This window comes from Lathyrus oleraceus, chromosome 4 (assembly GCF_024323335.1).
Source record: "Lathyrus oleraceus cultivar Zhongwan6 chromosome 4, CAAS_Psat_ZW6_1.0, whole genome shotgun sequence".
Lineage (NCBI taxonomy): Eukaryota > Viridiplantae > Streptophyta > Magnoliopsida > Fabales > Fabaceae > Lathyrus > Lathyrus oleraceus.
This window is the reverse complement of record NC_066582.1, coordinates 407,231,708-407,303,796: the sequence shown is the minus strand read 5'-3', so window position 1 is coordinate 407,303,796 and position 72,089 is coordinate 407,231,708. Positions and strand designations below refer to the sequence as shown.

General features: G+C 34.5%; 2 protein-coding genes across 3 annotated transcripts; both read right to left on the bottom strand.

Annotated features, from left to right (window-relative positions):
• Nucleotides 1-28,258: 28,258 nt before the first annotated feature.
• LOC127075718 (annexin-like protein RJ4) lies at nucleotides 28,259-29,988 on the bottom strand. Its single transcript, XM_051017179.1, has 6 exons — nucleotides 29,821-29,988; nucleotides 29,558-29,703; nucleotides 29,250-29,465; nucleotides 28,934-29,146; nucleotides 28,712-28,801; nucleotides 28,259-28,627 (listed from the first exon to the last, which is right to left on the bottom strand). Exons 1-6 carry the CDS (start codon nucleotides 29,891-29,893, stop codon nucleotides 28,424-28,426), a joined length of 942 nt encoding a protein of 313 aa, XP_050873136.1. The 5' UTR covers nucleotides 29,894-29,988; the 3' UTR covers nucleotides 28,259-28,423.
• Nucleotides 29,989-52,697: 22,709 nt separating this feature from the next.
• Nucleotides 52,698-55,776, bottom strand: LOC127075716 (annexin-like protein RJ4). 2 transcript variants are annotated; one of them, XM_051017178.1, is made up of 6 exons: nucleotides 55,611-55,776; nucleotides 54,340-54,485; nucleotides 54,049-54,267; nucleotides 53,490-53,702; nucleotides 53,307-53,396; nucleotides 52,698-53,093 (listed from the first exon to the last, which is right to left on the bottom strand). In XM_051017178.1, the coding sequence occupies exons 1-6, from the start codon at nucleotides 55,678-55,680 to the stop codon at nucleotides 52,896-52,898; spliced, it is 936 nt and encodes a 311-aa protein (XP_050873135.1). In that variant the 5' UTR covers nucleotides 55,681-55,776; the 3' UTR covers nucleotides 52,698-52,895. The 2 variants fall into 2 exon arrangements, with proteins under 2 accessions (XP_050873135.1, XP_050873134.1); XM_051017177.1 differs by lacking the exon at nucleotides 55,611-55,776 and adding an exon at nucleotides 54,628-54,796.
• Nucleotides 55,777-72,089: the final 16,313 nt, after the last annotated feature.

Genomic DNA, 72,089 nt, shown 5'->3' with positions numbered 1-72,089 from the left:
GTACTTTTATGAATTATAATAGAATTGCATTTTTATTTAGATTATCTCTTATCTAGAGTAAGGTTTTTCTTTGGGTTCACCCTGTTGGTGCAAAGGTAGAATGAATGATGAATATTCTAATAAGAATGACGGCTACAAAACATGATAAAAGTTACAATGATTGTCACCCTATTTATAAGCTAAAACTAGGGTTACTAAAATAGGATAAAATACTAAAATACCCTCTAACAAACTTAGGGGCTAAGAAAATAATAAAACTAATAAATATGAATTACTTCTAATACCATCCCTTAATTCATATTCCATCAAAACTTGTAACACCAATTCCATCCCTTAATCTGAGAAATTGATCAGTCTTGATAGCTTTCGTCAGAACATCTGCCAACTGTTTCTGAGTGCCGCAGTGTACAACTTCTAACACTCCCCTCTGAACTTGATGTCTCAGAAAATGATACTTGGTCTCAATGTGCTTGCTTCTCCCATGCAACACTGGGTTTCTGGCAAGATTGATTGCAGACTTGTTGTCAATCATCAGCTTCAGAGGTTTGTTTACTTTAATCTTCAGATCCTGTAATAGATTCAGAATCCACACAACTTGGCATGCAGTAACAGCACCTGCAATGTATTCAGCTTCACAAGTTGACAACGCCACAACAGGTTGCTTCTTGGAACACCAAGAAATAGGACCTCCCAGAAATTTGAATAAGTACCCAGACGTACTTCTTCTGTCAACTCTGTCTCCACACCAATCAGAATTTGAATAACTCAGAAGTTCTGACTCATCCTTTCTTCCAGGAGGAAATAATACTCCATACTTCAGAGTTCCCTTGATATACCTCAGAATCCTGACAACAGCTTGGTAATGGGACCACTTAGGTTTACTCATGAACCTACTAACCATCCCAACTGAATAGCAAATATCAGGTCTGGTATTGCACAAATACCTCAGAGAACCAACCAACTGTTTGAAGGTTGTAGCGTCCACATCCTTTCCATCAGAGTCAGAATCCAGTTTCTGATTTGTATCAGAAGGTGTGCCAGCAATCTTACAATTCTTCAGTTCAAATCTCTTCAGAAGTTCTAATTCATACTTCAGCTGATGCAAAATAATACCTTTCTCAGAGTATCTGAACTCCATCCCTAGAAAGTATGTCATTTTGCCTAGATCAGTCATTTCATATTCATTCATCAGAACTTTCTTGAACTTGGCTATCTCCTGTTCAGAACTTCCAGTCAGCAGTATATCATCAACATATAAACATACTAGAGTCATATTTCCTTCAGAAGTATGCTGAACATAGACACCGTACTCCATCTCACATTTCTGAAAGCCTTGCTTCTTGAAAAATGAATCAATCTTCTGATTCCAAGCTCTGGGTGCTTGTTTTAATCCATATAGAGCTTTGTATAGTCTGTACACCATCCCTTCCTGATTCTTTTTCACAAATCCAGGAGGTTGTGACACGTAAACTTCTTCTTCTAATGGACCATTCAGAAATGCAGATTTTACATCTAAATGCATCAGAGGCCATTTCCTGTTAGCAGCTATTGCAATCACCATTCTGATTGTTTCATGTCTTGCTACAGGTGCAAAGACTTCAGAGTAATCCAGCCCAGGTTTCTGTAGAAATCCTCTGGCTACCAACCTTGCTTTATGTTTGCCAATTGAATCATCTGGCTTTAACTTCTGCTTGAAAACCCATCTGACGCTGATGGCTTTCTTGTCTTTTGGAAGTTCTGTCAGCTTCCATGTCTTGTTTCTCTCTATAGCATCAAGTTCTTCTTTCATGGCCTTCAGCCAGAGCTTCTGCTTAAGAGCCTCTTCTGTACTTATGGGTTCAGAGTCTACTAACATGGCACACTGAATAACTTCTCCTTCAGAGTCTACTTCAGTGTCTTGCAGCATGTCAAATTCTGCATATCTTTTGGGGATGTTTCTGATTCTTTGTGGTCTCTGAACTTGTTCAGAGTCTTGAGCTTCAGAGTTTCTAGCTTCAGATGGTTGACTTCCTCCAGAGCTTTGATCATCTTCAGGGTCTGCCATATTTCCAGAGTCTGAATTGCCACCAGAATCTGGATTACCATCAGAGTCTGGGTCATCAGAGTCTGGGTCATCAGAGTCACCTTCATCTTCTGAGTCTTCTCCAGAATCAGAATCACTATCAGAATCAGAATCAACGACAGAGTTTACTCCAACTTCAGAAATTCTTAACTCTGACCTCTCTTCAGAAGTTCTAACATCAAAATCAGATTGAGACTTATCCCAATTCCAAACTTCTGATTCCTTCACAATCTCATCTCTGCTGAATTCAATTTTATTGGTTTCTGGACAATAGAGCTTGTATGCACCTGTACTGTGGTACCCTATCAGAATCATCACTTTGCTTCTATCATCCAACTTCTGCCTTCTAGCTTCTGGAACATGTTTATAGCAAACAGAACCAAACACCTTCAGATGACTAACACTTTGCTTATCTCCAGTCCACTTCTGTATTGGAACTATTTCCTTCAACTTCTTCGTAGGACATCGGTTGAGTACACACGTTGCAGTGGCAACAACTTCTCCCCAGAGCTTCTGAGGAAGTTTCTTCTCCTTTAGCATGCTTCTCACCATATCAAGCAAAGTGCGGTTTCTTCTTTCAGCAAGACCGTGTTGAGGGGTATAAGGAGCAGTAACCTCATGCTCAATTCCATTCTCCTCACAGAACTTTTGGAACTCTTTGGAGTTATACTCACCTCCACCGTCAGTTCTAAGAATCTTCAACTTCTGACCACTCTGATTCTCAGCCTTCATTTTGAACTTCTTGAATTCATCAAACACCTCATATTTAAACTTAATAAGGGATACCCATGTCATTCTTGTGAATTCATCAACAAATAACACAAAGTATTTATTCCCTCCAATCGATGCTACTGGAAATGGACCACACACATCAGAATGTACAACTCCCAAGGCATGTTTTGCTCTTGGAGCAGTTTCTGACGCAAATGGCAATCGTGGTTGTTTTCCTTCCATGCAAACTTTGCATGACTTTTCAGGCTTCTTAATTGCAGGAATTCCATGTACCAACTTCTTTGAATTCAGATGTTTTAAGCTTCTGAAATTCAAATGACCAAATCTTCTGTGCCACAACTCACTCTCCTTCTCAGCACTTGTTGCACTAAGACATTCTGAGTCTGCAGTTCTAACATTCACCTTGAATGTTCTATTCCTTCCCTGTTCTGACTCCATAATCAACTTCTGATTGCAGTCATACAGCTTCAGAAGATTGTCCTTCATGGTAACTGAAAAACCTTTCTCAATTAATTGTCCCACACTCATTAGATTGCTTCTGATGCCAGGTACATACCACACGTTCTGAATCAATGCTGTTTTCCCATTGTTCAGAATCACTCTGACATTTCCCATACCTTCTGCATTAAGATATTTGTCATCAGCACATCTGATCTTTGTCCTCTTTTCAGAGTCAAAGTCAACCAGCCATTTCTTGTTTCCAGTAAGATGATTTGAACAGCCAGTGTCCATATACCACCAGTCTATCAGATCCATATCATCAGATTCAGAGGCCATCAATAGCACAGATTCGTCATCAGAACTTCTGGCTATATTTGCTTCTTCTGATTTTCTCTCCTTGTTTGACCAACAGTCTCTAGCAAAGTGACCAAACTTCTTACAACAGTAACATTGGATCTTCTTTTTGTCATACTTCTCTTTTCCCTTCTGAGCATTCTTTTGTCTATCAGAGGTTGAGCTTTCTGACTTCTGACCACCATCAGATCTTCTCCTGGCTTCTGACTGCTTCTGATACCTCCTATCAGAAGTTGCTTTCAGAGCCTGCTGCTCCACTTCCCTTTCAGAAGTTCTTTCAGTCAAACGCAACTCTTGCGCTTCTAGACTGCTCTGCAACTCTTCAATTCTCATGGTGCTCAGGTCTTTGGAATGTTCTATTGCTACCACAATGTAATCAAATTGAGAGGTAAGGGATGTCAATACCTTCTCCATGATTGTTTCTTCAGAAAGAGTTTCTCCACACGCTTTCATCTCATTAGTGATCAGAATCACTCTGGAGATGTATTCAGAAACTTTCTCATTATTCTTCATGTTGAGATTCTCATATTGCTTTCTCAAGGACTGAAGCTTCACCTTCTTCACTGATGCGTCACCACCATAACATCTAACCAGTGTGTCCCACGCAGCCTTTGCTGTCGTTGAATCTGCAATCTTCTCAAACACATTTGCATCAACACATTGATGAATGAAGAACAATGCTTTCTGATCCTTCTTCCTTACTTCCTTCTGCGCGTTTTTCTGTTCATCCGTCGCATCTGCTGCTACCGGAACATAACCATCAGTGACAAGATCTAGAACATCTTGAGCACCGAACAGTACACGCATTTGGATCATCCAACGATTCCAGTTTTTACCGTCAAATACTGGAAGTTTGGTGTTCATGTTGCCGTTTCCGTTCATCTTTCTACCTTGCACAGTACACTCAGATTTCTCACAGTGTTTCCCAACCCACAGAATTAAAATTCTGATCAGATTTTGTTCAAGATTCAACATGAATCTAAGAATCAAAATCAAACACACAAGACCTCACGTTCACTCGTGTTTCCCGTGTTTCCCAATGAATCCGAACCAGAGCTCTAGATACCAATTGTTGGTGCAAAGGTAGAATGAATGATGAATATTCTAATAAGAATGACGGCTACAAAACATGATAAAAGTTACAATGATTGTCACCCTATTTATAAGCTAAAACTAGGGTTACTAGAATAGGATAAAATACTAAAATACCCTCTAACAAACTTAGGGGCTAAGAAAATAGTAAAACTAATAAATATGAATTACTTCTAATACACCCGTTAAGACTGACCCTAATTTTTTTGTACAATTGTTATTTCGGAGCACGAACCCACGACCACAAGATTAAGAGTCTTGCCATTTTGTGTTATTTGTGACAACCAACAACTTGTGGGTCCCAATTTTGAGAGGCCACTTTAGTCGACTACTTTGGTTGTGTTTTATCTTGGTTGCTGCAAATTTGTCTTCTGACGTCATGCAAAGGTAATTTTGATTAGTAGCTTGATGGATGCCTAATATGCTTCATCTTCACTCATTCTGGCTTATCTTGGTAATTCTACAGCCTGCTTATCTCATTGTGTGAGACCATGGATTTTAGATTCTGGTGCTTTTGATAATGTAGTTGGTAATCTATCTCTTATCTCTAATTTGTCAACTCCTAAAATTACTTCGTTTTTCTCTTGCTAATAGTTCTAAGGCATAAGTTATTTATATTGGTCAGCTTCACCTCTACCATTTTTATCATTAAATTATGTGTGTATTTGTGCTTGGTTGTTCTTTAATTTGATTTCGATCAACTAATTTACTCACTATCTCAATTGTTCTATAATATTCTCTTTCGAGTCATTCTCTATACAGGATCGTAGCACATGAAAGACCATTGAAACATGATCTGGATCACAAGGTCTATATTACCTTATTCGGCATTCATCGACCATTTGTGGTGTTTCTACATCTCTGAATATCATTCATCATCGTTTGCATCATTCAAGTTTAGATAAATTAAAGGTGATGGTTCCTCAAACTTTCAATTTAAACTCATTGGATTGTGAATTATGTCAACTTGGAAAACATGTTAGAGCATATTTTCCATAAAAGATAGATGTCGCCCTTTGATATTGTTCATTCTAATGTTTGAGGTCCCGATCGTTGTCGCCTATTTTGGGATATAGATATTATGTCACTATCATTGATGACTTTTCTAGATGCACCCGAATCACTTTATTGAAGGATCGTTCGTAATTATTTGGTGTCTTTTTGACGTTTTGTTCAAAGATAAAGAACCAATTTGAAAAAGTAATTCTAATTTGGCGAAGTGATAATGCAAAAGATTTTTTTTCATCATTCAACTCTTTCATGGCTTCTCATGGTATTATACATCAGTTAAATTGTCCATATACACCACAACAAAGAAAACATCGTCTTTCTGTTGGTACAGCTTGAACCTTATTGATTAATGTGCACACACCTTTTAAATTTTGGATGACGTTATTCTCACTGCTTGTTATTTGATAAATCAAATGTCATCCGAAGTATTAGATAATAAGATTCAACACTCACTCTTCTTTCCTGACACACAGTATGTAGTCCCTTTTCATGTGTTAGGCTCTACACGTTTCGTTCATGATCTCTCTCTTGGTCGCGATAAATTATACGCACAAGTTGTCATATGTGTGTGTTTTTAGGCTTTCTAGAACTCAAAAGGGGTATTGTAATGCCCCTAATTTATTTTATTGTTTTTATTTAGTTATACCATTTTATGAATTATTTGATAATTTATTTATGTGATGTTGGTGTGTTTTTGGGTGTTTTATGAAATTTTAGAGTATTCGAAGGTATTTTAATAATTTAATAATAATTAAAATATTTGGTTAAGAGCGGTATATTTTATTTAATTATTTAAAATGACGATAATAATTATTTGAGGTTTATAGTAATAATTATTTATTATTTAAATATAGGGTGACACCTTATGTTAAAAATATATTTTCCTTTTAAAATCAAATAAATATTTTATTTAAATATTAAAAGTGTGACGCTTAATTGAATAATTATTTAATTTAAGATTTATTTAATTTTATTTATCAATTAGATAAATATTTCGTTTGGGATTAAATATTTGGGAATTAATCTTTAATTGGATTAACATAATATATATATATATATATATATATATATATATATATATATATATATATATATATATATATATATATATATATATATATATTATATATATATATATATATATATATATATATATATATATATATATATATATATATATCATATTTGTAAGGGAGTTAGAAAAAAAATCAAGGTTTGAGGCATATCGCTAAAAGGTGCATCTGAGTCTAGGGATACCATTTTGGGAGCGATCATGAGACAACGATTTGGAGAGGAAGGAACATCAAGACCTTGAAAGCTCAATCAATAAGGTAGGGGGAGGAGATTGCTTACTATATGGTGAGTTTTAGACAGCAGAATGATGAGGGTCCCCTTACCCTCTCATCAGCGTCATGTTATTGTTATTTTCATTTATGTGTCAAATCAAAATACAAGTATTGCTCTGATCATATGGGGTTTGGCCCAACCCCTTTGATATGTATGATTTTGTATGAATAATATATTTTATATTAAAATTTTGATTTTGGGAGTCGATCATTGTTACGATCTGTGCCCAAATGGGATAATTCCATTTTGTCACTTTTGGTGATCGATATAATTTTTGGTGATCGATATAATTTTTGGTGATCGATATGATTTTTGGATTGATAAAATGTTTTTTGTTGATTTGTTCATAAAATTAAAATGTTTCAAAAATGTTTGGCCAAATTGGTTTTTCCCAAAACCCCTTTGGTCAGTTCTATATGATAATATTTTAGAAGTGTTTATAGAGATAATCTGATTTGATCATTTTTTGTCCTTTATTTTATGGTTCCGTTAACCGTAACCCTTTTGGAGAAAATCTAAAAACTCTAAAATTAATCTTTTGGTGAAAATCATAACTTTTGGGAGTTTGTCATTGGAAATTGTATGTTGTAGGAATTCGACATTGGGAGGCGGAAACTTGGAAAATCTGAGGTATGAGGGTTGTTTGCACGTATCGAAGGAGAAGTCGCGCTTCAGAGCGTTTCAGCAGAATTTTGCGCAAGTTTGGCGTCCGATGTCATAATACCTCGTATTATATATTTTAGGAAAGGGAATCGTCCCAGAAATCAAACTCACTGTAATTAATAAATATTCGGTTTTAAAGTCGTTTAAGCTCGTTTAAGTTTTAAAAACAGCGTTTTACTATTTTTTGAAATTTCAACAATTTATATTTTATTTGTTTTATGTATTTAAAGACATTTGACAATGACATAAGGATTGATTATAATAAATTTCAAATTTTGTTTAATCTTTCTGGTGAATAATAATATATATTTTTAAATAAAGTTAAAACTAACAAAATATTTGTTCTTAATTGAAAATGTGATAAAATAGTCTTAAAATAATTAAATATATCTTTTATAAAATATTAGAAAAATATTAGTATATTTAACTCACTTTTATGAATATAATTAACTAAATAATTTTGGGTGTAAGAAAAGTGAATATATTGTTTAATAAACAGAATTTTAGGTGATTTAAATTTGGGTGATCCTTATTGGATAATTTGTGATTCGTGAATGGAACCTATTTTGGTGATATCCTTTGGGATATTTTTGGTGTTTATAAGAATTATTATACATAATTTTGGTGACAAATTATGATGTTTGTCAATGAAATGCATATTCGTGATTCATATTACCATGCATTCATGTATTTTGGAGTTTAAGTGGGACTTCGGTCCATTTTGTGGCCTCAGATCCATTGGTGGGGATCATTAGTCTTGGTGGAAAAGATCAGGGTCGAGTCTCAAATCGATTGGTAGGGATCGTTGGTCTAGGTGGGAAGGACCATAAACTAGTGGAATAAAACCGTACAAGTACACTCTCTCTAAAAAAATGATTTATCACATTTATAGATGACCATACAAGAGTATGTTGGGTGTACTTGTTAAAGGGGAAATCATATGTTTGTCAGGTTGTAAAGAATTTTTTTTAATGGTGCAGAACCAATTTCAAACAAATATCCAAGTCTTTAGAAGTGATAATGGCAAAGAATATTTTAACACTATCCTCAGTGATTTTTTTCTAAAAAATGAGATTGTACATCAAAGTTCATGTCCTAATACTCCTCAACAAAATGGAGTGACCGAAAGGAAAAATAGACATTTACTAGAGGTTGCTAGAGCTCTACTTTTTTCAAATAAAGTACCAAATTATTTGTGGGGCGAAGTTGTTTTAACAGCTGCGTATTTAGTTAATAGAAGGCCCTCCAAAATTCTCAATTTTCAAACTCCTATTAATGTCTTCAAAGAATGTTTTCATAGTACTCGTGTTTTAACTGATTTAACTTTAAAAATCTTTGGTTGCACAGCCTTTGTTCATGAACATAAAAATGTTGGAAAACTTGAGCCACGTGCTATAAAATGTGTCTTTGTTGGATACTCCCCAACCCAAAAAGGATATAAATGTTTTGATCCAAAAAATAATAAAATGTTTGTCACTATGGATGTTACATTCTTTGAAAATAAATCTTTTTTTAATGACACTCATCTTCAAGGGGGGGGGGGGGGGGGGGGGGGAGATAAATGAAGACTCGTTTCAAATTGAGGACATGAGGTTTTTAAATAACTTATCTTTGTCGGTATCACAAAATTCTGAGATTTTTACACCTGCACCAATAGAAAATGGCCATGATTCTTTATCTGATCCTACTCCTGTCATGAGTAAGGAACCTTGTGAATTTGAGCCTACATTTTCTCTTGTAGAAAACAATGAGAATCCTGAAAACGATGATAATGATGATCTAATTGAAATGCCACAAAATAATGAGTCACTTCAACAAAACAAATTTGAATTAGGAAACAAGAGTTGGAAAGGAAAGGTTTTTGTGAAAAAGCACCATAAAGGAAAGGACAAGTCCATATCTCAACACTGCCAGGAATCTGAACCGGGGAATGATCAATTTCCTAACAAAAGAAAAGGTAAGTCTATCTCTGTTTCTGAGAGTCGTATTTTGTATCCTGATATAGATGATCCTGTTGCCATTAGAAAACCTGTTAGATCTTGCACTAAACATCCCATGTCCAATTTTATATCATATTCAAATTTGTCTTCATCTATGTCTGCCTTCACTTCAAAATTGTCTAGTGTAGAAATTCCAAAAAATGTACAGGTTACTCTAGAAATTCCAAAGTCGAGGGAAGTTGTACTTGAGGAGATGAAATTTCTTGAAAAGAATAAAACTTAGAGTGTTACGTCACTACTAGATGGCAAGAAGATAGTTGGATGCAAATGAGTGTTTACGGTGAAGTATAATTCAGATGGGTCAATTGAAAGGTACAAGGCCCGCTTGGTGGCTAAAGGCTTTACTCAAACCTATGGTATAGATTACTCAGAGACATTTGCTCCTATTGCAAAATTGAACATTGTCAAAAAAAAATTGTCTCTTGCTACTAACATGGATTGGCCTTTACATCAGTTAGATGTTAAGAATGCTTTTCTTAATGGTGATCTAGAAGAAGAAGTATATATGGACATTCCTCCTGGATTTGAAAACAAATTTGGATCAAACGTGTGCAAACTAAATAAGTCTTTGTATGGATTAAAGCAGTCCCCTAGAGCTTAGTTTGAAAAATTCACTCAGTCCATGAAGAAACAAGGGTACATCCAAGGACAGGCTGACCACACCTTGTTCACAAAATTCTCCCACGATGGAAAAGTTATTGTCCTAATTGTTTATGTTGATGATATTGTCCTTACTGGAAATTATACAATGGAAATGGCAAGAGTAAAAGAGAAATTGGCAGTAGACTTTGAAATCAAGGACCTGGGATTCATGAGATATTTTCTAGGTATGGAGGTTGCTCGGTCAAAAAATGGTATTGTGGTTTCACAGCAAAAATACATTATAGACTTGTTGAAAGAAATAGGAGTGAATGGATGTCGTCCTGCAGCTACCCCTATGGATCCTAATGCTAAACTTTGGGGAGAAGGTAATGTTTATGTTGATATTGGGAGATATCGGAGGTTGGTTGGAAAACTAATTTATTTGTCACACACCCGACCTGATATTGCTTTCTCAGTTAGTGTAGTGAGTCAGTTTATGCATTCTCCTTTCAAGGAACATCTTGAGGCAGTCTATAGGATACTGAGATATTTGAAGGGAAATCCTGGAAAATGATTATTTTTTAAGAATACTAGTGAAAGAAATGTGTCTATCTTCACTGATGCCGATTTGGCAGGTTCAGTCACATATAGAAGATCAACCTTTGGATATTGTGTCTATGTTTGGGGTAATCTTTTGACATGGAGGAGCAAGAAACAAGGAGTTGTATCAAAGAGTAGTGTAGATGCCGAGTTTAGAGCTATGTCTCAAGGTATTTGTGAAGGATTATGGATCCTTAGAGTCCTAGAAGAACCTAAGATGAAAATTAAGCTTCCATTGAAATTGTACTCTGACAGTAAAGTTGCTATTAACATAGCTTATAATCCAGTTCAACATGACAAAACCAAGCATATTGAGATTGATCGACACTTCATAAATGAGAAGTTAGATGCGGGAATCATATGTCTATCCTTCGTGACTTCAAGTCAACAAACTACGGATATCCTGACCAAAAGTTTAGCAAGGCCTACTTTTGAGTATTTGATAGACAAGTTGGGCATGATAGATATCTATGATCTAACTTGAGGGGGGTGTTGGAAAATATATTATTTTCGGTTTTATTATTGCCTTTAATACTAACTTTATTTTTAATTATTCTCCATTAAGGAGAAAATCAATTGTAATAATTGTATCTTCACTATATAAACCAGCCTAAGGCTGACGAATAAAATATAACAGATTTTATCTATTTTTTCAATAAGATCTAAAACAGAAAATAAATAACAGCGTTTGGAGGCCAATGGGCAAAATATTATATGTGAGAAGGAATTGTCATACCCCAAAATTCACCCTACCCTTCACAAAGTTCATCTAGGTCACTAACCCTAATTATATGCATAACCTTACATACATTTCAATTCATCTGCATGATCATGGTCCAATACAAGAGGACATGTATCTTGGATTCCAATCTTTATGCTTGTGCCTAGTGGAAATCAGGATTTCCTTGTAACTTGAGGTGGCTTAGCAATCAAGCCTTAATTGGAGGTAGCTCCTGATGCTTATGCATTATGCCTACCATTGGTGATTCAGGATTGGCTTCTTGGAGAAGCAAAACCCTAATTTAGGATCCTCACTTGATCATGGTTGTTCCAAAACCCTACCTTATATCCCATAACCCTTTATGTGTCCTCCTAACCCTATTTCGGTGGTTCACCATCATCCCATGGTGTGCATGTTCCACTTACTTGGCCAAGACCCGTCATCACCCCATAGCTCATGTGGGTTGATCTCATGGCTTTACATGTTCATCTCTTGGTTGTCTAAGATCACTGGTCCAAGCCCATTCCCATAGCATGAATTCCACTTGATTCAATTCGTCCATAACCTCTCATATGGTCATTTCTTCATGCCTAGTCCAAGCTCATGTCTTGGTTAGACCTACTTCATATGGACATTTTAAGAACTTGGTCTATGCTTGGCTATTTCAACCATCCATTGTATTTCAAGTCCATCTATTGCCATTGTCATGCCATTGGTGCTTGGTCCATGAACTTTGTTTAAGTCCCACCTCATGATACATCTAGGGTTTGCTAAAACTTTGGTTCATGCAATTTCATTGTCCAATGGTCCATGTTAAGGCCTAAGTTCATCTATCCATCATCTCCATTGGTTTGGTTTTGTCCCACTCACAATTCACTCATGTCTTTTGAGTCATGTTAATGGTTGATTCAAAGGTTTTTCATGGGACATTCTCTCATGTCCCATTCATTGGATCTTGTGCTTTGATTATAATCCATTACAAGTCATGGTCATATTTGACTCAAGTCACACATGTTCATGTTTATTAGGGCAAGTTCGAGTTCATTCAAGTGTCATTTCAATACATTCAATTCATTTCAGTTTAATACAAGTTCAAATCAAGAACCAATCTATTTCATCCATTAAATGTCAATTCCATTCATTACAAGCATGAAAATGTCCAAAGTATGGAAAATTACAAGAAATGGCAACTTTGACCAAATATTGACTTTTTGGTCAACTTTGACCAAAGTCAACCCTAAAATTCTAAAACCCTTGTTTCCCAAACCTAGACCTGATCCTATTCTATCTTGTTTTGATTCATCACTAAAGTCCATGTGTGCTCTCATTGATTGGTTCAAATGCAAATTTCCATTCATGTGTGAACCTATAAAACCAAAGTCAAGAACAATGCATCACCTTATCTTAAATCAGTGCATTGACTATGTTCACCTGTACCACAATAATGAAGGAATCTATGTGACCATTAACAATGCTATTAACATCATGTCATGAGCCAAACCATTAGCAATGCACACATGCTGGCAGCTTGTAAGACCATGTGGTTTCTGCGACATGTAAACACATGCAGTAAGGCACACCAAGGCATCATACCTGCTGCAAAATAACCCTGCAGAACTAGGTCAAAAACCATGCTACAGACCATGTTCAAGCCATGAAACCAATGGACTAAAATCATAGTGGAAATGAGCTTATACCTGTAGTGTGAAACAGGGCCAAATCCAAATAGACCTGCATAACATTCAACAGTATTCAACCTGCAAGCAAAAACCACAACCAAAATTCCTGCAAAACCACATGCCAAGGCTGCAATGGACTTGTAAGGATCAGCAAAACAAACTTCAAACGTGCCTGCAGAATTGGAAATGGTACAGAGAAAAATCAATAGCATCAAACACCATCAAATGGTAGTGCCACTGATCAAGACAACTAGCCAAGTAAGCTAAGATTCCTACAATGACACACAACAGGCAACCATGTTACATATTTTCACAACAGGCTGAAATGAAGTTCATAATACAACAAGCCATTCACAAATGCAAGTAGCTAAACAAATCATGTGTGGGAATGAAAACCATACCTAGCAATTAAGCACTTCCAAAAGGAAAAGGCAACATCAACAACATTGTAGAACTGGCAGTAGTGGAAGCCAAGTCCAGACCAGCCTATGCAACATGAACACAATGTTGTGACCAAACTGTCAAGCAATCATACAACATGTACAAGTAGCAGAACATATGTATAATAGAAGTTTTCAACCAGTTCACTAACAGAATGGCCTTTGCAATCATATTACCCAGCAACCCGTCTTAAATCCCAATCAGACTGGCAGGCGATCCTTGTAGCAAATCCCAAACCCAAAGCCTGCATCAAACTTGCAGTATGAACTGTCATGTAAATTTGCCAAAACTAATGCAACCAACCTTACAACAAGTGAACCTGACATGCAGTATGACATCCAAATGGAAACATTATGATAAAACCACAAAAAAAACATCAATAAAACCAGTAGGAAACAATGCCAATCCAGACCTGCAAAACCATGTTGCAGCACATTAAGCCAACACATCGTCTGCAACACCAAAAACCTGCAATATGCCAAGCAATGTTGAAACCAAATGCAAAACCATGCCTACCAAGCATCATAAGTGTGGAAACCACATAGCAATCAAGAAAGCACATTTACATTGCCCATTGCACTTCATCCACACCCATCTTAGGCAGTGTCCAAACCTGCAACAATGTCAAGTAGAACCTCAGCAGTATGTTCAGAATGAAAACATGATCTTCATTGGCCATGGTTCTACCTTCTAGTAAAGCATTAACATTCCACATAATTGGTCCAAGTTTTTCTCATACATTAGTCCATACCAGTCTAATATCAACCTAAAAAGTTGTAACCAATTAACTTTTGAAACACTAACAACAGGTTCAATTAACCCTCAGTTCTCCACTAATTGACAGCTCGACAATTCAATTAAATCCACCCATGTTTTTTACTAACATTTTGCACCTAAGTCATTAATACCTCATTCAATAACAAACTAACATGTTAAACCTAACACTATAGAAAACCTTGTGGTCTGCACAACAGCATGACTGCTACACCATAGGCAGTTCGTGAATCCTGCAGAATTCACATACCCAAGGCACTTCCAATAGTAGTCAGGCCATCCTGTAAACTGAACCATGAGCCTAGTCAAGGCACAAACCTGCAGAACATGATCAATCCATTATCAAGACCCTAGCGCATCAGAAACATCAATATAAGGCCAAAGACTCATCAGTATAGACATAATTACACTCCTAGCAGACCAACAAAAAACCAGTGCAACATGACTTAACACAAACCCTATGGCTAACTGAACCACTTCAAGCCATATTTCAATTTCCACTAGTTAACTGAACCCAACCTAAGGCATTTGCAAACTAAACCTAACCAAACTAACCTCAACTAACCAACATAACTACATTAACTACCATGCCAACTGGATTGGCTAGGGATCCACCAAAATCAAAACAGAAATTATATAACTACATAATAACAAAAAATTGTCAGCTGGAATTGCGTTGGGATCACAAAATAGAAAGTCATAACTAATTCAGTTCATTAGATGTCATAACAGAAAATCCTAATTGAAATTCCACAATCCCAATGCTAAATCACATATAAATTCACTCTTAATGATTCATCCAGCAATCACTCTTTCACTCTCAAATCACACACTCCTTGCTCTCACACCACTCTCCAATTGTTACATATTCAAGGCTAGTTGATTCTCACCTTCATCACCCTGAACACTTCAGAACCTTCACTCTCTCTGAACTCAAATCTCAATCACACTTCATTAACTGAAGCTTGCTCCGTCATCTCCGATCAATCTTTCACCTTCACATTCGCTCAACTCGAAGCTTGCTCCGTCATCTCCGATCAATCTGCATCCTTCACTCCGATCCTCTTCTACCTCACAGCAACCTCTCAAGTGTGCTGATCAGTCACCAATTCTCCTTGTTTTCTAACACTCATTCGGCATATTTATAAGAAATCGGTAACACATTAGTTCACTTTTGTTTTGTTTTGTTTAGTTATTTATATGTTTAGTATTGTTGTCTCTATTTGTTGAGTACATGCTATATGCATTATCATATCCCATTTTATGTCCTTTTGTGGTAGTTCTTTTGGTTTCAAGTATAAACAAGTGCACCGGAGGGATAGACAAGCAAAACATGCGTTTCGGGCCCGACATAGGAAGAAAAATGGACTTACAGTAGCCCTGACACGGCCACCCGTGTTGGCCAACACGGGCCGTGTCAGGAGAGAAGGTTGGGAAATTGAAAACATGGAGCTGACACGGGTGCCCGTGCCAGCTGACACAGCCTATGTCAACCTCCCTGAAGGGCGTGTCATAGTATAAGTGCTCCTAGAAGCCAACACGGCCAGGCGTGTTGCCTGACACGGCCAGTGTGGCTTGGGCACTTGATTTTCCAAATTTTTGCTGTTTTTGGTACGGTTTATCCCGGAGGGAATTTTGGACTTTTACGCAAGGAAAATTGCCATCAGGAACTATTTACAGTGGATTTGAATATGGAGATAGGGACTTTTACACGATAGAGAATTGGAAATGATCAAGATTAAAGAGGTGACAAGAAGCGAAGAACGGGGATCCTTCAAGAACGGACACGATTCAAGATCAATGGAATTCTGACCTTTTTGTAATGTCTCAATTTTATGTTGTATCTGATTTGAATAATATGATAGGCTAAACCCCCTAATGTCAAGGGGTGTCCCTGAATTGATCATGTAGTGACTCTGATATTTTATTTCCTTTAATATATGATATTTGATTTCAATTTCACTGTATGATTTGCGTAATGCTTTCTTTTTGGCAAAAATTAAAATTGATGTATGGTTAACTATTAACAGGACTACAATGGTTAAGGTTCTCATACAGTGAAACCATAGTATAGATCACCTAGGACTAGGGATACCGTATGGTTACCAGATTATTCTTGTTAATTTAAAATGCTTGGTTTCATCATAATCACCTAAGGACTTAGAGGTTAGATTCAATACCAAAGGTTTCCCCCCGAGGTCTTAGGGGGAAATAATTTTAAGATCCGGTAATTGAAACAATTTTCAGTATTAAGGAGATATGCACTCAAGGGGTCATTACAGGAGATGTTTACACACCTTCCTTGGCATATCATATTAAATTGTGAAAATATTTATTTGTTATATTTTTTCTTACAGGGAATTCTTCAAAATCATAACTATAACTTTTGTTCAATTGAGTGACTGTTTACCTTTATATTGCTGCGCAATCCTCGAGATCGATCTTTGGGAAACATCCATCTTATTACTACATCGGCGAAAATAGTACACTTGCTATTTTTCCGATCAAGTTTTTGGCGTCGTTGTCGGGGATCGCCAAATATAAAATTAAAAATTATCTCAATTGAAATTTTGTTGCTCTGCAACTAAAATTTATTTACAGTATTTTGAATATTTTTTTCCGATTATATCAACTAATTTGTGTCTGATATTTGTATGCGAGGAAGGCCTCAGCTGATTTTTCTTTTGACGCAGAAATCGAGAGAACCTTGAGGGCAATTAGACGAAGAACAACTTCCCATCCATTCAAGCTCAGATTCGGGTTCCAATAGAGAGATCGAAACTATGGCTGATGTTCCACCTCCAGCCGAAAGACTGTTGGGAGACTACGGAGGGGCCAATGCTCAAACCAGCAGATTAACTATTGTCAACCAACCAGTGAATGTGGCTAATTTCCAACTGCAACCGAGTACCATTAATCAGCTTGAAAGGAAACATTTTACTGGAAAAGTGAATAAAGATGCAAACAAGCATTTGTAGAGGTTTCTGACCATGAGCAACACTTTGAAAATTGATGGTCACACTGAGGAAGCCAATAAATTGAGAATGTTCCTGTTTACCTTAGCGGAAGAAGGTGAAGAATGGTTTTATTCTTTACCCGCGGGTAGTATCACAACCTGGGAAGAAATGGAAAAAGCATTCCTGAATGAGTACTTTCCAGCGTCAGTATTTCTGTGAAAGAGGTATGAAATCCTGAATTTTAAGCAGAAGGACGGGGAAACTTTGGGAGACGCCTATAAAAGATTCAAGAGAGTCCTGGTAGCCTGCCCCACCTATAATATGGATGAAACTGAACAAACGTCGATGTTTGTGAACGATCTTAAGATAAAGACCAAACAGCTCATTGATACCGCGGCCGATGGTTCCACAAATTTTTCAACAGCCACCGGTATCAAGAAGATCATTGAAGCTATTGCTGCTAATGATGCAGGCTTTGGGTTTGGGATTTGCTACAAGAATCATAAAATGATGAAATCAGCAAAATTGAAGTTTCCCAATAAATCACCATTATCAAAATCAATGAATCTAAGAAAAACATGAATATATAAACTTTCAGTGTCATGTCAAAATTGGAGTTTTCCAACAAATCACCACTATCAAAATGACACATTGACAAACTTAAGAACCCACCAAAATTGTGGAGTTGTATTATCCTATCAAATTCACACTATGAACAAAAATTGACATATATATAAGAAAAAATAACTTCAAACCCCCAAAATTACCTGATCAATAAATAAAAAATTTATGTTTTACAAAATAAGCAATTTATTCTATGGTTACTACTAAAAAAATAACATATCATTATGTATTTACTTGGTATGATATAATAGCATTTAACTTCAAAACACCAACTTGATGAGATTTTAGAGACTTACCTGGCACAAAAATCACAGTTTTGATTTGTTTTTCAAACATATTCCTATTTTTTATTTGTTTTGTTTTCCTTAATTGCTAATCATTTCATTGTTGGATTAAGGAACCGATTAATGTCAGCAGTTCATTTAAGTAGTACCTTTTCTGATGAACATCATGCAGAGAAAACATTAAAAGAGAAAAATACTAAAGAGAGCTTATGACCGTCATCCTAAATACAATATCAGTGCAAGTACATACTTGTCTTGCTTTTTCGAGCCCCACATAACTAGCTTTTTCTCAGACATTTTCTTCACTTCATTTATCCAATACTTAAAGAGCTTCTAAAAAAGGAAGAATAAGTAATACAATAACGAATTTGGGAAGTATATAAACATAAGTTAGATTTATATTAAATTATATTAAATAGTACCTAAAAAAGAAGAGATAATAACTCGGCAGGTAGCTTTAGTCGGATGTTACCGATAAATTCCTACAAGTTAGCAATATCAATTAGTATATTATCAGTAACTATTACCCACATGCATGCACACACAAATTTTCACACTATTGGGGGATCGTTCTATTGGTGGTTTGTTCTTGAGCATAAACCCTATTGGTGGATTGATTTATTGGTTATACAAGATATCTTTTTTTTACATCGATTATCAGTTCATTTGGATTTTGATTTATTATCAGCAATGAAATTCAGAAAACTTGGGACAGATTTTGTGGTTTAATAGCTTGTCAATTGAATTTTCTTTACTATTACTCTAGATATGACCTACGCTATGCCTTATACATAAAGAAATGGTAACAACCTAGGATGGTCACTTTGATAGAGCTAGACACTTTTTGAGATGCATACTATATTATAGCCATATACAGTGGATAATGATCTATAACCATGAGATTAAAACTGTTGTGTAAAATCAATGACATTTAGGAGATCTTTTCATAAAATAAATTATGCCAACTATGTTCTCATCATTACATGACCGAGTCCGCCTTTTCAAGTTACATAAGCTAACATGATAAAAGTAAGATACTACCTTGTCATCCAATGCATCCTTATTTTGATAAGCATCCATTATGCGCCTCAACAAAATTGTGTCAAAACATCATTTCTCATATTTAAACACACAAACACATATGATTAGACGCACAGTCATTAAAAACTGCAGTAGCTAAAGCAAAAATGGATGAACTTGGACTTTTTGGAAAGGTGAGATCAAGAGGAACAACTTTCATGTTCAACACTTTTCCATTTGAAGCTTGTATCATGATGAATTTTGAGGTGGAAGTTTGGAAATTTCAACATGTTGAAATTTTTTCTAAGTGTCAAGCCATATATCTCAATATTCCACCTTGCTTAACTATTTATGTGAGCTTCAAATAAGAAAAGTATATTCATTAAAATTGTAGCTCTTTCAAATATCTTTAAAATGATCACCAATTTAATGTCATTTGGATTTTAAATGATAGAGTTATACATTTTTGAAGTTTGAAAAAATCACTTGTTCAATGGTATAGGTCAAAAGTGACCTATAATGTAACCTCATATCACATGCTCATAAAAGTTGAATTAGATCTCACTCCAAACATCAAAGTTGAATTAGACATCTTAAATTTGATTGTTAAACTTGGAAATCTTTCATCTTATAAAAATTGAGCAAGTTATCGCCTTGGGAAGTTGACTTTCAAATTAGGGTTTAGACAAAATGACCTATAATGTTTCAACATAGAAAATGGTTTTCCAAGCAAAACTAGCTCTAAGTCTCAACATGAAAGTTGTTTGGAATGTTATTTGGACTAAGTTTTCTCTTGGAATCATTTTCATATGGTCAAAATTGTAGGAGATGGGGTCTAGGGAGACCCAGTTTTGATCAGATGAATTCATCTGGCCAACCACCATCAACCAACTTGCTAATCTTCAATTCTCTTGACTTTATAAGCTCATGGTAGATCATATATGCATAACATGATGAATTTTTAAGTGTCCTTTGAGAAATTTGATCAATTGGTGAGATAGCTTGTTGGAGAAGTTACTCAAGATACCCAGTCAAACTAGGGTTTCCAAGGCAAATCACCTCCAAACTCTTGAAGAAAACTTGATCAAAATAACATGTAGAAATCATTGGGACTCATATATGATGCTTTTAACCATTCTTGGATCAATCCATGGTTGTGCCCTTTGTCATGAGGGTCTCAAACCCTAGATGTGAACTTGATAGATCAATGGGATCATACCGTACCTACAAAAGAGTTAGGCAAATACAAAGACATATTTTTGGTATTTTGGTTAGTAAAATGATAATATAAAAGTATGATACAATCACATAGTGCTTGGTGATCTCTCCCAAAATAAACCCAATGAAAGAGGGGTAAGGAGGATGCCAAGGTATGGCCCCAATGTTAATGCTTATGATGAAATTGCATGAGGGATCTTAGGGTCAAAGTTGGGGTCTTACACTCTTATGGTTAACTGCACACAAGATAACATGAGTGTCAATCCGTCTCTTTTTCACCTTGGCATGAGGCACCTCACCAGGGCCGAACTCTTCCTCATAGTCAAGATCTTGAAACCAAGATTGCATTTTCTCCTTCATTGTCACCTCATATGGAGAAAATGAATACGACTTAGTACAATAGAAGTGAGCAACCCGATTAAAATTGATCTTAGACTAGTACTTCAGATACAAACTCTGACAAAAACAAGGACAAATCAGCAAGGGTGTAGTAGAAAACGAGATGGGCCACGTTAGTGAGAGGCTTTACCAGTAAACAATGCTCCATGAAGTCGCCCTTTTCCATAGCAAAAGGGTCGAACCAAAAGTTGATAGGATGGAAGTAAATAAGCTTCTGGTTACGAAAGTTTTTTGGGGAAGTATGCCTCATATGGAAAAGATCAAAGAATAAGCTAAGAGAGAGCTTCCAAGAATTGTGCTCGGCACACAATTGGAACACCCTTATGTATTCCCACGATCCTGGATGAAGCTGGGAAGGAGCAACTTTTAAATATTTCAGGACGACTACCTCAAATTAAAAAAAAGGCAATTGAAGTCCAATTCTCGTAAAAAAACACTCATAGAACGGGAGTACTCATTCGTAAAACGAACTGCATATCCTCTTTTCCCCTAACACTAAAAGGGTTAACCACTATGAAAGGTCACTGACCTCAACGCCACCATATATATAGCAGCCTTGGTGCTCTGAACCGATGAACACTCTAAAAACCCCAATGCACATTTGTAAAATAAAATCATGCAATAACAGATTATTTCAATCATAGAGTGCCACACCCCTCTCATAAACATGCTTCTCAAAAACTTTATAACAACGCATCGAAATTTCAAATCATATTATCTCAAGTGAAACATCTCATACTTCATCAAAACAAATGATGTAATCTCAACATAAGCAAATAAGGCAACAATTCTAAAAAAACATCAAATAACTGAAACTCGTCCCGATGTTACACTATCAGAGCGACATCGTAGAAAACTAAAACTCAAAATGATACGTAAAGAAGTAGGCATCTACGTCAATCCTTCGAACAATAAGCATCTAATGCTACTCTATCGAGTATTTGTTCCATCATCACAACGAAACAAAATGGGTGAGAAATACATTTATAATGTTAACGGTGTATGTAAACAGTTAGGATAGTTTAACAACAACATTCACAATCTTATAAAATAGTTCACAACAATTAGATAATCATCAATGCAAATATAATGAAATTTATTTCTCCCTTACTTCTCAATGCATGTGATACCAAAGCTTGGATGCCAGAGTTATGTTACTGAATTATCCATGTCTCAGGTTCCTCTATAAATCTGGTTCTTCTCTGAACCTGAGACCGTCTTTAGTTCCTCTCTACTAAACCATGACCTCATTAGATAGAAGTCATACTTACCTATGATATACATGAAAGCATAAATCTCAACAAATAATATTCAAAACAAATACTCAACAATGGTTCCTGTAACACCCTTCTCAATACCCCAAATATTTAATTAAAACAACAAATATATATATACATCAGAGTAAAGGTGCAATTAAGGGTGTCACACAATCACTTCACACCATTCACCATAATAACTGTCATGCTCCTTTATTAAATCAAAACATAAAGCATTTGCACAATACGCAGCGGATAGAAATCAAATCAATCATGCAAAACATGTAACACATTACATGTAAAATTATTCAACAAGGTAAAACATCCCGTCCCGATGTTACATCTATCAGAGCATGACCCACTAAGGAGACTACACTAGACTCCAAGCACTAGCTCCTACTCAATCACTGCTCGTTACCTGAAAAATAGTTGTAAGGGTGAGTTCCTCAATCGATATAATAAGCATTATAAAATATCATATAATGCTAAGTAATTTAACACATTCATTCACCCTAATCACATCACACATTCAGTAACGGCAACATCAACTCATACTCATAATCATACTCAACATAAACATCAAAACACACGTATAATATTGGAACACATCCATTCATATTATACATAATACATACAGTATGCAATGAGACTCCATGCATGCGGTACCGACTATTCGTGAACATATAGTTCAACCTCACCGATCAAATCCAGATACGGCTACCAAGCTCACTAGTCTCACTCATTTGAGACCTAGTGACTCACTCACTAATTCCTCACCATGGGAATTAGCTACCACCCCAAGGGCTATGCTATGCACGCTAATCACCTAGCATGCAAACATCAACAACAATCCACAATGATTTACTCACTAATTCCTCACCATGGGAATTAGCTACCACCATAAAGGCCACAATATGCAAGCTAAATCACTTAGTCATGCAAACATCAACAACAATCCACAATGGACATATGCTCACACTCTAAGCCATAAAACAGTCCATCCACAATTACATACATAATATATACATTCACAATATTATGCATATTTTCACACATCATCAGCATATTTATCACATAATCATATCATGTCATGTCAAATAAGTCAATCACAGTATTAGCACCCTCTACTAATACCTATACTACTCAAAACAACGGGAAATGATCCCTACTATATCACACACCGATATAGGCCAACCATCAATTATGTACACAACATTTAAATACCAATTTTCCCACTTTTCAACAGTGTTAACCGGTTAACGCCCTGGGTTAACCGGTTAACGCAGACCAAAACATGCTTCCTGGCAAAACTTAACAGTGTTAACCGGTTAACGCCCTGGGTTAACCGGTTAACGCAAGCAAAACAACAATATTTCATAATTCACAACAGTGTTAACCGGTTAACACCCTGGGTTAACCGGTTAACGCAAGCAAAACAGCAATATTTCATAATTCACAACAGTGTTAACCGGTTAACATCCTGGGTTAACCGGTTAACGCAAGACAGAAAGCTATTCCTGCGCTAACACAAAGCAGAATGCAGAATTCTCCGCATTTTCCGCCGTTGGAGGACTTCCGGACCTCCGATTCCAATTCCGTAAAAAGCTACGTTTTCGGAAAACCACTACCCATCCAATTACAAATTCAATTTCAGTTTTAACACCACTTATCCATCACAATTTTTCAGCATTCAACATCCCAATTAGGGTCAAATCAATGGTTCATCACTACCCATTACATGTTAACCCATAATACCCATTAAACGACGATAAACCCCCCTTACCTGAGTTAATCCGGCGAATCTTTAAGCTTCAAGCTTTTCTCTTCTCCAACCTTCTTCCTCTTGCTCTGTCTCTTTGCCCTTTTCCTCTTTTCAGCCGCTTCTCTGCTTTTCACGTGAAACCCTTCTTTACCAAAAATGAGACTCTTTTTACTTATTTCCAACTTATATACCAACTCCAAATTATATTATTCCAATAATAATAATAATAATCCAATAATTCCAATTATTTAATTAAATTAATAAATATAATATTAACTTAAATTAAATAATTATCTTCTTTTTTTTTATCGGGGTGTTACAGTTCCTCTCTGAACCATAAATTTTCCAATGTAAGGCCAACATTGTACTTCCTTCCTAAACTACTCAACTCAACAAGTTATACAATTACAGCTCAATTTAATATAATTATATGAATATTCATAATTATTCATCAATAGGGGATACACATAATTCCACATCCTCTACAGGATTAACTCATAACTTATTGAAGCTTTACATGCATACTCTACCCTTAACTCACTACTCATTAACACAACTCTGAACATGTCATATTATTCAAATTTAACTCTAACAACTCAATAACCTTACTCTAAACTACTCATAAACTCAAAATTTATCTCTTTTGACTTGGCAGCCTTAAACAAATAAAAATATAACTCATAAATCAACTTTATAATATCAAAAGGCTCCAAACTCAACTCTAGTGTATAAAATACCTTCAACTCCAACTTTAAACATGTCAAAGGACTCCAAACAAATACAAATATGACTCTAAACTCTTCAAAAGGCAACGAAAAGTCACCGAAATCACAAACTGCTAAAAACTCACCAAACCAGACCATGAACCGCTGAATCTCCTCCGAACAACCGAACTGTCGCCCACCGCCCGAACTGCCGACATGCACGCAGAACCACGCTTTCGGCGCCCCTGCGGCCGCGTGCTATGTGCACCTTCGCGTTCCTCACACGCTTTCCGACGCCACTAACTGTGACCTCTTACCGTTGCATCGCGTGCTTCCGGCGTTGCTGACCACGAGATTTTGTCGCCGTCGTTCTGACGCAGCCTGCCGCCGCGGCTCCGTTGTGCGGTAACCCCTTCCCCCCTCTTTGAATCTCGAATTTTTTCCTATATTTGATTTTTTTTTCTTTTGCTTTTGCTTTTTTTACTCTTAAGATTTTTGTCCAAAAACACATATAAGCAGCCAAAGAAAAATCATACACAATTATCCAAAATTTACATTCTCACCTTATGGTGTAACAATCGATACTCTAACTACTCCGCCTTATCAAAGACATCAATTCCTAAGCACACCAGTATACTTGGTCAAAGATAGATCAGAACTCAATAATAATAATATATCACATCATAAACAAAAGGAAAATATTATCATTGATCGCCTCAAAGGTTTTGCCCAAATCTTTTGGCCACAAACATCAATTACAGATAAAGGAAAGAAGAAGGCATGGGGGTAAGGTCCACTCGTTATCCCTCTATTAAGTCACCCATACACGAATCATCATGTACCTCAAATTTGCAAATCGATGAAATCTTTTGACTTTTTGGGATTTTTCCTCGGTCTCCAAGGTTCCTTCCTAGGTTATGCCTTTTTGTCTCTTTTTTTCAAATTTTGCACGTACAGTACAAAACTTTACCTCACTCTCTCTATTTATTTACCATAATTTATCCTAATCTCCTCTCACCCCTCAATTTCTCTTACACTCATACTCTTTCTATTTTTCTAAGACTATATATTTTATTATATTATCATTTAAATTAAATATTACTCTAATTTAATTAAAATAAGATAATTCTTTAATTTTTCTAATAAACTTAATCATCCCAACAAATTAATTAAATAAAATTAATTAATTAAAACACTCAAATAATTATTTAAAATACCCCAACACTCAAATAAAATAATTAAAAATAACAATGATAATATAAAATAATATTATTACTATTAAAATAAAAATTAGGGTGTTCCAGACCACGTCATGGAGGTCGTCAATGATAATTAAGACTTTCCCTGACTCCTTCAGTGTCCGACAAAGCCTTAGGGGCAATTGTTCTGAACCGGGTAAAGGTCCAAATGACCAAAGGACCAATCCATCTCAAATCTACTCTATTTAACCCAAGGTATAAAACCAGTTCACACGTCAAGAGGAAGGTTCAATCTCTAATCTCTGGTTTTCATTATACTCATCTTGAATCTTGAACTGACTTTGACGTTAGAGTGTTAACCATGCAGGACTATCCGCGTTGCCGTAAAGGAGATCAGAGTCACTGTTCAAGATCATCAATTTTCCAACCGCATCCATTTATGGTTCCCGAATGGAATAGATGTCATACATTCAATGTGTGCCATGTTATTATGAAGATTGCTTGATTTAAAGTGCAACAGTATCTTAGATATGTTTCTATATTGGTGAAAATCATCAAACGAATAGGATTGAACTCCAATTTGACTTTGAACAAAAAAAAATATTTTCCACCAAGATGTCTTAGAGAACATCACGAGATGACGATGAAAACAAAATTACGTAAAGTTGAACAAAGAGAAGTAACAGGAGTGGAAGAGAAAACGACATTTGGTCTTAAAAGACAACTTATTGGATGGTGAGGAAAAACGAAACCTAAAATATATTTCTTAGTTTAACTCAATTCCATTTACAAATATGTTGACATCTAATTTCTAATTGACCCTCGATAATGTGTCTCTTCTTCCACCCAACAAGATATTCCGTCCATCCATTTAAATGTTCCCAAAGTCTACCCATCACAATTTCCTTTTCAACCTTCTTCCTCCAACAACCCATATCCGAACACATACCTTTAATCAAGCCAATCTCAATAATATTTTGGTCAACAAATTCCACAAACGCCAACTTACTCTAACATTCCACAACCATACCACTACACCCCAAAGACACAACTTTAACGTTTCGTTTCATTCTCTCTGTGCACTACAACATCTTATATCCCTTCAATTAAACCAACCTACTCAAACAACAACACACAACCAACACAATTCCATAACCAATTTTGTACGATGAAGTTTTGAATTATGCACTCATTCCTTTATTTGAATTTGATTATTAATTCATTGTCAAACGCATCACAACATGGCTAAGATTCATCATCGAACACTACATCATCTCCTCCAACTCGTCGAGCTCAAGAATTAGGTCGTGGCAACCGAAACTCGCTCGTGTGAAACAAACTATCACCTATTTCAACAACATCGTTGGTTAAGTTTTTTAAAGTTTTTTTATTTTATTTTAATCTGTTTATCGTATATAAATATAAAAAAAAAATCATTATTATTAATAGTGTTTTTTTTCTATTTCAAAATACTTTTCTAATTATAGAATATTATTTATTTTAGATTAAATTAAAAAATGATACAAAACTTTAAATTTAAAATAAATTTATATTTTATTATTAAAAATCATTAATTTAATATTTTAAAAATAAAAATAAAATAAAATAAAAAGAAGGGTGTATAGATATGAATGGGCGTTAAATCCTTTAAATGTCAATTATAACTTAATCTGTATGATTCTTACAAGTGGTCATTTGAACGTTGAAATTTTGCAATGACGTTTGTCTTGTCTGGTTGCTTTGCTTCGTTGTTTAGTATAGACACCTTCTTTGTTTGGGTTTTTTTTTCTTATAGTACTAGTTTTGATAGAATGTCATGATCACCACACACACATGAGCACATAGCACGATTGATTCGTGTGATTTTTTCTTGGTGTAAAATATAATATTGTAACGTGCTTATGCCAACATGAAAGCGCCAAGCAACACACAAGATATCTGAAATCGAATCCATGTAACGGCTTTATCAGCCATTGGATCTTAATCACACCGTTCAAAATAAACAGATTTATTTTTATTTTATAGTTTTAGAATTATCAATTTTAAATAATAATGTTTGAATATGCAGCGATCTTATGTTTTGTGAGAATAATTTATGTAGAATTCTGGATTTAAAACTCTTGACATTTGAATCGGTTTTAACTTGTAGTCAAACTTTGATTTGATTATTGAACTTTTCATCTTTTATTATAAATCTGATTTTCTGAAATCAAAATTTGAGATTAATTGGCTGATATAAATTTGTGATTTTTCCCACTATATCAAATTTAATTTTCAACATTGGATTCACAAAATGAACAATTTCTTAAATTTAGTAGAGCACACGGTCCTTAATCTTATTCTAAGAATCATGATTTATTTATTAATAACAGTTCAAACTTACAATGTAGTATGTCAAAATGAAGCATCAAACATAACATACTACAGTATATAATAAGATAGAACTTCAAATTCTCACACAGCAAACAAAAACTAAAACCAGTCAAAGAGAAAGGTAAAACTCAATCTTCTTGGCCCAAAAGAGTGAGAAGGAGCTTCTTGTAATCCCCAGAGGTTTCCTTAGCAACAACATGCTCCAAAGGAACACTGTTTCTCTTGTGATAAACATCTGAGATGGCTTTCAGATCATGTTGAGCCCTGCTCACAATCACACGGGTGAGTGCATCCTCGTCCGTTCCAATCCTCTTCACCGCATCTCGCACCACCTATAGAATAGGAAATCACTATTTAACTGTGACAACTAATTTTGTGACTATGATCAAAAATGGCATCAAAAAAGTGAGTTATACCTTTTCATAGTACTTAACATGATCGTTGAAGGACCGAATGGTGGTGTACAAAGCCTTCTGAAAATCATCAGATCCTTCATCCAACAGCTTCTGTAAAGACAATATGAACACAAATTTGCACAATGAATTGCATCAGAATTCCATAATTTAGACCACAACACAATCCGTCGCAAATGCAACTGCAACCAAAATAACAGATTGTGCGAGATCTTTTATCTGTACCTTGGTAATGGAAGTACCATGAGTCTCTCTGTAGCGGTTGAAAGTTGCAATCAACTGAGCCTTGCTCCTAGTAGTCAAGATCCTAACAGCTTCTTCCTGGCTTCCTTTCTTCTCTTTCACAGCCTCATGAAGAATATCAGCTTCACTCTGTGCTAATCTTGCATTCACATCATCACCAACATACCTAAATGCAGTCACCAACCCTACTAATAGCTGCTCAAAAACATCAACCACAAAATCTCATCAGTACAATAAAATACCTCACAAACCCTATACCCTAAATCCTGAAATCTAGACCGGTGGAAAAAGTACTTGCCTGGCGAAGATGACCGGAGGTATGAGTAGCCAAATCCTCTTCCAAGGAGTGCTTATAACGCTTAATATAAGCGCGTCTCACGTTAAAAAGCTCTTCCGGGGAGAGAATCGAAGCAATTTCAACAACGACATTGTAGTTCTTCTCACTCTTGAGAGCAACATGGGCCAAAACAGCATCACGATCAGCAGGTTCCAAAATCCAACGGTACACAGCTTTCTGTTTGATTGATAAAGTTAAACCACATTTCAAAATTCATAACACATTCAAAAAAAATAATTCACAAATTAAACTTTGATAATCAAAGTTACCTCAAAGTCTCCTTTGAGTTCAGATTCCAAACGTTTGATTAGATCCTCTTGGTAAATCTCTTCATAAGCTCTTCTGATTTGTTGAATCTGATGAGAGTTTCTATGACCCAAAATTGTTATCACTGTTCTTTCATCAGTACCCCAACCTACACAAATTTGATCACTAATTAAAATACAACATCATACGTTTAAGATTCATCAATTTAGTTACATATTTTCATCATAAAATAAATTTATAAAAAGAGGATGAACATTGATCAGACCCTCAAAAGCCTTTCTTAGAGATTCAGCATCTTCTTGGGGAGAATGGTTGCTAGGAGCAATAAGGGTAGCCATAGTTGAATTTGTATTTTCTATAGTACTAAGTGCTAACTATGATGTTGTGATGAAGAAATCTATGTCTATAGCTCTTCTATTTATAATATTATGTAGACCAGAAAAACATTATGGATATTCAATAAAATTAGAATGATAAAGAAAATCAATAATTAATTTTATTCTTGTTCAAAGGTAACATATACTCTTTCCATTTTTTTTTATAAACTTTATTAAATAATTAATATATTTAGTCTATATATAATTTAAATAAATTATTTATTCAATTAACTTAAAAGTAAAATTTATTATAATTTTAAAAAATGGAGAGAGTCTCTCTAGTCATTATTATAAAAAAATTATTTTATTTTGATATTTATCAAATGATTAATTTATTTGACCTTAAATACATATCAGATACATTAATTTTAAAAATAATTATTTATTTACTCTGTTGAATTATAGGGACTTGAATTTTTGTTGAATTTTAGGAACTATAACCAATAACCAAAATGAATGTGGACAAAAATTATAATTAAAAAATTGATTTTAATATAATTAAAATAGAAAAAACAGGATGTTTTTGAAAAATGATAAAAATAAAATAAAACATATTTTTTTCTTTGATATAATTAAAATAGTACAAAAGCAATAATGTATGTTTTTGAAAAGTGATAAAAATAAAAAATAAAACACATATTGCCCTTTTGAGGACAATTGATATTATTAAAATAGTACAAAAACAATAATGTATGTTTTTGAAAAAGTAATAAAAAATGAAAATTCTATATATGCTTTAATTTTAGTTTTATCACTACGGTCCAATTCATGCCTTGGAAATCTCATTTAAGGAATATATTTGAAAAAAAAAATCAATAACATTGAATTTATTTTTTCTTTTTCCTTTGAAAAACTAAAAATCGGATTCAATTTGGAAGACAATTTTGGCAGTATTTGAAGAGACCAATGTTTGAACAATTAAAATAGTTTATTTACATTGATGATATCACTCACTGCCACGTACCATCAATGTCACATGGACGGTGAATCATGTGTTAATGTTAATCTTTTATTTAAAGTATGATTAAATGACTATAAATACAATTTATTGCAACTTTTTCCCTTCTTTGTTACGATTGGTAAAATTGATGAAGTTGTTAAGACATAATAGCGTGTTTAGTACGAACGAGTGAAAATGAAAAGATGATGCTTTGTTTTGGTACCTAATTGTGGGTTAGGTACATTATAAATAAAATATATTGTGATCTAATTAGCTCCTACCCCATAGTTAGTATCATAGGTCATAACTAGCTTTTCGGGTAAAAAAAAGTTAAGAAAAGAAATATCTTCATGCTATAAAGGTTTAGACTCTATTTAAAATAAAATAAATTATACCAAAAATTTATTATCTTTATCCCAAATTATAAGATGATTTATAAAAAAAAGTTTCAAATTATAAAATACTTTATATTTTCAATGTAACATTAATAACATTTTTGTAAATATATTTTAATTATTCATTTTTATTTTATTTTTTCAATTATTTTAATTTTGCTTTTTTATATAATTAATGAATAATGTTATTGTAAAATTATATATGATTTGTCTTTCTTATAAAAATTTATTAATTTTTTAAATTTGTATAAAATACTCAAAACATCTTATAATTTAAAACTAATGAATATATTGATAGAGTAATATTTTAAGAAAGTATGCCTATAATTTATATCGATTAAAATATGTTCTCCATAACATACTTTTTAGCTGATTAGAGTTTCGAAAGCTCATGAGGGTGAAAGTAAACCTTAGACTTTCATGTTTAACAAACACTTACAAAAATATTTATATGTAGCAATTTGATTCTTTCGTATTGAATATTCGTAGCAATTTGACTCATTCATACTGAATATAGGAAGAAGAAAATTACTCGGGTGTAAAAATCGTGGATAAGCATCATCAATTATCCACTACAATAAGTGAATATAATTATGAATACGAATAATTTAATACCCATTATGTTCGATACTCAAACAATATATATTTATGTATTTATATTATATTTATGTATTTATATTTTTATTATTATAAATATAAAAATTTCATATTTATTAATTTTATTAAATATTAAATTTGTTCGCATTTCAATATTAATATTTGTTTATTTCTTAATTCAACAATAGTATTATTAATTTTTTTTTAATGTTGTTAAAAATTTAAAATAATATTATAAATTAATAATTGATTGATAATTTTTGTTAAAAATGTGTATAAACAATGAATACTTAGCTATCAATAAGATAAAGTTAGATATACAAATAGTAATACATATAGCTTTTGTCACTATTATAAGAAACAAATAAATATCTAGGTTGATTGAATAGTTGATGTATTTGATATATAATAACGATCAGATATATCATTTATTCAATGAATCTAAAAAGATAATAAATTTTAGACAAAGATAATAATTTTAGACTGGGATAAAATATTGTAGTTAGGAACTAATATCGTTAGATCAATTCAGGCTCATAACACTATCCCATTTAGGATAAAGACTGAGATAATAATTTGGGACAAAGATAATAATTTATTCCATTTGTATTGAATATTATTAACGATGATGTTTGCAAAACTATTTCTCAATTCTTTTTCTCTGGTTGGCTCATTCCTAACTACAATGCGGTTCAGTTATTCTAATTTCCAGATCGAAGGAAGCAATGTTGTTAGATAAGTTCAGGCTCATAACACCATCGAATATCAAATACAAGATTATTACAAAAATATTGGTTGGCCGTTTGGCCTCTGTAATGCCTTTTCTTTGTCTAAGGAGAAAAGGTTTCATAAAAGGGAAATATTCAGGACTGCACTTGCCTTGCATCCGAAGCAGTGAACACTCTTCATAACAAGCATAAGCACGACAATTTAATCTTGAAAGTGGATATTGCGAAGGAGTTTGACACTATTAGCTGGGAGTCTTTAATTTTTGTGTTGGCTAAGTTTGGTTTCTGCCATAAATTTTGTGATTGGATTCAGACATTGCTCTCTTCTGCGTGTTTGTCTATCAATTTCAACGGTCGGATGTAGGGCTATTTTAAGTGCAACATGGGTGTGCACCAAGGTGATCCATTGTCGCCTCTTTTATTTTGTTTGGCTGAATATATTTTAAGTCGTGGTATATCCAAGTTGGTTTCTAATGGTGGTCTGAAGCTTATTATGTCGTCTAGAAACAACCCGGTTCCCTCACACATATTTTATGCCGACAGTATCAAGATTTATTGTACAGGGAAACACACTAATATTCAAGCTCTCAAGCAGGTTTTCCAGAACTACTCTATCGTCTTTGGTCAAACTTTCAATCTTTCAAAATATTTTGTTTACTCGGGTTCTACCACCAATTCACAACTGGAGTGGATCATTTCCAAGAATGGGTTCAAAAAAGGATCTCTCCCTTTTGATTATTTAGGGATTTCTATTTTCAAGGGGCGGCCAAAGTCCATTCTTTTATCTCCAATTTCGGACAAAATCATTCAAAAACTTGTAGTTCACAACATGATTTCCTGCTCTATCAATATCTACTCTTTGACCGGTTTCATTACTTAGAAAAATTGATCGTGCTTGCAGAAATTTTATATGGACTAGAGATATCCACAAAAGAAATCTCTTATGGTCTCCTGGAAGAAGACTTGCATGCATTTTGTTTAAGGATGCCTCGGTTCCTTGGTTAGATTGAATAAAGCTAGTAACCTCTGGCTATTGTGGCAGATGAGAACCAGCTAGAGGATTGAGCGATTCTCCTTCGAAATTGAGTCTTGAAGAGTAACGATGTCATTAAGTATCATATTTTTTGCGTTGATTTGGACTGGAATTAAAGCTGAGGCTTCAGTTCTTGATAATCGTTCGAAGTGATCTTTGGGAAATGGTCGGGATATTCATTTTTAGACCAATACTTGGTGTGATTATTCTCTCATTCTTGATACCTCCATTGAATTCTTGCACTCTAAAGGTATTATGGTTAATTCGTTTGTTGCTGATTTTATAATCGACTCTTAATGGTTGTTTCCTACTGATTGGGATTTGTGGTTCCCTTTTTTGCATACTTTGCTTCTTGTTGTTCCCAATAACTCCATTCTGATGCAAGATCAACTCGTGTGGGAGAATAATGTTATGGGGTTGTATCTTGCAAATAAGCTTATATTTGTAAGGATGGTCCTGCTGTTGATTTCTGTGGGCTAAAACTCTTTGGTGTAGTGACATTCCTCCCAACAAGACTTTGTTGGTCTGGAGGCTGGTTCATGACAAAATTCCTTATGAAATTATGGTTCGGTTGATAGGCATTCCTTTAGCATCTTCCTGTTGTTTCTGTTATGCTTGTGAGGAAAGTACTGAGCACTTATTCTTCCAATGCCCTTTTGTGAAATCTCTTTGGTTTTGACTTTTACGGAAAATGGGATCACTTCTAATACTAATAATCTAGCTGATTGGTTACTTATTTGCAAGTCCAACTGCCCTAACTAATCTGATCTTGCGGTGAAAGTTGGCTTCATTTTTACGATAAATCAAATTTGGGTTGCTAGGAATAAACTCAAGCATGATAACTTGAAGCCAAACAAAAGAACCTCTATCACAATCATTCAGAACCAAACTATGATGTCCAGTAACAGTGTTTCTAATCGTTCCTCCATTTTGATTGCGGATTTTTCCCTGATCAAAGCTTTTGGTGTTACAATTTGTGCACCTCGTGCTCCCAATATAACAAAAGTTTTTTGGTGTCCTTCTAACTCGGAGTGGGTTAAAGGTAATTGTGATGGTGTTTATCGTTTGAATTCAATGACAGTGGATGTGGTGGTATATTTAGAAACAACAGTGGGGATTTTATGCTAACTTTTGCAGAAAATTTACAAACAAGGTCTTCGGTTACTACTGAGTTCCTGGTTGTTTTGAGAGCGCTAGAAATTGATAAGTCTCGTGGTTGATGAAAGTTTTGGATTGAAACAGATTGTTTATTGGTTGTCAAAGCTTGCTCCAACCATAGATTGATTCCTATTGGTCTTCAGAATAAATGGTTGGAGAGTACTAGCCACACTAACTTTATAAATCTTATTTTCACACACATTTTTAGAGAAGAGAATTCTTGCGCTGATTTTTTTGCTAATATAGGTATTGACGCAAATTCCTTAATTACTTTTGCTTCTATCCATGTTGGGATTAGAGAGGATTTTGTAAAGAATAGGTTAGATATATCTTCTTCTAGATTTTCTCATATTTGATGGAGATTTTTTCCCCCTCTTTTTGTAGTCCATTGATTGTTTCTCCGTTTTCTTTAATAATACCAGGCTTTATTTATAAAAAAATAATGACCGGAAGACATATGGGATGTAAACTCGAATATATGATTTTTTAAAAACTATTAGTACGAATTACTCTCTCTATTTACATGAATTGAAGTCACCATCATATTTTGGATGATTTAACTCCTTACATACTTAACTAATCGTTGTTGGTGTCATGACTAATAAGGATAAGCCGGCTAGTTGAATTTGTACGAACTACTCTCTCTATTAATATGAATTGAAGTCACCATCATATTTTGGATGATTTAACTCCTTACATACTTAACTTTTGCTTCTATCCCTGTTGGGATTATAGAGGATTTTGTAAAGAATAGGTTAGATATATCTTCTTCTAGATTTTCTCATATTTGATGGAGATTTTTTTCCCCTCTTTTTGTAGTCCATTGGTTGTTTCTCCGTTTTCTTTAATAATACCAGACTTTATTTATAAAACAATAATGACCGGAAGACATATGCGATGTAAACTCGAATATATGATTTTTTAAAAATTATTAGTACGAATTACTCTCTCTATTAATATGAATTGAAGTCACCATCATATTATGGATGATTTAACTCCTTACATACTTAACTAATCGTTGTTGGTGTCATGACTAATAAGGATAAGCCGGCTAGTTGAGTTTGTAGTGTTTAACAATATTAAAATAAAAACTTACTACTATACACTTTAAACTATATGACATAATTTATTAAAAACTATGAATAAATGTTAAAAAACTATATAGTGCAACCTTATCAAAAAGTGATATATTCAGTGGCGGAACTGAGGGGGGACGTGGGAAGGTCACGGCCACCCCTCAACTTTTTTTTTTAATTCATATATATTAAATTACTAAAACATCCTTATTTTAAATTAAAATTAATTTTTATTTTTTCTTTTTCATTCAAAGTTAGGTTAAAATAAAGATAAGGTAAAAAGCTCCTACATTTCCTTTCTTTCTCATATGGGTTTGCTACCAGCACCGGAATCGGAACAAATTAAAGTGATCGGCATCTAACAGGTAAAAAACTTTATTCATTCTTCTTTTATAAAAAGTAACAAATTAAAGTGATTACTTGATTTGTGTTTTTGAGATTTTTAGGATTCTTCTTTCTTAATGTGTTAAAATAATCTATATAAGGTTTATTAAGCCAATTCATAACACTGTAATTTACAAATATAGTTATACACTGTAATAAGGTTTATTTAATCATTGTTGATACTAATTTCTAATAGTGAAGTTACCGGTATTTGAAAACGGATTAAAGTTGATTAATTAAGTTTATTAATTTTTTTCTTTTTTAATTTTTATGTTCTCTAAATTGATTTTTGGATCTGATATGATATTATAGGAAGAGTAAAAATGAATAATAGGAAAATTGATTCTTTTTTCAAAAGGAAAGCATGTGAAATTGAAAGAGAAGAGAGAGATGAAGAAATTATAATCCCGACATCCGAATCTGAAACAATTCTTGAGAATCCAACAATTGAAGAGCATCATGGTTTTGAAAATTCTTTGGAACGCGATCCTGGAAAGCGTCCTCCGATTTGGCAATATCCACCAAATCAAGTGGATGCAATACGAAGAGCTTATCTAAAATGGGGTCCATATCAAATTCATTTAGAAAACTATCCTTTGTCCGGTAACGAGGATCATCCGAGAAGGTTTCAACATACTTGGTTTAGCATATTTCCATCATGGTTAGAATATTCACCATCTGAAGATGCCGCATATTGCTTACCATGTTACCTTTTTAGCAAAAAACTAAGTGGACGTCCCGGATCACTTGTCTTTATTTCTATGGGTTTTAGAAATTGGAAGAAAGTTAGGAATGGAAAACATTGTTCCTTTCTTAAACACATAGGGAATGATCATTGCTCACCACACAACAATGCAATTAAAGCTTGTCAAGACTTGTTGAATCAAGATGGTCATATTAGAAATTTTATTCAAGTGCAAAGTTCAAGTCAAAGAATGAATAATCGGTTACGACTCAAGACTTCAATTGACACTGTTCGTTGGTTAACACTACAAGCTTGTGCTTTTAAGGGTCACGACGAAAGTAGCAAATCAAGAAATCAAGGTAACTTTCTTGAGTTATTGAAACTTTTAGCATCCTACAATGATGAAGTTGCAAAAGTTGTGTTGGAAAATGCTCCACAAAATTGCAAGTATACTTCACATCAAATTCAAAAAGAGCTCTTGCAAATTCTTTATAGTAGGGTGAAAAAGAGTATTCGTGAGGAAATTGGTGATTCCAAATTTTGTATCGTTGTTGATGAAGCTCGTGATGAGTCAAAAAAGGAACAAATGACTCTTGTATTAAGATTTGTTGATAAAGTTGGTTTAATACAAGAGAGATTTTTTGATGTGACACATGTTAAAGACACCATATCTTTAACTCTTAAGGAAGCAATATGTGATATACTTTCTCGACATAACCTTAATGTTTCTAACATTCGTGGCCAAGGGTATGATGGTGCTAGCAATATGAGAGGAGAATGGAATGGTTTACAAGCCCTCTTTATGAAGGATTATCCTTATGCATACTATGTTCATTGTTTTGCTCATCGATTGTAAGGGAGATTAGTGCAAGCATTAGTTCAGAGTCAATTATTGACGATTTCAAGTCACTCGGAACGCGTAAAGCATTACTTTAAGATAGTTTTAAGTCATGTAATTTATATTTTTAGTAATTAACTTTGTATTTATTTTAACTTTAATGTTTTATTTAAAATACTATTTACATTTTATTTATAATCTTTATTTTACGTTAGCGGTCATCCCAAATTTTTTTATCTGACTCCGCCACTAGATATATTATATAAATTATTTCAACAATACAAAATTATAAATTATAAATTACAAGTTATAAATTCAAAAAAATTGATTCATTAAATTAGAGTATCCAAAATGAGTTACCATAGAAAACTCAAAATTTAAATAAAATATCTATTTATTTTATTATAATAACATTGAGGCTGATTTACACAGAACAACTTTCAAAATTTTGAAATAACTATGCACAAACCAACTTAAACCTAAAAATAAACCTATTATATACTATACTACACATGAAACTTATGGCTTGATTTCTTTATTAGTCCATGAAATAAGACTTTCACTAAGTGGGCCAAACGACCAGCCACATGTTAGTCAGATAAAGAATGTCAACATTTGTATCCCACTCTTTTTAAATAAATGTATATTTAAGCATTTTTATAATATAAAATCAATCTTTTAATACGGTAATATAAAATCAACTTAATTCTTGATCTAGAGATTGAAGCGCATGGGTGACTAATGAGAGAATTTTTTCTGCCATCCTCAATTAAACTTTTGACACCCACAAATTGTATGAAAAACAACAGTTATCTTTACAAAACCACTTCACCAATTTTTAAAATTTAAAGTATTTAAGTGGATTTTTGAAAATTCTAGGGCAATACTATAAATTTTGAATATTATCAAAAATTTCAAAAAAAATATATGTTTTTCTATCGTAAAAATAAAAAATTGTAAAAGTAAAAAATTCTGGAATTTTATATTGGATTTCAAAATCTTCAATATTAATTCTTTAAACTTTATTAAAAATTTCAAAATTTTCTACAAACTTCTATTTGGGTTTTCGGAAATTTTCAAATTTTTGGTAGTTATTTTATTTTTTATCGGAAATTTTGAAATTTCTATTATGGATGCAAAAATTGTCGATACAATCACAATCATCCAAAATTGCCGGTAAAATCCTAAGCGTTAAAAATTTCACACAAATAACCATATCGAAAATTTTATTTTGGTTGAAATTTATGATATAACCTCGTAAATTTCAAATTTTCAAAATTATTTGGGACATATACCGAAAACTAAAAATACACTACCAGAAAATTTATTCGTACTAGAATTTTATTTTGGTCTACCGGATATTTTAAAACGTAAATTTTATTCAAAATACAATCAGGGATAGTTTCGGTAATATGAAACTATGGGGGTGTAATGTTTAATTGGGGGGTGTCAATTTAAGTGCTCCTAATGAGAATGTTCGCACTACTTGAACCTATTTTGCAAAAGCTCGTAAAACATTAAGGTCGGGGCAAAGACGAATCCAATAGATTATATATTTCTAAAGACTAAATATTAAAAATATAAGTTATAGTATATGAGGGTTGCTCTTTAAATTCTATGAGGTGCATTTTTACCACCGTGAAATTTTAAAATGTTTTTAGAATTCATATATGCATATCCGACCGCACTCTTTTTACACATTCGACAACTCAAATTACTGAGATACCTTTATTTTGTTAAAATTTAGTATATGGTGAATCCGAAGATGTATCTTCGTAACCACCCTTAATGCAATATTCAATGAGTTTTTCGGAGATGCATCTCCGGAATATACTATGTTAGGTCAAACCATAAACAACCAAAAATAGTTGCAGAATGTTGGAAAAAAAACACAAATTAACATTCAAATACTTAACATTACATATATATTTGTTAACATAAATTTAACATTACATTTCATTACAAACAAGTGGTTCAGACGTTGCAACATCTTTAGAATATATTGGATCGATCATGCAATCGTTGCATCCACTTAAGTCAAACCATTTGTTGAGTAACAGTAAAATGTACTCCACATAACTCTTAAATCCTCGTTCGTCTTAAATTCAAGCTTGATGAACCGTATCTTTCCTCATTCCAAATTATATCTTGAATTGTGACTTTATCCTCACAAACTCTGTACCTAGAAACATAGTGGTCATCCTGTAAAAGCTTTAACAGTTGTTGTATTCCAGATCTTTGACCTCTAACCACCTTATTGTTTCGGGCAAACACATTGTATACCTGTTTGATATTTAAAATATTTTGAAGCCTTTTATATTTCAAAGTTGCAAGTATGTTTTTTGGCGCCACCATGTTTAATATCATGTCCGAAACAAGTTCATTCTCCTTTGAAATAAGACGACATACAATTGGATGACTGACTAACTTGTCACTTAAGGAATGATTATGTATATCAGAAACAAATTAAATTTCCATGTATCATTGGCCTTACGATATCCGTATAATTTAAACAGACACTCACATATTATCGATCAGGTGTCATCACGTTTCAACTTCCTAACCGTTAGTTTGCACGTGCCATTTTTTTCGCATCTTATTGTTAAAATGCTTGTCTTCTATCACAACCAATGTCAAACCTTATGATTACAACCCCAAACCCCAATTTCTCGGCATCCATGTGGATCCATGGTAACATATGTTCACGAACAATAAATTTTTATTTATTTGTAAATTGTTCGTGAACATCTACCTCGACAAGAACCGGTCTAGCATCTAGTTTAACATCATCCTTCACTTCGTCCGACTTAATATACATCCTCACAATAGCTTTGGAAAATATATACAATAGCACCATATCTAACATCAATAATAGCAGATAAATAAATTCAAATTTTAAAGTATCAAGCAAATCCCGAGATGCATCTTCGGAACACATGAAATGTAGTATAGATATGCATCTCCAGATTCAACGTTCATATTTTCAGCTGAAAAAATATGTTAATGCAAGGAACGAAGAATGAAATGAATGAACTTTACCTTAAATTTCAGCTTCTTTTACTCTCTTTAATGTGATAAAATACAAAAATGGTGTTTTGGTGTTAAAAAGTTTATTGAGAGTGGAAGAATTTTTTTAAGGGTTTTGAAGGTGAAATACTTTTTATGATAAGGGAGAAGAACATGCAAGACGATGTTTTATCCTATTTCCCGCTTGACATTTTCAGATATGTATCTCTAGAAACATCACACAATCGTTAAATAAAGCAGCTCAGTGAATATAAACACCACAAATGAGTACAAATGGTATTGCGAGGATGCATCTCCAGATACACCCCCACTTAATATTCGGAGATGCATGGCCATACATGATTTTAGATGTGTTTGGAGATACATCTTCGAACACAATAAAGGTATTTTTGGGTTTTCAGAGGCGTGGGACGTACGACGCACCCCTTAGAATGGGATGAGCATTCTCCATAAAAAATACTATTAAAATAGGCATGTTTGGCTGATCAGATATGTTTTGTCACATGTGAACAAAAGCCATTTTATTTAGTATATTTTTCCTATTATAAGTTTTGAAACTTTTTGAAAATTCTGGGAAGAAAATTAAGCATTATTCTAATTGAGATAACCCAAAAAGCAAACATTCTAAATTTTTTAAAAAAGGAAAAGAAAGACTTGTGGAGAAGCTCAACATTTTGGACATGAGTAGTTGAATCTTGTACAACAAAAGTAGCCATTCTAGATCCTTATTTCGGTTATGATTGTTAAGACGAAGAAAAAGTGATGATGTATTTGATTATGTTAAGTATAATGCCAATTTATTTATTTTTTATAAGAGGGGGGGGGGGGGGGGGGCGGATGAAGACAAAGAGTCAAATTAGCAGAACAAATATCGAAGTAACATATATCTACTCCTAATATTAAAGCCTAGCTTAGCTATGGCATTTAAGCAAGCATTTTCCTCTCGATATATATGGCTAATATGAATATCCTAGTCCAGTATGAGCAGGATTTAATCCTCTAAAGAATCACAATCCATATCCTAATATTGAGTTCCCTTCTTTAAGAGCATTGCTGACTTCTTGGATATCAACTTGGAGTTCCACTTTTGTATAGCCCTTTTCTCGGACTAACTTCAAGCCTCTGAAGACTCCCCATAAATCTGCCACAGTACCTTCACAAGTGCCTATGTTTTTTGAAAAACCTCCTAGCCACCCTCTTGTTGAGTCTTTAATCAGACCACCACAAGTAGCCTTCCTGGTCTTGCTAACTGCTTCATCTGTATTGAGTCTCATCTATACCAATGGTGGGGGCTTCCATCCTTCACAAATGGTAATCCTCCGAGTTGCGTTGTTGCTTTGTTGTCTTCGAAGACTTTCTTGGTAGTTGGTTATTTTAAGCTAGATATTCTAGATCAAATTTGTGGGCATAATAAAGTCCTCTTCATGCAGATGTTTATTCCTTCATTGCCATAAAGTGTGGCATGTAGTTGCCTAACTAGCTTGCCATTTACCTTTTCCACCTCGTCGGAGATTTTTCCTGCAAGTTTTAATCAATCCAGCAAAACATGCAATGTTAAAAAATTGCTCCCAATGTTCTAGAGATACTTGAGGAATCCAAGCACTCTTTGTTGCATCACAATTCTGCATTACATGAAGCACAATTTCAACAATGCCTTGACATTCAGAGCAACCAGGATCATGCAAATTCCTATGATGAAGACATTGGTTGGTGATTAGGTTGTTATGTTTCATCATCCAAATTAAATATCTAATTCTATATGGTACTTCAATTTTTCAAATGAGGGCCCATGTGTTGGATTTATTCATACTTATAGTGCTACTACTTATGTTATCAAAGGCACTAGCCACACTGAAGCTACCATTCTTAGTGCCTTTCCACAAGCAAATATTTTTCCCTTTAGCGGTGCAAGGAGGAGTCATAGCTTTTAAAGCATCAAGAATGTCTTGAGGTAGGAATATATTTAGCATGAGCATATCCCAATTTCCTTGATCATCTATAAGCTCACAAATTTTTTGGTTTTGATTAATAATTCTAGGATCTTCTAAAACACTATAAAGTTTTAAGACAGGTAGGACCTAATTGTCATGCCAAGCATTCACCTCTTTCCTGTCACCAATAGCCTAGTATGTCATGTTTGTAATAATTGGCCACAAACTGCTCATATTATTCCAGAGACTTGAGTCATGAGCCTTTGACACAAGTTCCTACCCCTGGTTAGATTGCCTCTCATATTTTCCCCTCATCATATCACACCATAAGGCTTGATCTCCACTCTTGAGTTTCCAGCTAATCTTCAATACACAAGCCTTATTCATGTCTTTCAAGTTTCTGAAACCCAATACACCAAGTTTCTTGGGAATAATTATCTTATCCCAGCTAATAGTATGAGCATGTCTTTTTTCTGCTTCATCCCCCTAAACAAATGCTCTTTGATCTTTCTGAATTTATTTCAAACAAGCACTGGGAAACACATAGTTCATCATAGGGTATAGAGGGATCACCTGTATGACTGATTTAGCCAGAGTAATTATGCCTACAATAGATAAAAGTTTCCTTTTTCCAAGCTACGAGTTTATCATTAACCTCATCCACAATCTAATGAAAGCCCTTCATTTTTCGCTTTCTACCAGTTAAAGGAACCCCCAAATATTTTCTAATATGTTTTATCTCCTTGAACCCTTCAAATTAATGATAGATCTTCTATAATGATCTTTAATATTTTTGGAAAATAAGATCTTAGTTTTCTCAACACTTATCCTCTAGCATGACATGGCACAAAACTTGTTTAAAACATTAATCACACAAGTAATTTGATTATTAATGGCTTTTCCAAATAATAGAAGGTCGTCAATAAACATAAGATGAGATATACTAGGGCCGTTTCTTCTTACTTGTTGGAAAAAAATTGGTTAATACCATATCCCTTGGGTTTTGATGAGAATAAATTATTTAAAGAACAATTGGGTGTTCTAACATCTATTCAAGTTTGCAGGAATATAATCATTAAGAACAAATGAAGAATTTCTTGAGGAATCTGCATCTAAAGATTAGAATTTGGCTCTGAAGATCACTTCTGAAGACTCTACCTCTGATGGAGATCCAGACTCTAAAGAAAGTCAACCTCTAGTGGCCCAAACTCTGAAGCTTCAGAAGCCAAGAAGTGGACTCTAATGTGATTAGTCTCTAAAGAGTAAAGTCTGAAGGAATGTCGGCCTCTGAAGCAAAAGCTCTTCTACCAAGGAAATTCTGACAAACTCATAAACTTTTTGATCACGTGAATACTTAAGGAAATATCTCTCTCTTGGTTGTCTGAGCTTCAACAGATCATTCCTCTTGCAAAAAGGTGTTTTCTTGATGTGTATAATCAAGTACAAAGATTAACTAACTTTTTGGTGAAAGTCTTCAATGTCTCTTTTCTCTCTTCTTTATATAAGGAGCTACATATCTGAAGAAGAATACTACCTCACAACAATACACCATATGCTAAGACTCTGAAACTTAATGATTAAAGAGAAGCTACTATATCAATATTGTTAGACTTAGAACATTTTAATACTTGTATACTTTAGAAGTTATTAAGTCTTAGAATCTTTCTAAGTTGTATTCTTTCTACACCTTTGATTATATATCAAGTGTAGTTGTTGCTTAAATCTCTTAACAATTTTTTATAGAGTCAGAAGTCTCTTGGTTGTGTGCTAGAGCATTTGAAGTCTATTGGTTGTGTGCTTGAGCATTTGAAGTCTCTTACTAGTGTGTTTGGTCAAAGGAAGTCTTTAGCTTGTGTTCTAGAGCAAGAAAGTATTAAGCTTGTATGCTTGAGTAAGGAAGTCTCGGACTTGTGTGTTTGAGCAAGGAAGTCTCATACTTGTGTGTATAAGTAAAGGAAGTCTCTTGCTTGTAAGCTTCAACATTTGTAATCAGTTTGGTTATAATGGAAATCCATTGGAAGTACAAGGGGACTGGAATACTCTCAAGTTGTGAGAGGAACTGGGATAAACTACTTATGTCCTTGCTTTTACCTTTCTTTTACCTTATTTTTTTACTTTTATTTAGTATGTGTCGACACATGTGTTGAGTGTGTTGACTTATGACATGTTCAGGTCGAGACATGCATCCAACAAGTCGGCTCATAATCCATTTTTATGTCATTTCTGTTCATTCCTAATTATCTCTTCATACATGCATCCTACACTACACCTCTTCATTTCTTCTTGGGTCTTGAAAAATTTCAGTTGTCATTAACTCCTCCATCATACCTCTTAAATTCCTTCACCTTAACTCATCCAACCTCCATTACCAACATATCATTAAGCCTCCTCATTCAATCATCAGACTCATTCATTATCATCATATTTCCTCTTCTAAAACCCTCATCCTCACGTCTTTCAAATCACACTCAAGTCCTCCAAACTCGTAATTTGCATTCATTTTTAGGTTTCATTGTCATATATGTGTGTTTAAGTATCTCTATCTTTGGTTTGAGTTTGTAGGTACTCATATATGAAGGAGAATAGCGATCCAAAATGCAGCGGAATTTAAAAAAATTCTCCTTTAGTGATCCATAAAAATGGGCATGATTAGTGATAAAATCGTTACCTCTTGTGGCGATTGAAATCTTTGATGCAGATCTACGAAGCGATCACGAACGTTGAATGGTGACAACGCCTCTACTCAGTCCACACGAATGGATTCCTTCAATCTCAGTGCTAGCTGCTACGAATGAAGGCTTTGAGTGTGTGTGTGTGTGTGTGTGTGTGTGTGAGAGAGAGAGAGAGAGAGAGAGAGAGAGAGAGAGAGAGAGAAACGAAATTTCAACTGAACAAATGCTTCTGCACAAGGGTTCTATTTATAGAACCACTTATGTGGGCTGTAAGCTAAAAGTCCCACTTAAGTGTATGTGGACCATATCTTATGATATACCAAAATCACTTAAGCACGTGGTACCTTACCATATTTCGCATTCTACTTAAGTGCGTCGTACCTTACGATGTTCTACAATTCACTTAAGTGCACGTACCTTACACTGTTCCTTATTTACTCGATCTCTCATCAATCCGTCATTTTATGTGTGACCCTGTAGGTTCTCACGACATTGGTAATTATATTAAATCACGGTTTTAACATAATAAACAGTGAGCGATATCTAGCAACACATCACTGCTACCCAAGACACGAAAGTGTCATGTGATATGACAAATCCTTTTGTGATAATACTTATGTGTACAATTACCCTTTTTCCCTTATGTCTATATTGAACACAAGGCATAGACCGTGTTATCCTTGTCCAGTTCAATATTGGGCCCGTAGATATTTATCCTGTTACGCAGGATGGGCAAATTCCATCTAGGTCACTCATGTCTCTCATCATGCTTCGTCGAGTACCCATCAACTGTCTTTATGGTCATCTAGTTATGGACAACGTTTGATCAGCAATAAGGCACTCGACTCTACATCTAAGGTCCATAGTGGTTTCAGGTCGAAGGGTGGTATACACCACTATCACCATGAGAATAATTATGACACTTTTCATAACATTCTATATAGTATTCTCATAGTGGGTCAATCCAGTATAAATATTACTCTTAATATTCATACCTATGTTTAAGACTTAATAACTCATTATCCATGATCCATGAGATGTGATCATCAGTCTATATACATAATAGTCTTAATGCTTTAATGTTATCCCACTTTACAACAAAGCTCGACTACATATACTTTAAGAATAATGTCCTTATGTTTAATGGGATCTCATGATTAAGTCACACTTGATACATTAAACAGACTAACTATTCTAGGGACTTTATTAAACAAACATAATAAAGAAAAAGCTTTTTATTATTAATAAATAATTCGATACAAGTGCCAAAAGTATTGGCCTCTAGGGCTTACACCAACAATATATCCCTCAAACAACTTCATTCCTCTTTCACACATTTTGTCAAACACTTGGCGTGCAAACTCTTTTTGAAAATTTCTCCATGGAACCAAAGATTGCAAGAAACAAGGGTGATCTCAAGGGTAAGGGAAACACTGCCACATCCTCTATCGTTATAGAAACTATATTTACATTGTTTTCTTCTACGTGTGTTGAGGAATTTGAAGACAAACATAAAAACTACCTTATTATGAATCACTATGTTTGGAAATTTGTTGTTGTTGGCTATTTATACATTCCAGAGGTTGTTCGTCTTGTCGAGCATCAGCAAATAAATTACGTCTTGAATCTTTCACATGATTACAATGAAGATCGCATTTGTGTGTTCTGCTCCGGGATGCACGATAGATGTGGCTCCACCTTCAAGTTTACAATAGGTAATACGATTTATGATTTTACTGATGATCTTTGGAAGTAGTTGTTTGGAATTATTATTATTAGTGCCGATGTTGTACCGTTGGTGACGGATACCAACCTTCATCAAGATTTTAAATGAAGCATTTATCTGAATGAGTTGCTTAAGGCTCCCCGGTCTGATGACTGCTATGAAACCATAATAACCGGTCAGTTGGAAATGGTTTCTTGCATTTTGCTTTGGCTTGTTTCTCACGTGTTGTGCCCAAAGAATGGTGGTCACTCAAGGATTGACAATGCTAAAATCCACCTTGTCTACATTCTTCTGAAAAAAATTCAGATAAATTGGGAAAAATACTTTGTGTCTCGGATGTTTGCCATCAAAGAATGTAACAAAGGAACTTCATTTTGTTATGTTTCTATGATTGCAAAAATCTTAAACTACTTCAACATAGGGATGCCAAATCTTCAGTATAGATATCCTAGTATGGCTCAAGAGTTCTCCCAATGCACTTTAACCAACATGGGATACTTTTGGGATTAAGATCGTCAGGTGTATTATTTCCGTGTTAGCAAGAATGGTAAGAAAATCTATAACTTTGATGACCCTGCTGAGTTTGTTGATGTTGTTGTTAAGCCACATGTGGTTGATGATCAACCTATTGGTGCTCCTCATGGTGTTCCTCAAGGTGATGCGGTTATGCAAGATGCTAATCATGAGGATGGTTAAGATAGCATAATTGGTGTTGAATATGGAAACCAGTCTTCCATTATCACTATGCTTCAAAACATGCAGGTTAAGCAAGATGAGCGCTACGAGGGGGATTTCCGGAGGCGAGATGCTTTTGTGGCAGCTCAAGTGGAACGATTTCGTCTCATTCAAGATCACATGACAACACAAGACACCAAATTTGAAGCTTTTGCCTCTTATGTGACTGAAAAGCTTGACTCTTAACGGATGGCGACATATGGTCATCGCCTTTCCTGAGGGCTACTTCCATCCCGCCTTTACTAGGCCTTTATATATATATATATATATATATATATATATATATATATATATATATATATATATATATATATATATATATATATATATATATATATATATATATATATATATATATATATATATATATATATATATATATCACTGCACCTTATAACCGGAAATTCGTTAGCTAGCAAAGTGGGATTTTGATCCAGATCGATAAATTTGTTAGAAAAAACTTGAGATTTACAACTGTCAGGTGTGAGACATATTCATATCTGTCAAGCTGGTTTTTTGCTGGCGTTTGCATAGTTATATCAAAGACGTACGTCTCTCCATTAATATGAGTGTTAACAATATAATTTGATCTAGCAAACATATTATAATGAATTAGTTTGAGTTGGTGTTTTGGATTGATATTTATTATATACATTGCAAAAGTCTTTTCCAATGGAGATGCTAATAGCATGTAATTAGTTTGTACACGCTTATGAAAATTTTGACCCAAGGCTCTAATAAGTCTTCCTTGGCCTATTACATTTATATAGGAGGAGTCAATAGGTCTTCCTTAGCGTATTAAATTTATATATGAGGCGCCAATAGGTTTTCCTTGGTCTATTACATTTATATTGTAGGCGCCAATAACATGTAATGGGCTTGAACGCGCTTCTGAAATTCCTTACACAATGCACCAATAGGTCTTCCTTGACATATTACGTTTATATAGGAGACACCAATGGGTCTTCGTTGACCTATTACACTTATATAGGAGACACTGATTGGGTTAAATAGTCAATCAAAATCTATTCAAAACACTAACTAAAAGCCATGCAGTGTTCCATGCATGCAAATGCAGACCTAGTTTGAATGCATGCAAAATATTAACATATTTTTACTCATTTTCACTATTTTCTCACATATAATCCATTATTTTTACTCATCAACTTCACTATAAGTATTACCTTCACTCCATTTATTTTTCCCATCCACAAAACACTACAATCTTACCACTTTTACTACTCAAGTACTCACATTCTCATTGCAAAATGACTCTCATGGACATGGGAGAATTACATTGAGGAACATTCAATAACATCAATTCTTATGTAAGTTTTTTTTTCAATTTGATTGTTTTAAAAGTTTTCTAACTATACATTTTAATCAATAACTTATTCATGATTTCTTTTTAGGATCCAAGCAAATTTTGCTCTTGCGTACATGAATATATCCCACACGATGAATTAATTCAACCTTATTTAGAGCGCACCGATTTTGGTCATGTTATCAAATTTTTGTCCTACTTCATTGATGCTAAAGTTATCCCCTATCTACAAGAAGATGGAGATCCAAGACACATACATTCCATCTTTCAACTAGTGAATGTACCATTACCTCGAGGACATGGACATGTTGTTGGATCTACCCATTAAAGGCAAGACAATAAACAGACTAACCAACATTAATGAATCAATATCTGAGCGACTTTTGGGTTTCCGATTGATACAAAATAATATGAGGGGGCAAGGTATTAAAATAACATGGCTCAAAAATGAACAAAGTAATATACTTAATATTTATTTACCTTTGTTACAAAATATAGATAAGATAGGAAAATATAGTTAGGGGTCCACTTGTTTAACGTGTCTCTATAAATCTTTATGTAACAATGCAAATAAAGATACATCTATTATTATTGGATGCATCGTCTTGCTCCAAACACGAGGTTGATTGAAAATGTTATCCTTAGCGTCAGTCAACTACGACAACTTCATTTCCCCATACGTAACAAAGTAAGTTTCTAATGTTATAGATATTTCAATTTACTTAATTTATACTATTAACACCAAATAACCTATTTTATTTTATTTTTGTTTAGGTGATCCACTCGTCGGATGAACTACAATAGATGTCCTCGACACTACATCATCGCATATCGATATCTTTTGGATCACTTGGGACCATACAATGTATTACCACTAAACTATTTCTTTCATAATAATTTATTTTTAACATTAAAATATACTAAACTAATTTATTTTTCTGCAACAATTTATTTGGATGCCATATCTGGTAAATCTTAGACTAATGGATCTACGACCGTTGGACAAAATACGCCAAAACTGAGTGTCGTCAATGAAAGTGTCGCCGTAACATAGTCCTAACTGATTCTATAATGCCCTTTGAATCTAAACCAACTCCTAATTACATGTATTGGCATAGATCGATTACAATTGGATTTTTGTCTGAACCTAGGTATTTAGTTGACCCACGCCAACAAGCTTCATCATCTAACACCCACCTCCAATCCAACACATTTATAATGAACCTCTAACCCAACAAAATTATCAACCAACAAACACCCTAATCCACGACCATTACATGCACCCACACAACCACAATACCAAGAACATGCCTCATACCAACAACCACAAATTTTTTATCAGTCCTAACAATAAACATAACCAACCAACCCATCACACACTTACAAAAACACAGAACATACAAACATAGACGGCCAAACATCACAATAACTATTTACCCTTTTCTCCACCCAAGCATTCACACCAACGTCATTAACACAAAATAACTACGAAAACATCGTTATTGTCTGACGGTTACCTCAATCACACAAGATAACTACAAAAACATGGACAACAAACTCAGTTATGACGACTTTGTACCGTCTACACACAATTGACAAGAATTACAAGAAATGCTTAATGATCCGAGATTTCTTATCAATCATCCGAGATGAATTCAACGAGACATATACAAGAGATACGACATCGGCCGTGCGAAACCGGTCACTTCCATCAACTGGGTTATAATCAATAATATAAAAAATATTTTCATATATAATCCAAATTTAATTGTATAAAATTAATATTTTATTTTTTATTTTTTTAATAAATTCTGTTAAAATTAAAAAGTAAAAAAGACATAAAATAAGTGAAAAACATGAAATTGGTGAACTCTCCTAATTTTAACCTTTCATTAAATTTATTCACATTTAATATCGGGACTCAACAATTATGTTAATTGTTTTTAGCTATTGAATAATATAAATATGCTATAAAAATTTTATTGAGAAAGTGATAAAAATAAAATTATATATATATATATATATATATATATATATATATATATATATATATATATATATATAAATATATATATATATATATAAAATATATATAATATATATATATATATATATAAATATATATATATATATATATATAAATATATATATATATATATATATATATATATATAAATATATATATATATATATATATATATATATATATATATATATATATATATATATATATATATATATATATAAATATATATATATATATATATATATATATATATATATATATATATATATATATATATATATATATATATATATATATATATATATATATATATATATATATATATATATATATATATATATATATATATATATATATATATATATATATATATATATATATACACACACGCGCGCTCTACTCTCATTTAAGACTTACATTAGTACAATAATTTATTACATTTATTTTGTTTCCTTTCCCTGTTGAACAAACTGGTTCAGTTTCTAAGGCAATTTTGGCAGTACTTGATAAAATTGGTAAGCTTATTATTACGACATAATACTGTGTTTAGTATACTGACGAGTGAAAATGACGAGATGGTGTTTTAAATAAAATGTGATTTTATCTCAGATCCCACACCAAAATTGGTCTCATGAGTCTTGACTACCCTTTTAAAAAGAAATTAGAGAAAGGAAACTGATGATGGCATGATTATATCTAGGTTCGAGGTGTTATTGAATAGAAAAATTTAATTAAATCGATTTTCTAAACTAAATCAAATTAAAAATAAATCGATTTTCTAAACTAAATCAAATTAAAAATAAATCAATTGTTTTTTTTATTTAACAATCGAACTAAACAATAGAAATTGAGATGGTTTAGTTTGGTTTCAAGAACCGTCAAATCGAAGAACAACTTAATGACTATTCATATTTAATTAATTTTGCTTCGATAGTGAATTTAATTAAAATTATGGCCATGTTTTATAGGGATTAAGAATAATATGTATCATGTAAATTGTTTGAAAAATACGATATGAAATATATTATATAAATATATTATTGAGAAAATAATAGCATAAAAAACATCATAAAAACATGATAGTTGGTAAATCGATCAACCAAACTAAATAGAAATAAATTGATTAGTTTGGTTTGATTTCATTTTTAAAAAATATTAAAAACCAAAGCAAACCGATGAAGATATAGAGAGTTTGGACAACCTTTTTACTAAATATCGATCTAAACCGATCGATTATACACCTATGCATAGGTAATTTTATTGATTTGTTCAACTACTTTTAATTTCTTCAACACAAAAAATATGTTATGAAAGGTTATGACCCAAGTTAAAATAAAATAAAATGGTAGTGTTGTTCTTGAAAATCTTGTCCAACTACTTTTACTTTTAGTTTTTCTTTTTAAATATTTTGCTTCCTAATTGATTGGTAATTTTTCTATCAGAATATTTTAGAAATTTCTCTTCAGAATCATATAATTCTAAACAATGAATTTTCTAATATAATTCCAACTTTCATTCAAGCATATTAATTTATTAAAACAAAAGTACATAATATTTCTCATCTCAAATCCAGATTCATGAAAACATAATATAAATAGAGAAATCACCCAAATCACACCACTAAGAAACCAACATAACAAACCCCTTTATTACAACACATATTCTTAACCAGATCAATTTCTTCAACCTTACTTCCCCAACAAGGTAAGAATGAACTTTTTGTAGTCCCCTGAAATTTCCTTGGCAATTGCATCTTCAAGATGAACACTGTTTCTCTTATAATACACCTCTTTGATGTCCTTCAAATCCTTCTCAGCTCGCGTTACCACAACACGAGTCAGTCCATCTTCGTCTGTTCCAATCCTTTTCAACGCGCTACGCAAAACCTATACATCATGGTAAAAAAAACAAAATATAATCTGAGATGTTTGATGTCATAATAGACAACCGTTCTCTGCAAGGCGTTGCCATTGGACATAATAACCGTTGCGAAAGGATAGAGAAAAGGCAACGGATTTTTTAGTTTTTGCAACGGCTTTAATCGTTGTTGTAATGTTGTAGTGATAGTTTTGTAGATTGAAAGTTGGAATCGAATTAACCTTTTCATAGTACTTCTTATGATCACTGATGCATCGAATAGCGGTGTGCAATGCTTTGTGAAAGTCATCAGATGCATTATCCAAAAGTTTCTGCAAACAAAATCAAAATATATAAACATGTAGAGAAAACTTAAGGCCAAAATTCAAAGAAAACGGAAAAAAAAGTGATGTTTTCTTTTTAACCTTAGTTATGGAAGTGCCATGGTCATCTTTGTAACGATTGAAAGTTGCTAAAAGCTGAGTCTTGCTCCTTGTAGTAAGGATTCTTATGGCTTCTTCATAGTTACCTTTTTTCTCCTTGATTGATTCATGAAGAATATCAGCTTCAGTTTTCGCCAATTTAGGATTGATCTCGTCACCACCGTATCTAAATGAGCTCACCAATCCAACCAATAGCTGCCAAGACCCAAAATCAAATACATACTCAGATAGTTAAAACTAGAGTCGTGTCAAGTTTTTCGAGACTCTTCGCAACTTAACCATTACAAAATAAATAGAGACCTTATTTAACTATGGTTTAACTGACATAGACATTTTATTAGGATCTATTTAGTCACGGTTTAAACATAACATATTTTAGATCATGTTCGATAGCTCGCATTGCATCACTTCAAAGATTATTCTGCTCAGAAAACTATATCTCTTTAACATATACATTAACACTTGTATAATAAATGTTTATGTTATAAGGATTAACTAAGATGTCTATTGAATCTGAGTCACAAATGATTGAACAACTAACCTGGCGAAGATGGCCCGTTGTATGAGCAGCCACATCTTCTTCCAAAGAGTGCTTGTAACGATTATGATAAGCGCGTCTCAACGCCAAAACTTCTTCAGGTGAAAGAACACTAACAATTTCAATTATAACAGGGTAACCTTTGCTTCCATCCTTGATGGCAACATTGGCCAAAACAGCGTCGCGATCAGCAGGTTCCAGCATCCAACGGTACACAGCTCTCTGAAAAACCATGTCTCATTAGCTTAAGACATTATAAGTTAACAAAAAACAATGTTGTTAATTATGGTATACCTCGAAGTCACCGGAGATTTCAGATTCTAGGCGTTTGAGGAGATCCTCTTGGTATGTTTCTTGATAAGTTTTTCTGATTTGTTGTCTTTGATAAACACTTCTATGACCCAATATTGTTATCACACTCTTCTCATCAGTACCCCATCCTACACATTTCAAACAATAATTTACAATTTGATAATAACTTACAAATAAAGACACATTTATTAGATAATGTCAGAGTCATCTTAAATTTTCGGAGACACAGTTAAGAAATACGAGTAGCCATGAAAATGAAAATTATACGACCTTTGAAAGCTTTATGAAGAGCTTCTGCATCTGCAAGAGGAGAATGGTTGGTGGGAGCAATACGAGTAGCCATAATTGATTATATTATTTTTTCCTTACTATGGTGCTAGTTAGGTTCAAGATTAATTTCCTAGCTCTTCAATATATATATATATATATAGTTCAGTTATAACATATTGAGCTATAAGCTATTGCTTTACAATGCCAAGTTTATTTAGAGTAATATTGTCAAAATTTTCTAAAATTAATGTTTTTCTTTTAAAATTAATACTAAGAAGGTTGTAATTTATACCTTTTATACTAACTCTAATGCTATACAGCTAAGAATGAACTATGCTTTCATTTGTCCAAGTTTGCTTAGAGAAACTAAAAGTTAATTTGTTGAAAACAATATCAAATTATGGAGTTTTGAATATTTAGAGAAATTGAGTGGTCTCAACTACAAAATTAAAGAATTGTTAGCTAAACAATTTTTTTATGAGTATCATATATGTGCAATCTTAGAGGTTAATCTCTCAAATATGAGAGAATTAGGATAGATAGATTTTACAGTGCGGACCACATCATCTACCGCATCAAATTGTTATTAGTGTGATAGTAAATCACATTAAAAACTACGTCATGATGTTACAATGACCGTATCATAACACTCTAATAATCACATCGGTCAATATCAAATACATTGTTAGTAAAAATTATTTTATCTATCTTCCTCCTTATTTATATTTTAAGATAGGTTTTAAAATGATTAGAGATATTTGAAGAGTGAAAAATTGTTAATAAAATGATTAGAAATATTTAAAGAGTTTAAAACCTAAAATAAATAATAAAATATAATATTTTATGTTCATAAAAAATAAATTTATGTTGGACCGCAATCTGTATCACAACAACTATAATACCACAACCGAAATTGCATTCACATATTGTGATTTAAAACCATTGAAATGGGTAGCAAAATTTTATCTAAAAAAAATTATTACCTTTAAAAGCTTTTTGGAGAGCCTCAGCATCTTCAAGAGGAGATGATTTTATTGTAACAAGGGTAGCCATAGAGAACACTACTCACTTCCACTTTTAACTTCTCTCTTAACAAGATTTGTGTGATGATATTAGAGATTGGTTTCATCACCAGCTTATATATATAATGCCAATGGTTTTCTTTGGTGTTATCGCCTAGCACACAGATCATCACATTTGAACGTTACTTTCATGTGAAGATTATTATTATTATTATTATTATTATTATTATTATTATTATTATTATTATTATTATTATTATTATTAAATTAGTTAATTATTAGAATTCTTTGGCATTAAGAAACCCATTTAAAAATTTGGAAAATGGAAATAAAATGTTGTAAAGAAACGGAAAAGGAAACTTGATTCTTGGCTCAGTTGGTATGACTTTGCATGGAAAAGGAAAGAGAGTAGTAATGTATAATGATGCTTTTTTTCGTCTCTTTCTGGTTGTAAGGGTGGAAAATTTCACTAGAATCGATGATCTGTGATTTTATTGTTTTCTTATACATTATATACTTTAGGACGGTGAATGCTTACTCTAGAGACTTTTGCTTTTAATTTTAATTTAAGTTTGTTGTTTTCTTTATAAATTTAAAATATGTATTTAGATTTAAATAATCTAAAGCATAGAATCAAAATCAAATTAACTTTATTTTACTTTTAGAGAAATTTTTAATATCTATGAAAAAAGTTGACGTGGTGTGTTAAAAAGACTCAGTCCGTTGAATGTGTTTGTTTTGTCTTCCATTCTTAAGTATTATGAATTAATATTTTCGTTCTGCATTGTGTCTCCCGTTTCGTCTTGTTATTTTTTTGTTGTGATTTTTGCAGACATGTCCATTAGGGGTGAGAATGAGTATGATTTGGATAAATTATTATAAAATATGATTCCATATACAATTTGAAAAAAAATTCTCGTATCTGAACTCATACTCGTGTGGGTACCAACATTTGTACTCGTGATCATACCCGATGTGTAGTTAAGTACTCATACTCATTTCTGTTTATCCGCATTTCTAATAAAAAAATTATCGAATCAATTATAATTTATCATATTATTTTAAAAAATTTATCATATAAAAAATTCAAAAATGTTATTATTGAGTTAAAAAAATAAACAAATATTTAAATTAAAATTTATACCACTTTAATAGTGGCGTATTTAATAAAGCTATATATATATATATATATATATATATATATATATATATATATATATATATATATATATATATATATATATATATATATATATATATATATATATATATATATATATATATATATATATATATATATATATATATATATATATATATATATATATATATATATATAGGGCGGGGTAGGTACTAAGTTACCCGTACTCATACTAATTTATTTTAGTTGATAATTTATCATCCCGCGCTCGTACCTATTTTGCGAGATTTTATTTTATCCGTTGTAGATAATTTTTGCGAGTATCCACCGGAGATGTATCAAATTGTCATCCATAATGTCCATTAATATAAATTTTTGCAATTTTTAGTCTTAAGAGTGGCAATGTTTGTGGGACCGCCCATTCCACCCTCATTTTTTGTCCGACATGCTAAAGTTGTAAGCTTGCACCCTCAACTATATTTGTTCCACTCTCTCCCATTTTTATGCCGACTTTTGAAAGACGGATCTAAATGGGACAGACATGCCCGTTTGTCACCTGTACTAATGGTTAGTGGTTAGACTCACAAATATAATGTAGGGAAATTGTGAATCTCAAGTTTAAACTCAGGTCTTAACAGTTACCAATTGAGTTATATTTATAGGAAAAGAACTAATCACATTACATAAATTATTTCAAGATTCATGATTCCTCGAAAAAAGGAAAAAAACTTCATATAAAATAATTGTTATCAGAAGTTTCAAAATTATGACTATTGCGAGTAGTCAATCAATGTGTGTTTTCAAAGATTTTTTTTAGGAATTTTCCAAGGAAAGTATGTTCATAATGAAAACAAAGTTTGTTGCAAGTGAACGTTGTCAAGTCATGTTTTAGCTATAATGTTAAGAAGATAACAGTCTTCAGAACAGATTTCCTCTCGGTCGTTTGTAGAATGGCATTGCATCGCTCGAAAAATTCACATTTTTATTGGACATTTTCCTCTTTTTAAAGATGACATCCTTCATGAATTGTACGTAAGTGGGCATAAGCTCTATTTCTGATATGATGTTTTCATTCTCTTTGATGCTTTCTACAAGTGCACGGAATGTATCAGGGTAATATAAAAGGTCGTCGAACCCACATGGAATTTTGGTCAATCTTACTGCTATCCATTATTGCTATGTAAGTTTAAGGCGATGAATTTAGATGAGAAGGAGAATTAAAGCAGAAGATAAAAGCGAGTTTGTTTTAAAGTAATTAATAAGAGCGAGACTGAAATATGGTTTGCACCGATAAATAGTTCTCACAGTTAAGTCGAATTAATTAATTAAATCGGGACAATATTTTTCTCTATTAGGAAGAAACTTAATTTAAATGGACCATTTGGGTTCGCTAAATCAGAACCAAACTCTATTCTAAAATCTATACTGCCATTTGTCGCGGTTCAGCGTGTTAGAGTATAAAACTTATGTTTTTGAAAACAAGAACTTCTAATTAATTAAAAAGTTATTTCGGGTGAAAAATAAATTTAAAGGCGATGCCAGCTGTCGCTCGCGTAGTACCGGAGCTTAAACTTACAAATGCCTGTTGTCGCATCACATTTATTCCTCTAAAATATATTTTTGAAAATGGTCGTTTTTACAATTTCAAATAAGCCTTGTTGCACTTAATTTAATTTAAAATTTGACTTTTATTTTCTAGCTCAGATACATGTTTTTCTCTTTCGAAACGAAACCGATATCTCTAAGTTTAACGCTTTCGCGGTAATTAATTTCAACTTAAAACATTATAAAAATTATTCCAAAAAACAAGTCATAATTTAACCGATAATTTCTAACTTAGATGCGAGTACCGTCGAAACAATGGTCCCCACATTTCGGACTCTAAATGGTTTAGCCGAAGAGATTTGACATATTATTCATATTAAATTCACTATGCATACCAAATAAGTTTATAAACATGATAATATAATGATGATAATGAGAAATAGTAGTAACTAGCATGCAAACATAAAAGTATCACTACAAATCACGTGTAAATGAATTGATATATGTGCTAGGGAAGTGGGAGGAAAATGTGGGAAGTGGGAGAGAAGTATTCCACGGAACTGCTATTTTTCAGCTTCAGAAGTCCATGACGGATGCCATGGCCTACAGCAAACGCCATGAGTACTAAATGGTGGACATGGCTGGTGGAGGGGTCATGGCGAACGCCATGCCCCTGTGGCAAACACCATGCACTTCATACTTTAATTTGTTTGCTTTTTCTTCAAGGTAGGTGGCGCCTCATGGGTGCCACGTCACGGCGCATGCCATGGAGGTCGCCACCAGTGTATTTTCTACATTTATCTCCATTTTCGCTCTTTTTTCTCTTGTACCAACTCCTACTTGGAAAATACCTGAAACGAGGACAAACTACCAGCATAACACTACATAAAGGTGACAATTTAACATAAAATACTAAGTGAATCGAGTTGGAAAATACAATATATTATGCGGTTATCAAGCTTCCTTACAATTAAATCTTTGCTTGTCCTCAAGCAAATAGCCAACATGATACAAACAATTTAAGTGTAACATAGACACACCATCACTTCTACTCGTACGTGATTGTTCATTTTGGTTTGGCTAATGTTAGATCAATATGTACTAGTGGGTCAACACCAAGGATACCGTAAGGACACAATTCCATATTTTATGGTAAAAAATCTCCCTCATATGCAAACCAATTTGAATCATGATGATATGGCTGAACCTAGATCACTTATCATCTCCTTTTTCATTCAAGCACAATCACATTAAGCCCGTTATCTTTTCGCACACATTGTAAGGAAACTTGTTAGTTACTATGGTCATTATTTAATTCAATTCATGCATTTTGGCTTTAGCATTAATTTCTCTCCTTTTTTCTGGTGGTTCAGATACCGTTGGGGTAAATGACCTGGTGAAGGTCACCTAACTTAGAGGGCATATTCCCATTTTGTTCATTTAGCACATGATCATTCACTTATTTGAATCAGTCCCCTACGTAGTGTGTGTCTAAGATGGTGTTGACTGCTAATATAAACTACTCAAGGGTTACTTAAAGACAAGACTTAAGGGTTTAGCATAACATGTATCCAAATTGATTTGCATAATTAGGGGATTTAAGGTGTCAGGACGAAACTGATTTTGTCGGGACTTTTCCAAGTCTCTCAAACATAGCCAATACACTAAAATAACCCATATACTTTCCGAGTGTGTCATATCATGAATCATAAAGAATTTTTTTTGTTGGTGCTCAGTTTTTTAGGAGGCTTTAACAACCGACATAAACCAAACATAAATGACTTGAGAGCACATGCATTGATTCTAATAACAACAATTAAATTAGAAATTGGTAAAATCCTAATAAACATGAAATAAACTAGAAAAGCAATAAATCTAACTAAAGAAAACAATAAAAGGAAAACAGTAAAGTTCCTCCCTCACACTTAAACCAAACATTGTCCTCAATATTTTGATAAAAGTGGGAAAAGAAAGAAAGAACATAGTGAAGAAATCAACGTCATCCATGGCCTCGGCCTCGTCCATATCCTCCACGACCATGGTGATGAGGAGGTGGAATACCCATAACGTGCATATACTATAACATGTCATCCATCCCCATTTGTAGTCCCATCATCCGTTCGGTCAGATCCGATATATTATGCTCGGCCCATCACCCATAATCATTTTGTTTCCCTCATATCTGCTGGATGTGGGCCATCATGTCAACTTGCTGCTGCTGCATAGCTCAGAATAGGGTATCATGCTCGACATCTATATCATTCTGGTGGCAGAGCTCTTGGAGAGCATTATCAAGGGATATCCGGATAGAAACATCATTATACTCCTGCTGAGACTGATGCCTAGATGCAGTTTGCATTTGACATATATATTGTATAATCTCTATCTGTTGTTGGTGCATGGCGTAAACCATGATATCTCTCTCAATATCCATAGCACTCCGGGTACACATCTCACTAAGTATGTCATCAAGTGAAGTGTGTGTGGCTCAGGAAGAAGTACCTGCAAAATGGTTAGAATTAAAAGGTATGGTGTGTGTAACTGAAGCATGAATATGAGGTGAATGGTGTGGTGGATGCTCATGTGCAGGAGAGACTCACTCTCTCTAATCAAATTCATTATTTGTGGCTCCATCAACAACGATATTATCAGGAATGTCTATGGGCTCAGGTTCGACATCAGCATCGGCATGCATGTTATAAATCCAATTAGCCATATTTCGAACATCTGTGCGGTTCATACAAGGTAAACACTCCAAGTTGCAATGTTCTAAACCATCAATGAATATTTTCCATCAGGCTTAGCTCTAATCAGGCGCATGTGCCTACAAGCGATGAGATCAAGGGAACATGGCAGTAAAGGCTCCAGGGTCACAAATTCAGTATGAAGACCCAAGGCATGGGCTATGGAGGTAATTAAACCTCCAACAAAAATATGGCCCTTCATAGCAGTGCTAACTACTTTCATATGGGCAAACATGAACGGGGTTGAATTAATCTGGGTAGGTGCAAAAACAACATGAATGTAAAACAACTCTTTTGCATTAATTTTGTTAGTGTTCTCTTGGCTGAAAATAGTGATTGCCAATATTTGGCAAAATTAATGGATGGTTGGGTTGTGAATGCGAGTTGCGAGATTACCCTAAAAGCTATTAGTAGGCTGACCCATTAATTTCTCCCATAATTCGCCAACATTATGCACCCAATCAGTTTCTAACAGTGCTTCACAAATAACACCCTCTCCATAAGGGATTTGCAACATTCCAACAATTTGATCAGTACTAAACTCATATTCCCTGTTAAACATACAAAACCTAACGGTGCATGTGTGCTAGCAGAGTCAATCTGTGTGTTGTAGTGAAGTGAGCTTAGAAACTCAAGTGTGAGCCTAACACAGGTAGTATCTTTTCGTGAGCAAAAGTGTGACAATTCCAGCCTATCCAACATCCAATGTATGTTATCAAACAATCCTAATGCACGTAAGCAAGAATCATCAGCGTACCTGGTCGGAACAATTGTCCAATTTAGAAGAGCTTCATATTTCTTCCTTTGTATTTTGCCGTCTCTTCCTTCCCGAAATATAACGCCATTGAAATCAGCACATCCTTGAGACATTGTTAAGAACTTGAAAAAAGAGTAGAAGTTTGTGTGGTGGAAGGTTTGTGTAATTTGAATATGGTGGAAGTGAGAATGAAGTTGGGTTAAAATAGGAGTGGGATAGTGGATGGTTGGAAGAGTGAAGGATTTCAAGAGGTTTTTGGAAAAAAGAGAGAATAAATGTGAGTGGGTGTAGTGGATGAGTGAATGAAGGTGGTTAGAATTTGAGAGGAAAAAAGGGGTTAAAAATTGGCTTTTACGCGTCTGGGGCTCGTGGCGAACGCCATGAGGTGTATGGAAAACACCATGGACCTAAAAATTGATTTTTTTTCTGATTCTGAACTAATGGAGAACGCCATAGGTTATCTACAACATTTTTGTGTGCTTTTTGGGTTGCTTTTGGGCCAACATAATGATTGCTAGAGCTGGTTTTTGCAAAATTTCAAAAGAACTCTAAATGAGAATAGAAAATAAAACAAAATTCAAAGTTAGAAAATAAAAAAATTCAAATTAAATCAAATAAATAATAAATATTCAGTGGGTTGCGTTTGATCGAAAAAATAGCACGTGTACTATTTTTACCGATGTAGTAATAAGGAGTTTTATCTCCAAGTATCGATCTCAAGGATTGCGTAGGAAATACTTATTTTACTTTGATTCTATCAGAACAAAAAGATAATGGTTTGGTTGTTTTGGAATTCTAACAATAAACACAACAGACAGTAAAATATAACTGATTAATATAAAATATGCTAGGGGAAGTGGTTGATCTAACCAATTATGAATTCAATCAAGATTTCCTTAATACATATGAAACATTCAATCACCTAACCTCAGAATGTTCTTCCTTAAGTCCTTAAGGAAGAAACTATTAAACTACCAATTCTTACCAAATGTCCATTCAATTAATCATTGGTTTTAATCATAAACAATATCAAGGTTTTCAGTGGTTTACAAAAGTTACTAGTCCTAGATGATGCAATCATAAACCTAATTGTGTGAAAACCCTAACAATCACAATCCTGTTATTGATAGTCATAGATCAATTTGTATTTGTCTGATACAAAAGCATAATAACATCACACAATTGAATTGAAATAAGTAACATAGTAATAAGGAAATCATTTGTTCAAATTCATAACATACGATCAAATCAGGACCACCCCCCTAACATAGGGGGTTTAGCCTCTCATAGTAGTAAACGAAATCATAGTATGAAAATTAGACATTACAAAGAACTAGGAGATTTGGATCTTCAATGGTCGGAACCCTTGAATCTCGCCGTCTTCGAATCCTCTGTAGTAGTTATCTTCTCAATGCCGTGTTTTCTTTCGTACGTCAAAAAGTGTTTTCTCCTTTCCCTTCCAAGCCTTTTAATAGCTTCCAATGGATTTTTCCCAGCAAAAAGTGCAAACTACCCCTAATGAACCAGACAGATCCACACAACAAAAAGTGAAATTTCTTAGCCGCGCTCATCAACACGGGCAGTGTGTACACACACGGGTGCCCGTGTTGATTCACACGGGCAGTGTGTATACACACGGGTGCCCGTGTTGCTCTTCAAAAGTTGTGATTTTTAAGGCAAGCTACAGAGGTAACAACACGGGCCGTGTTCCTACACACGGGTGCCCGTGTTAATGCACTGTTTTAAATAACACGACCGTGTGTCACCACACGGGTGCCCGTGTTACCCTCTGTTTTTTCCTCTCTAAGCTTGCTTTGCCTGAACAACAACACGGGCAGTGTTGTGGCACACGGGTGCCCGTGTTGAACTGCTGTATTTTCATAATTTTTCCTTTCTGAGTATCCCCAACTCCACTATTAGTGCTTTTAAACCTGTGCAACGGCCTGTAACAATAACACTACCAAAACAAAGCGTAAAAGAGACCTTTTTGACATAAACATGTAATAAAATGAAATGCGATACCAAACTAACAAAACATGATAAATGACTCTGAAACAACTATAAACAAACACAAATGTTACCAAAGTGATGAAAATACGTCGGATTAATGGTGGGAATTCAATGGAAATGGTGACCGATCACAACCCCAAACTTGTCTCATTGCTTGTCCTCAAGTGATGTATTGAGTCCAAACAAAGGTCACCCACGAATTCATTTCCCACAATGCAATCTTGTCCTTCACAATTTGTGTTATTCCTTTCCAATCGAGTTTCAGGTCTCTCTGACTCAGGCAGTTTGCCACATTTCCACATCAGAAGCCTCGTCACCTGCAAGCTTTTCACACACTCACAACATCTCTCATGGTTAGGGGTGTACACTCACAACACAGTATGCAATACCAAACTCTTAAATTTGAATACATTCTAATGTCACGACAACAGCAGATTCCACACACTTTACGAGGTCTTTTTGGGTTGTAACGGGGCTTGGGTACGGTGGGATAAACAAAAAAAATGGATAAGAAAGGGTTTTGAACTCGGCAGTCATGTTGTGTGATTTTTCTTTCTCTTTTTCTCGTGCATCACGTATACTCTAGGGGTTAATTTCACTCTTTTGACTCTTTTTCTACTCAAATTTTTCGAGCATTTTATAGGTGTTAGAGTCTTAAGTCTCGACAAGTGCATTTTTTTTTCTTTTGTTTTTCTTTTTTTTCTTTTTTTTTCTTTTTGGACATACACAATTCTTTTCTTTTTGTATGATCTCTTATTATGCACTTGCCCTATCTTTCTAGATTACTACCCCAAACTTAGCTTTATGCACATCTTGCAACTCACAACAATCATGCCGAGTGATGGAAGGAATGAATGATTAGTGGTTAACATGGGTTTATGATGAACAAAAGGCTATGGCTCAACGGGGTTCACGAAGGGAAACATACAGATAGGGATGGCTAGAAAGGCCCTGGCTAAACAAACAACTTGCCTCAGTGTGTGTTGTCATGCTGTGACGTGTCAAAAGGACATACGCAAAATCAGAGTGATAGAGTCATACCTGGCTGAACTCTCATGTTGATATTCAGTGTTTGGCTTTTTGTGATCTCACCATGTTGGTTAGCTTTGCAAGCTTTGAAGCCTCCTTGTGTCATGTGGTTTCTTTTCTGATTCGGTTCTACCATACCGCTCTCTTGGTCCAGTGTCACCAAATTGTGTCCGACTTTACTTTCTCATGGTTGCATCAACTTCCGGGGTGCCTTATCAGAATAAGTATGAGGGGTGTCTTTCATCCACTACCATTGATCCCAGATTCGTCCAACCATTTCTCATCACTCTATACACACAAGTAAACCACAAAAAAAAACGAAAGCAAAAAACGATGAAGGAAAACATGAACAAAATGAAAACGAAATAAAACATGAAAGAAAAAACCCCCCACACCTGAACTAAACATTGACCTTAATGTTTAAATCCAGATACAAAGGGGACTCACAGCGACTACTGTTGTTTTACTGCACTTGTGTGGTTTCCTTCCATTTTGAGGTGTTTGTGACTTTGCCCTTCTAGTTCTCTTCCTCCCCTACAAAAAAATTTTAGCACACACAAAGAAAAATAAAAACGAAATAAATTAGAAATCAAACACGTGGGTTGCCTCCCACGAAGCGCTTCATTTAACGTCGCATGGCTCGACGGTTCATTTCCCTTATCATGGGGGGTATTTCAGGTTCAAAACCTTGTTGCACCTCTTGTCTACAACTCGGACGTTGTCTCTTTTATCAGTGTGGACTCCTTTGTGCCACGATTCCTTTTTAACCTTCCTTTCGGTGTTAGGAATCTTTCCGTTTCGGGTGGCTACTGGCAGTGGTGAGACTTTGGTAGTATTCAATGTCCTGATTAAGCCTACTTGATACTGAGATTCTGCATCTTCCTCCATTTCCTGGTCTTCAATAGCATTCAATGTTATTTCCTTGTTGTGAACTTTCAAGGTTAACGTGCACTCATCCATGTTGAGCTTGCATCGACTCGTCTTCATGAAAGGTCGACCAAGAATGATGGGTGCCTCATTGTCTTCAGGTATGTCTAGGATTACAAAATCGACTGGGAAAGTCAAGTCCGCTATCGTTACCAGCACATCTTCAGCCATACCATAAGCATCTTTTCTTGAGTGATCCGCAAACTTCAGATTGGTCTTTATATCACTGATATTTTTAATACCCAGCCTGTGATAGATCGATAATGGCATCAGATTCACACTAGCTCCAGAATCTATTAGTACCTTTTTGAAGGTTCTTTCTTTGATTGTGCATGGTACTGTGACGGTTCCTGGATCCTTTTGTTTGTTAGGAATGTTCTGCTCCAGGGAGTTTGCATTATATTGTTCCTTACCGGATACTTGTTCTTCAATAGTTGGTTTCTTTTCAGCCATTACCTCTTCCACGAATTTCTTGTACATGGGCATCCTTTCAAGTGCTTCAAACAAGGCCATATGACCCTCAATCCTTTTAAACATTGTCATGAATTTCTCCAAGTCTGACTCACTAGGTTCCTTCTTTGTCATTCTCTGAGGATAGGGCAACTTAATCACCGGTTTAGTTCCTTTTGTAGTTTCTTCTTTAGTCGGCTCGCTCGGTGATATAATTTTTTTCTTTTTAGCAACCTTTTTCTCCGTCGTCGTGACAATATTAACATTCTCCTGACCTCTCGGATTTTGAACTGTTTCACTTGGTAGGGAACCTGGTGTTCGAGAACTTGCCAAATGCTGTGCTATCTGTCCCAGCTGAACTTCGAGATTCTTTAGGGAGGCGGTGGTGTTTTTCTGATTGTTTCTAGTCTCTTCTTTAAATTGCATATTTTGAGCTGCCATCTTTTCAATTGCAATCTCCCAATCTTCCTTCCTTGGGACTTGTTGTTGCTGCTGCTGATATTGGTTTTGATATTGGCCTTGTACTTGCTGTTGCACATTCCCCTTCTGATCTTTCCACGCAAAGTTGGGATGATTCTTCCACCCCAGATTGTATGTGTTGGAGTAGGGATTGTTTTGCTTTAAAAACTTGATATCTTCTATTTGCTGTGGTGTTGCAAAGCAATGAACAGTATTGTATGGTCCATTACAAATGCCACACACATCGTTTGGTGCCTGTTGTACTTGAGCCACTTTCTGAGCACCTATGTTTAGTGCTTTCAACCTTTTCTCTACCTTCGTAGCAACTGCTTCTTCAATTTTCACCTGTTTGTTTGTTTCAAGCTTCAAGTCGATAACTGCAGATTTGCTTGACACCCTATCATATAACTCCAAATGTTCATTCGAGGCAATTGCTTCAATTATCTTCTTCATACCGGTGGCTGTTGCAAAGTTAGCTGAGCCACCAGCTGCTGAATCAAGGATTTGTCTCGTTTGAATTCGAAGACCATTAACAAACATTTGCATCTGCTAAATTTCATCCATGTTGTGAGTAGGACAAGCCACTAGAATTCTCTTGAATCGTTTGTAGGCATCTCCTAGTGACTCACCCTCCTTCTGTTTGAAGTTTAGGATCTCATATCTTTTCCGCAATGATACAGATGCAGGAAAATACTCCTGCAAGAATGTTGTTTCCATGTGCTCCCATGTAGTGATACTACCAGCAGGTAAGGAATAGAACCACTCTTCAGCCTCATCTGCTAAAGTAAATGGGAACATACGAAGTCGGATTGCTTCTTCGCTATGTCCAGGCATTTTCAGTGTTGCGCTCATGGTTAAAAATCTTTGCAGATGCTTGTTGGCATCTTCATTCACTCTTCTAGAGAAGGACCGTCTTTCGAGCTGATTAATGGTGCTGGGATGCAACTGAAATTGTTCCACATTAACCGGTTGGTTGGCAATTGTCAAACGACCACCCGGGGTGTTGGTTCCACCATAGTCACCGAGGAGTCTCTCTGGTGGTGGTGGTGGTGGATTAGCAGCCATGATTTCAGGAACTATTTCCGCGTCTGAATCTGAATTCTCTGAGTGCATTGAAACAACTTCCCCCTCCGCTTTTTCTCTGCTAATTCCAGTTTTTCTCTCTTAGCTTGTCTTAGTCTAGCGCGAAGAGTTCTTTCCGGATCTGCGTCAAAAGGAAAATCCGCTGAGGCCTTACTGTCGCAACCTGAAAAATACAAGGGTGCGAAAAAAACAACCGGCGAAAGAAAAAGATGACAGAAGAGTCGCCACCGTGCGTTATTTATCCCAAAGGAGGGAAAGGAAACGCTCGAAGTAAACCTGAAGAGAGGAAAGGAAAAGACAAGGTCTCGCAACCAAATCTTGGGTTTAGGGGTCGATTATGCGAAGGGAAGGTATTAACACCCCTACGCATCCGTAGTACTCTACGGGATCCACTCTTGTTGCTCTTGTCTAAAGGGTGTGTGTTTATCTAATGTACTATTTACTAAAAGAAAGGGTCAAAGAAAATGACTCGCACGGATGTCGCATCCATTGCATACGTATCTCATCTGAATATGAGAATCAGAGTCTTTGTAGCTCGGGTACCTATGGGTTAAAGAGATGTGTGCTCGCTAAGACATCGCGTCTTATGCCTACATATCTCATCTGGAATGAGAATCAGAGCATAATGTAGTTCAACTAACTACGGGAATAAGGGTCTCGATTGCAACTAGGGCAAGAGCAAGGGAATGTCTCGATCGCAACGAGGACGAGAGAAAGGATCGCAACAAGGGCGAAAGCAAACAAGGATTAGTTGTTAGTCGTTAGTCAAACTCGACAAGACATCGCATCTTGTGCCTACGTATCTCATATGAACATGAGAATCAGAGTTGCCGTAGTTCGGCTACATAGGGATTGCCATCTGAACATGGACTTACAAAGGAGGACACTAGTTGTGTCAAAGGAGAGTGGGCAATGTGTTCATGTCCTAGCAGTAGGTGTCGCAGCTCGCTGAATCGAGTCTTAGGCAGTTACCTCTTTGCAATAGGATGGATTGACATGCCACAAGATCGGAGACGCACGGAAGGTATAAAAGAAATGGGGAAGTTCTGCCCTAGAGTTGTCATGCAATATGTACTTAGGTGTTAGGATTTACAAATCTATATTCGGAAAAGCGTCATCTATCTCTACTCAACAATCGTGGCCGAAACATTGTTTTGTATCTCTTAAGACAATATATCTTTCATTTTAAAAGGTTTTTGATTGGTCGCACGGCGGCGAGAAAAAGAGTTTGATTGGTTGGATGTGCTTTGAGTGATGGCGAGAACTAGGATTGGCGAGATATACATCTCGAATCCTAGCCTCAGGAGTGCATGGTATACACCATGTTCCATTTCCATCTTTATTTACAAAAGTGTTTAATAGAGATTAAGTATTTTTAGGTTTGATTGAGAAAGGGTTTGAAGAAACCGCATTGACAATTTTAGACGATGGCGAGAGCTAAGATTGGCGAGATATACATCTCGAATCCTAGTCTCAGGAGTGCATGGTATACACCATGTTCCATTTCCACCTTTATTGAAAAAGTGTTAAATAGGAATTAGGTATTTTGAGTTTTGTTGTGAAAATGACTTGACCTAGATCAAGTATTGATGGACGTTTGAGAAAGATTTGAATGAGTGTTTGAGAAAACAAAGTGGGTAAATTGGATGATGGCGAGAGCTAGGATTTGCGAGATATACATCTCGAATCCTAGTCTCAGGAGTGCGTGGTATACACCACGTTCCACTTCCATCTTTATTGAAAAAGTCTTGACTATGAATTAATATTTTTTGAGTTTTTATCAGGAAAAATGGCTTGACGTTGAATCAAGCATTTGATGAAAGTTTGAAAGAAAAGGAATAGAATAGGAGGGCGAAATGAATTGATTTGTTTATTGAGAAAATACTCGACGTTGGATCGAGTCATATTTTTTGTATTTTTCTAGAAATGGTGGATTTTACTCTTGTGTTAGTATCTAAAACGAATAGAGAAGTAAAACAATACAAAATTATATACACATTGGGGAAGTGGGGTACATTTTGTCGAATGAGGATTCAAAATCATGAAATAATTAAATCGGGCCCAAACAACAAATGATGCGAAATATGAGTGTAAGTGCAAGAGAACCGGCTCATTGTAAGAAAGCCCAAGAGTAAGCTATGTGAGGTTGATGGCGATGCTTAAAAAGCAATCGACTTACAAGGGTGTGGAAATGGGCTCGACATTGAATCGAGAAAAATATGATTTTAATAGTTTTAAAATGGTTTTGAATGAATGATGAAATTAAAAGAAAACAAATTTGCATTATTAACAAATGAAACTATGAGTATAATAAAGGCATAAACATAAAAAGAAATGGAAATGCTAAAAGAAAATAAAATAGCTAAAAGAAATAAAATGCCAAAAGAAAGCAATGCTACATAGGTGGGTATTGAACCCACCCCACTAAAGACCAAAGAACCCACCCCTCTCCACCAGGCCACTTATGACTAGTTATTATTTTGATGCTAGTTTGGATAAATAAACTAAGATAGAATAAAAAATAGAATTAAAATAAAAAAACTAATAAAAAAGGAAAACTGTTGGACTACCATAATCAAATCCAGCCGCTTGGCTGTTGGGTTTTTCAATGAGGGATAAGTTGAAAACAAAAAACAATTATTAACTAAAGACCTAGGAATTTTAAACGTCTTTAATGGTTTATTCTGCTTAAAGTAAATTAAAAGAAAGAAAAAAAATGGAGTAGTTACAGACTGCCCTCAACCTCACTCTCTCCCCAATCTTACAAACTCGCTCTCTCCACTCAACGTATCCCTCTTACGAACTCGCTTCTCTCGTCTCCCTCACGAAATCGCTCGCGTCGTCTCTCAAGCCTCTCTCTCGAAGTCTCTCGACGAAATCTCTCTACCTCAAAATCGCTCATCAACGAACACGCTCACGCTCTCAACGAAGTCTCTCTCACACACGAAAAATCACGGCTGAAGCAGAAACAAAGAGCTCACCTTCGGACCTTCGACGGTGACGACAGCTCAGGTAACGAATCTCCCTCCTTCACTCCTTCCAATCGGTTCCTTATTTGGGGACTAGGGTTCTCTTGTGGAGTTTTCCGCCTCCAAGTTTTTCGTCCTTCTCACTGATTTCTTTTTCTCCTTTTATGCTCACAGATTAGGGTTTTCGGATTTGGTACTCAAAAGCTCAAAGAAGAAAATTTCCAGAAGTCTTTTTGGTGCTCAGAAATTGGATTGGCCTCTTTGATACTAGATTTGGAACAGGTAATCTGAGCTCAAACTTTCTCTTTGAATTTTGTTTCTATTCCAATTTGGGAATTTTCTGGATTTTCAACTGACTTGCCAATTGCTTTGTGTTTTGTTACTGCAGTAAAAAAAATGAAAACATGAGGAGCTCAAACACGGTTCTTTTCACGTGGCCTTGGCTTTGCTTGGATTTGTTGCTGCAGGATTTCTAACTGAGAGTGAGCCTGAATTGTTATGGATTTGTTGTATTTTCCTACTGCAGCTTGTTAGCCTTGTGCTCATGTCTGGCAATGTCAAATTGGATACAAGGTTTATGTGGTGAGCAAAGTGGTTTACATTGGTCATGTGTAATGCATTGGAGGTATGCCGGTGTGCAGGTTCTGCAGGTTGTTAACCGTTGAAACTCAGATAGTTTTTGATTCTCTATGATGAATGCAGCTTCTGTTATCATGGATGGTTCGAAAAAATGCAGGTATTTTTGAATTTGGATGTGCAGGTCTCGTCGTTTACTGCGTTTTGCATGTGCTTCAAGCTTACTTTGGACATTTTGCATCTTCACATGTACTTGGTGTTGCAAGCATTCTATGCTGCAAGCTGCGTTCTGCAGCTTGTATTCCAATTGCCTTACGCTTTCATCTTGCACTTTTCTTCTGCATTTCCACTGCTCACCTCTATTGATTCTTACCTACATAAGATTGCTCTGTTAGATTGACAGGCTTAACCTTCATTTCTTTCCGCTGCAGGTTTGAGGTCTGTTTAGATGCCGGCTATCAATGGGTGAAGGTCCTTCATCTAAAGAGATGCAAGTAACACGCTGAATCATCCATGGCTTATCTTTTGGAAATGGAAAGTTAGAAGGATCCGATCAAAAACAAGTAACATCGAGTGCTGCAGTGAGAGGCATATGCTGAGTTTGTTGTTTTTTTTTTGTTGTGGATTTGGAAAAACCAAACTAGTTCAAGAGGTTAAGGTGAGTTTTTTTTTCTTGATGCTGTTATGTTCTTTTCAATTTCTGTTGTGGCTTTTGTAACCGAAACATGGACTGTTGTGATGTGCTGGAAA

Coding starts and splice junctions, on each gene's coding strand:
- LOC127075718 (XM_051017179.1), bottom strand. CDS start 29,893: ATGGCTACCCTTATTGCTCCTAGCAACCATTCTCCCCAAGAAGATGCT. Junction 29,147..29,249: donor CCTCCGGTCATCTTCGCCAG/GCAAGTACTTTT, acceptor GTTTTTGAGCAG/CTATTAGTAGGGTTGGTGAC. Junction 28,628..28,711: donor ATGTTAAGTACTATGAAAAG/GTATAACTCACT, acceptor CCTATTCTATAG/GTGGTGCGAGATGCGGTGAA.
- LOC127075716 (XM_051017177.1), bottom strand. CDS start 54,700: ATGGCTACTCGTATTGCTCCCACCAACCATTCTCCTCTTGCAGATGCA. Junction 54,268..54,339: donor AAATCTCCGGTGACTTCGAG/GTATACCATAAT, acceptor ATGGTTTTTCAG/AGAGCTGTGTACCGTTGGAT. Junction 53,094..53,306: donor ATAAGAAGTACTATGAAAAG/GTTAATTCGATT, acceptor CATGATGTATAG/GTTTTGCGTAGCGCGTTGAA.